At 44.4% G+C, this 71,199-nt stretch overlaps 3 protein-coding genes across 4 annotated transcripts in view; all 3 read left to right on the top strand.

The window, feature by feature from the left end:
• Window positions 1-13,944, top strand: part of LOC141497087 (uncharacterized) — an 18,671-nt gene extending 4,727 nt beyond the window's left edge. Inside the window, exons 3-6 of the mRNA XM_074199675.1 lie at window positions 130-256; window positions 873-968; window positions 3,290-3,470; window positions 3,790-13,944. Coding sequence (XP_074055776.1) covers window positions 130-256; window positions 873-968; window positions 3,290-3,470; window positions 3,790-5,971 — 2,586 coding nt within the window. The 3' untranslated portion in view covers window positions 5,972-13,944. The remainder of the gene's footprint in view (window positions 1-129; window positions 257-872; window positions 969-3,289; window positions 3,471-3,789) is intronic.
• A 15,839-nt stretch (window positions 13,945-29,783) lies between these two features.
• On the top strand, window positions 29,784-57,200 carry LOC141497219 (uncharacterized). The gene is given in 5 exon segments (XM_074199867.1): window positions 29,784-29,976; window positions 31,158-31,284; window positions 31,643-31,738; window positions 38,193-39,502; window positions 50,350-57,200. Coding segments are annotated over 5 exon segments (3,300 nt in total). The 5' UTR covers window positions 29,784-29,895; the 3' UTR covers window positions 52,036-57,200.
• Window positions 44,406-60,966, top strand: LOC141497195 (zinc finger protein 69 homolog). 2 transcript variants are annotated; one of them, XR_012471244.1, is made up of 4 exons: window positions 44,406-45,018; window positions 45,122-45,211; window positions 58,166-58,296; window positions 58,467-60,966. XR_012471244.1 is itself a non-coding variant. In XM_074199846.1 (3 exons), exons 1-3 carry the CDS (start codon window positions 44,733-44,735, stop codon window positions 58,195-58,197), a joined length of 408 nt encoding a protein of 135 aa, XP_074055947.1. In that variant the 5' UTR covers window positions 44,406-44,732; the 3' UTR covers window positions 58,198-60,966. The 2 variants fall into 2 exon arrangements, 1 of the variants encoding a protein (XP_074055947.1); XM_074199846.1 differs by having other exon boundaries at window positions 58,166-60,966.
• Window positions 60,967-71,199: the final 10,233 nt, after the last annotated feature.

The raw sequence follows: 71,199 nt of genomic DNA, 5'->3' as shown, positions 1-71,199 counted from the left end.
GCCAGCGTTCTATTCACCTTACCACCAAGCTGTCTTGGAATCATGTAAAATCTGCTCCCTCCAATTCCTACCACATACATCCCTTGTTCCAGGAGCCCTGGGCAAACACAGGTGTCTTTGGTGTTTCAGGATTCAGTGACATTCAAGGACGTGGCTGTGGACTTCACCCCAGAGGAATGGGGGTGCTTGGCCCCTTCTCAGAAGAAGCTCTACCGGGAGGTGATGCTGGAGAACTACAGGAACTTGGTTGGCCTGGGTAGGGAGACTCCGTTGGGATCCAGATTCTGCCCAGGGGAGGGTCTTTAGCGGTCAGTCAGCCAGTAAAACATCTTTAAATACTGATTCTGTGCCAAGCTCTGAATGCTGTGGGTTTCTCATTTGTTTAGCAATTTAATCAGAAATTGCTATTTTTGTTGCGGCCGGGAGACAGGATACTTATATTGCTTTATCTTGTATTTGTTGTATTGTATTGTATATTGTACTTATATTGGAATCTCATCAGCTCTCCTGGGTCCAGTTGCTTTGTATGGTTGTGGGCAGGCAGTGTGGTGATGCCCTTCTGATGACACCTCCTCCATTCCCTATTCCCTCTGGTCCAAGGCTCTCTCTTAGCATCCCAGTGCATTATTCTCTGTCCGTGGATGTTTCCCATCCTCTTAGCAGGGATTGTGGATTGTGATCGTCAGGGGCTTCTGTTTTCTAGTGACTCACTCCCCATATTTCCCGGGAACACAACACAGAACTGCATTTGGTGGACCTGGGTACCATCTGCTGGGTTTCCCTCTAATTCTGTCTGTCTTCCAAAAAAGAGAAGCACTACTATTGAATTCTAGCTCTGTGTTCCAAGCTTTTTTCCCATTTCCTCCGAGCAGGACTTGCAGTTTCCAAACCAGATGTGATCAACCAGCTAGAGCAAGGAAAGGTGCCATGGATGGCCAGAGGACACATCCCAAGGAGCAGCTGTGGAGGTGAGTGAATGAGAATCAGGCAGGCAAGTCACTGGGTACACCAGAGAAAAGGTTGGACCCTTGGGACCTGTCAACATCACCAAGAGAGAATTACATCAGATGAGTATTCCTTTATACCCTCATCAAATCAGTATCAATATCAAATCCATTATATCTCTGTAGACATTGACACACAAATATGTGGGGAAGGGGAAGAAGTCTACAAACAAATAAGGATTAAAAAGGAAATATTTAAATGGGACACTAAAATTAAGCAGAATCAAGAAAGGTTTCCTATAGATGGAAATCATGGAGGTCAGTAGGTGGAGATGAGGAAGGAGGGCATTCAAGACATGTGGGACAGCTAGACCTCAGAGCTGAGAGAAAATATCTTGTGTGCACCAGGAATAAGTGTCACTAGATTTGGAAGTAAGGTGTAAGAAGAATGGAAAAGTAGCAGCTAAGTGATGGGCACAGTGGATAGAGTACAGGCCCTGGAGTCAGGAGGACCTGAGTTCAAATGTGGTCTCAGATACTTAATAATTGCCTGGCTGTATGACCTTAGGCAAGTCATTTAATTCCATCGCCTTAAATAAATTTTTTTTAAAAGAATGGAAAGGTAGGAGGAGCCTAGGTCAGAAAGGGCTTTTGTATTTGATCCTCTTCTCCATAGGGAGCCATTGAAGTTTGTTGAATGTGGGAGAGAGAGGACATAGAGAGACCTGCATTTGAGTAAAATCCCTTTGGTAGCTGAAGGGAGGATAAAATGGAGTGGGGAGAGGCTTGAAGCAATGATTCCGGCACAAGGAGATAAGGTCTTGAACCAGATGGGTGACCAGGGCCATTATTGTCCTCATTTCACTGAGGAGGAGACTGAAGCAGACTGGGGGAGTGATGTGGTAAGAATCACAACATTATGAGGCTGGATTTGAGCTCAGATCTCTCTGATTCCAACCAATACTCCATCTGCTTCATTAAATGGACATTCAATTAAATTCAGAAAGGTATGACTTTTTATGACCCCCCAGGGACTATCTTTTCCAGCATCAGAGTCTTTTCTAACAAATTCCATTTTCTCATTTTGTGGTCAAAGTTTTCAAGTATTTGAACTTCCAGCGAATAGCTTGAATTTATTCTTTAAATATTGACTGATTTGATCTCCTTGCTCTGCAAGGAATTGCAAAAAGGCTTCTCAAAAATACAGATTCTATGGTGCTCAGCTCTCCTTACAATCCAACTGTCATTGCCAGATATTGTTACTGGAAAAACCATAGCACTGATGATACAGACCTTTGTCAGCAAGGTAATGTCTCTACTTTTTAGTATACTGTCCAGATTTGTCAAAAACTTTCTGTCTAAGGAGCAAGTGTCTTTTAATTAAATGACTGAAGTTGCCATTTGGAGTGATCTTAGTTTACCCTGCTTCCAGGGTAAGTGATGGGACAAGTTGCCAGGATCTTAGTTTGTTTTTTTTTTTATGTTAAGTTTCAAGCCAGCTTTTACATTCTTCTCTTTTACCCTTCTCATTAGGCTTCTTAATTCCTCTTTCTATGGGCCAGGTACTATGCTAAGTCCTGGGGATACAAAAATTCCCTACCCACAAAGAGCTTATACTTGACTAGTTAAGAAACATACAGTTCAGAAATTACAACCTGATTTGGGAGAGAAAGCTTTCACAACTGGGAGATTGAGGAAAAGTCTTGAACTGATTCTTGAAAAGACTTGAGGATTCTTAGACAAGAGAAGAGGAGTGGGAAGAGAGTTTTCCAGGCAGAGAGACTCCCACATATTTTGGAAGCCATCGATATAAAGAAAATGGTTAAACATGGAAATTGGTGAGCTCTTCAGAATAGAGGAGAGAAGGGAAGAAAAAGAGAGGGCCTTGACCAGATTGTTGGGAAGCATTCATGGTGAAAAGATTCATGTCTTTTCATTCTCTCCAGATACAGAATTCTTTATCTGACTTTTAAAGCCCTTCCTAACCCACCTCTCCCCCTTTCCAATCTTATTCTGCCTTACTTCTCTCCATACAGTCTATGATCCGGTTATACTAACCTCCTTGATCTTTCTTTCCCCCCCCCTACCCCCTAAGACAATGGGGTTAAGTGACTTACCCGTGATCACACAGCTAAATAAGTATTAAATGTCTGAGGATGGATTTGAACTCAGGTCACACAGCTTATTAAGTGTCTGAGGATGGATTCTGACTCAAGGACTGGTGCCCTATTCACTACACCACCTAGCCGCCCCTCCTTGATCTTTCTTGAACTCAGCAATTTAATTGTATTTTCCTTTCTCTTGAAGAGAGAAGAGAGTTAATGATTGTTTTGTTTTAATTTCAGGATTTCAGATACTGCCTGAACCCAAAGAATCAATTCTGAAGCTTGGCATTCCTATAGAAGGATCATCTAAGGAAAAACTCTCAAAGGATTGGCCCTGGGTTTCTCGGTTGGAAGAAGCTTCAGAAAGTAATACCAGGTTACAGAGGCAGCAGATAGAGAACAATAAAGAAAGACATTGCAGGCAAGTGAAAATCAAGCAATCGAAACTTCCAGTGAAGTGAGCCGTGGAAGTAATAAATAGGGCAGAAGCTTCAATCTTGGTCAGGTCCTTTTTTCACAGTAGAGAGTTTCTTTCAGAAACAGTCTATTGTTGGGATATCCTGATAAAGAATCTTAAAGTCTGTTCAGACTCAGAAAAAAGATAATCATCCACTTTAAGTAGGTATTTTTCTAAGTAAATTTAATGTGGGAAATTCTTAAATTATAATTTAGATCTTATTGAATATCAATAAGTGTGGAAAGATTTTTAACCATAGTTCAACCACTTCTTTCCATCACAGAAATCAAGCTGAAGGGACACTTCCAAAATGTAATAGATGTGGAAAGCTTGTCTTTGGGAGCAAACAACTTACCCAGGCTCAAACACTTCATATTGGAACAAATAGACATCAGGAATGTGGAAAGGTTTTCAATCAGAGAACAGGATTTTTTGAACATCACAAGATTCACCCTGGAGAGAAATGTAATAAATGTGACCTAGCCTTCCCCCAAAACACAAAATTTCTTCGACATCAGAATATTCATACCAGAGAGCAACTCTGTGAATGTAATGAACATGGGAGGGCCTTCCACAGGCAAACACAATTTTTTGGATATCAGAGAATTCATACCAGAGAGAAATCCCATAAATATAACGAATGTGGAAAGACTTTTAGCCAGAGCTCAGAACTCAATGTATATCACAAAATTCATAGTGGCAAGAAACCATATGAGTGTACTGAATGTGGCAAAGCTTTTCATTATAACTCCTATCTTACAGAATATCAGAGTAGTCATACTGGAGAGAAATCTCATAAATGTAAAGAATGTGGAAAGATCTTCCAGTGTAAACCTGACCTTACCATTCATCAGAAAATTCACAGTGGAAAGAAATCTTATGAATGTAGTGAATGTGGTAAGACATTCCATAAGCGAACACAATTTACTGTACATCAGAGAATTCATACTGGAGAGAGACCTTATAAATGCAATGAATGTGGCAAAGCTTTTAGCCAGAGCTCACAACTCAATCTACATCAAAGAACTCATAGTGGAGAGAAACCTTATGAATGTAATGATTGTGGGAAGGCCTTCTGCCAGAGCTCACAACTTTCTGTACATCAGAGAATTCACACTGGAGAGAAACCTTACAAATGTAGCGAATGTGGGAAGGCTTTTCGACAAAGTGAACAACTTACATTGCATCACAGAATTCATAGTGGTGAGAAACCTTATGAATGTAATCATTGTGGGAAGGCCTTCCGAAGTAGTTCACAGCTTACTGTACACCAGAAGGTTCATACAGGAGAAAAACCTTATGAATGTAAAGAATGTGGGAAGGCCTTCCGTTGTAGCTCATATCTTACAGTGCATCAGAGAATTCACACTGGAGAGAAACCTTATAAATGTAATGAATGTGGAAAAGCCTTTCGTCAGAGGGAACAACTTACCCTACATCATAGAATTCATAGTGGCGAGAAACCATATGAGTGTATTGAATGTGGCAAGGCCTTTCGTTATAGCTCCTACCTTACGGTCCATCAGAGAATTCATACTGGAGAGAAACCATATGAATGCAAGGAATGTGGGAAGGCCTTCCATTGTAGCACAGACCTTACTGTACATCAGAAGATTCATACTGGAGAGAAACCTTATGAATGTCATGAATGTGGGAAGGCCTTCCGCACACATACACAATTTACTGTCCATCAGAAAATTCATACTGGAGAGAAACCTTATAAATGTAAGGACTGTGGGAAGACCTTTAGACAGAGCATTGAACTTACTGTACATCAAAGGACTCATACTGGGGAGAAACCTTATGAATGTCAGGAATGTGGGAAGGCCTTCTGCCAGAGTATACAACTTACTCGGCATCAAAAAATTCATACTGGAGAGAAACCTTATGAATGTTCTGAATGTGGGAAGACTTTCTGCCAAAGAACAGGACTTACTGAACATCAGAAAATTCACACTGGAGAAAAGCCTTATGAATGTAATGAATGCAAGAAGGCCTTTCGGAATAGTATCCAACTTACTCAGCATCTGAGAATTCATACTGGAGAAAAACCTTATGAATGTAATGAATGTGGAAAGGCCTTCTGCCAAAGCTCACAACTTTCTGTACATCAGAGAATCCATAGTGGAGAGAAACCTTATAAATGTAATGAATGTGGGAAGGCCTTCCGTCATAGTGCACACCTTACTCTACATCAGAGAATTCATAGTGGAGAGAAACCTTACAGTTGTCCTGAATGTGGGAAGGCTTTTCGAAGTAGTTCACATCTAACTCTGCATCAGAAAATTCATACTGGAGAGAAACCTTATGAATGTAAGGAATGTGGGAAGGCCTTCCGCTGCAGTTCATATCTTACTGTACATCAGAGAATTCATACTGGAGAGAAACCCTATAAATGCAATGAGTGTGGGAAGGCATTCTGCCAGAGCACACAACTAACTCGACATCAGAGAATTCATATCTGAAATCTCTTGATTAGTAAATCCTTATGTAAGTAATGAATGTGGGAAGAATTTCTGCCAGTTTCAGCAGTTCAGTCTACTATTTTAAAAATTAAGCTAAAGCGGAACCCCCAGATCATATTTATAATAATACTTCACATTTGTGTAAAGTTTTAAATTTTGTAAAGCCCTTTACATATATAACAGCTTTTCTGGAGCCATTTCCCTAAATCTCATGAGCGTTGTCTAGCTGGGTCTTCCGTAAGGTGACTGACTCCTTTCAGAATTGTAGGGGTAACTTTGGAGGGCTGCAGGTTCTGGTAATATTAAGCTTTGTAGGATTACCAGACTTGATTATATTTAAGAAAGGGTATTACCAAGCAGGTATAGCAAAAGCAGTTATTACAGAAATAAACCCCCCAAAACTAAGGATGTTCTCTACCTTTGATCTCATAAGTTCCCTGGGCAGAATGAACTCCAATGCAGAGTAAAATGGAAGTGAGATAGAGGTGGCTAGGTGGTGTAGTGGATAAAGCACTGGCCTTGGAGTCGGGAGTACCTGGGTTGAAATCTGGTCTCAGACACTTAATAATTACCTAGCTGTGTGGCCTTGGGTAAGCCACTTAACCCCATTTGCCTTGCAAAAACCTAAGGAAAAAAATGGACGCAAGATCACTGTATAGGGATCACATATATTAAATGGAAACTCAGATCTCCTGATTATTAGAAGTCTTCTCTCTTGTTGAAGCCCTTATGAATTCCCCTTTATGTGCCTCTCTCTGCTGGACCCAGAAGTTAGTGCCTTTTCCACCTTTCCTCATGTGTGTCTAATTGTTCCTCAGTGTGTCAATCACTGTTGCTCCTGCCTCTGGTCTACATTGTGGTTTTCTGAACTTCATAGTTCACAACTTAGCCAGTTCTATAGCTGGATCCCTTTTCTTGGGAGACTTGTTAGTCCTCAGCATCTAACTCTTTATTCCAAGCTCCATTTGTTGTCTCCTACTAGTCAGTTCTCTCTAGTACCATTATTAATAGAAAGGGAGGGAGGAAAGTTCCCCTCCCCCCAAGAGTCATTCCCTTTCAGGGCCACTTAATTAATTGACTCTGAAAGAATCTTCTGATTTTCCATGTTGCTCAATGGAAAACACTTGATTTGTAACCCAGATGTTTCCTGTGAGGTGTCTTTTCCCAAGGTCCCTATATTTTTTTCAAATTAATTAAGGACTTATTCATTCTTAGTTTGCCTTTGATTGATTCAGTTGGGATGTCTGGGTTGTCTGTGATAAATTGGGGTGAGCCCCTAATCTTACATATATGCTTGCAACCTTACCAGAACCTGTAGATGCTCTTATCTTCATTTTTGAGATGAGGACATTGAGGTGTCCATGGTCACACAACTGTTTGATGCTAGAATCAGGTCTCAACTCCATGCTGAGAACTTTCCCAAGTAGATCACATTGCCCTTTCATGGCACTGATGAAACACATGCCTGTCCAGGTTTCTAAGTGGTACTCTTATACCTTTTCCTTTTCCCTTGACCTCCTCAAATCTATCCCTCCCTAAGTCCCTAAATTTATAGATGATCATTAATTGAGAAAGTGACTAGGAGCTTCCTCAACTTCACAGGGATGTTCAGACTCCGCCTGGAATAAAAGGGAATTGAGAGATGAAGGACCCTGCATTTGGGGATCAATACTATAATGGCCAAGCCTCGTTCTGTTTGGGCTGGTCACCCCAATTCAAAATTGGAAAGAGAAAATGTTTGAATGTGATTTGATAGTTAAGAAATGGAAATGTTGGAAATGGAAATGGAAACAGGAAAAGGTGCCTGTCCTCAATGGAATGGTGGTTCAAGCATATGTAGGCTCCCTCATCTCTAAGTAGAAGTATATCTTGTCTTCAGGGGTAGGGTATGCTGACTCTGGGGCATTCAGTCTATCAAATGTTTATAATTGCCATGTGCCAGGCACTGGGAATACAAAGTCCTGGGCCAAGTCCTGGAAATACAAAGAAAGGCAAATCATTAACTCTCTCCATACATGGTAATATTTTAATGGGAAGAGATTAAATACCATCTACTGAATACCTAGTCTTTCTCTTTTTTCTATATAAATACGAGCTACTTTTTTAAAGTTTATTTTCTCATTTTTTTTGCAAGGCTATGGGGTTAAGTGACTTGCCCAAGGTCACACAGCTAAGTGAGTATTAAGTGTCTGAGGCCAGATTTGAATTCAGGTCCTCCTGATCCAGGGCTGTTGCTGTATCCACTGCATCATCTAGCTGCCCCCTTTTAAAAAATTTTTTAATATTCATTTTTTCATAAGATTTTGGGTTCTGCATTTTTCTCCCTCTTCTTTCCCCTCCCCTCTCCTCTTGACAGTGAATAATCTGATTTAGTTTATATATGTATGACTATGTTAAATATATTTCCATATTAATCACGTAAAAGAATAATCAGAACAAGAGGGAAGAAAAAACCATGATAGGGCAAAAAAATAAGATTTTTAAACAGAAAACAGTATAGTTGGTCTGCATTCAGACTCCATAATTCTTTCACTGGATAGATGCGTATGGTATTTTCCATCTCAAGTCCTTTAGAATTTTCTTTGATTATTGTACTGCTGAGATGAGCAAATTCTTCATAATTGATCATCACGCAGTATTGCTCTTCCCCTGGTTCTGCTGACTTCCCTCAGTATCAGTTCATGCAGGTCTTTTCAAGCTTTTCTGAAGTCAGCCTGCTCATGATTTCTTAAAGAACGATGGTTCTCCACATTCAATTCAGCCAATCCCTAATTGAAGGGCATACCTTCCATTTCCAATTCTTTACCACTACAAAGTGAGCTGCTAGAAATATTTTTGTACTTGTGGATTTTCCCCCTTTTTTATGATTTCATGGGGATACAGACCTGTATCTATCTTATCTCCACATATATAAGTATATTATATATATATATATATATACATATATATATATATATATATATATGCATACACTTACATAGAAGATTGAAGGGAATCTCAGAGAAGGGACTGGAGGGCAACTTGGAGAGGAAGGGTTAGAAGAGAACTGAGAGCTAAAAAAAGGTGCAATATGACTTGTCTTATAAGAAGCCAGATAGGCCTATAGATGGATATGATGGGAAAGCATCCCTAGCATGGAAGAATAGCCAGGGCAAAAACAGAATTGATGGGATGCTGCGGCATATTCAAGGGATAGCAAAAATGTTAGTGTTGCTGAATTACAGCGTGGAGGGCAATGAACTATAAGGCGACCAGAGAGATAGGAAAGGGACAGATTGTGAAGGATTTTAGACCGTTTTCTATTTGTTCCTGCACATATAGGGAGCCATTAGTGTTTGTTTTACTAGTAGGAGTGATGGGATCAGACCTGTGCTTTAAGAAAATCACTTTGGCAGCTGTGTGGAGAATAAGTAGGTAAAATTAGGCAATGAGACTGCTACCAGACCATTGTGATAGTCCAAGTGGAGGTGATGAGGGTCTGCACCAATGTGGTAACTAATAATGTTTGTCCTTCATTGTGAAGAAGACCACAACATCAGGGAGGGGATGCCATGACAAGCACATGAATTGGATTTTAGTGAGGAGGCTGTACTAAGTCACCAGCCTCACTTTCTCCTCCAGAGCCAATAGCAAGACTCAGCAATAGACATAGGAAGTGAGTGTAGGAGAGAAGTCAAAGATAATACTGAATTTAGGAGCCTGAGTGACTAGGAGTTTGGGAGTCCCCTCAATAATAAAGGGGAATTTGGAAGGAAAAAACAGCTTTCGTTTGGATATGTTTAGATCTATTAAACATATTGTTCAAGATACCAAAAGGTTGGTGGTGTTGCAAAACTGGAATTCCACAGACAGGTTAGGCCCAGATATGTAGTTCTGAGAATCATCTTCATAATGATGATAGTTGAATCCACCAAGCAATTCTGAAGGACACATCCCACATTGGCTAGACTCTTTTTATACTATCAAGTGACTAGGAAGCCACATCAATGCTAACATGATTTGAACTTTACCCATTAAAGCTAATCAAGCTTCAGTGAAACATTCTTTTCCTTCTAGGGAAAGATCTAACCTAACCAAGGTTTCCAGAGACCCCAGTAGATATTGTTCTTACCATGCTACCAACTTTGACAAAGTCCTATATTGGTTAACCCTGATCTTAGAGGCAAAAGAAGCTTATTCTAAGCATTACTGGAGAAATAAAACAAAAATGAACTTCGAAAGAGTTAGGTATCCAGGGCATCCTCCCTCCCCATTCACTCTCTAGCTATAAATATATTTGTGTGTGTGTGTGTGTGTGTGTGTGTGTGTGTGTGTGTGTATTCTGCTACTGTTGGGTTCATCTTTTTTTTTGGAAGAGGATCAGCCACATCATGAGGGTAATGTCTTAACATGCACGTGAATTGGATTTAAGTGAGATAGAGCTGCACAAAGTCATCAGCCTCTTCCAGAGTCATTGAAATTCAGTGGTGGGACAAAAGCCTTGGAAATCATCCAGGATGCAGTGGAAGATCTTGTAATCTTCTGTCTGACCCATCTCCACAACACCTCCTTCATCCACTTTTAGGACTGCTGGGACAAATTGTTCTTATCTCTCCGTTCTCCTGAGGGAAATTTTCACATGCTTAGAGTAGACATCCCCTTGCTCACTGTCAAGTTTGAGGCCCATTGGTTTTCCTCAACCTGGTTTAGCTCACCTGCTGAGATGGTTTTACTGGGTTGTGATTCTGTGATTCTACAGCTTCTTGGAGTCACAGGTGAAAGTTGGGTGACAGGTGGACATCAGAAGTGGCTAAGTAGTCCTGAAAGGGGCTCAGCAAGTTCTCCCATCAGAGATGCTAGTCTTTCCTAAATATCCCTTATCCTAAGGCTATAAACATCTATGGCTCATGATATGCCACCTGAACTAATTCCTCAGTGATCACCATCTTCTTGCCCCATTATTCTCTTGCTAATTCAATGGTTCTGAATCCCCTGCTGCTATTATTTAAACTCCATTCTCAATATTCCACTGGTCACTACCTTGTTCCTATCCCTTTGCTCCCCAGCCTCAACAAATTTTAAATACTCATCTCTTAAAAATTTAATAGTATTTTATAGTTTCCATATACTTGTAAAAACCATGTTCAACATTTATTTTGTGAGAGGTTTTGTGTAACAAATTTTTATCCCTCCTTTCTCCTCCCCTTTCCCCAAGATAACAAGCAATCTGTTAGGTTATACATGTGCAACTGCATAACATTTCCATATTAGTCATGTTATAAAAGATGAAATAGAACAAAAGAAAAAAATGAGAAAAAAAGTGAAAACAATCTGCTTCAACCTGCATTTCGTTTCCATCAGCTCTTTTTCTAAGTGTGGCTAGCATTTTCCATCATGGGTCTTTTGGAATCATCTTGGATCATTGATATTGATGAGAAGAGCTAAGTCACAGTTGATCATGGCACAATGTTGCTCTTACTGTGTACAATGTTCTGGTTATGCTGACTTCATTCAGTATCAGTTTATGTAAGTCTTGGTTTTTCTGAAATCTGCCTACTCGTCATTTCTCATAGCACATTATTTTATTACATTCAAATACCACAACTTGTTCAGTCATTTCCCAATTCATGGGCATTCCCTTAATTTCCAATTCTTTGTCATCACAAAAAAGAGCTGCTAAAATATTTAAAAATTTTACTGGGGATGTCTGTATGAGACAATTGGGATTAAGCAATTAGCCCAAGGTCACACAGTTTAAATTCATGTGTTTGAGGTCAAATTTGAACTCAGGTCCTCCTAACTCTGGGGCAGGGGCTCTATCCCTTACACCACCTAGCTGTCTCTATATATAGACATATGTGTGTATGTGTGTGTGTGTGTTTTACATGTAGGTCCTTTCCCCTTTTTTAGAATCTTTCGACTTACAGACTTAGTATATTCATAGCTAACCTGCTCCATAACCAACAAATTAGCAATCATTTTCGGGTTTTTCCTTTTTTCCCATGTTCTTGGACTCACCAAGATTGGTTCCCCGCTGGTGACAGAGATTCCCTGACTACCTTTGCTAGTATTGGTTACACTTTCATAATTCCCCAACTCATTGGTCAAGGCAGGGGAGTTGAAATAACTCCTTGGTCCTTTCTGCCACTTCAACTCTTTATCTCTAACACCATCAACCAGTAAACTTTTTTACTTTGACTTTTAGTCGATTCATTTTAATCACCCAATTAAGGTTTGGTCACTGTTAGACTATCAACCTCCAGGAAACTTGACTTCCTTTCCCAATGAATTCAGTGCCTTTCTCATGCTCTTTCTCTTTTCCCCAACTCTTCCCTAATTCTTGGGGAATTCATCATATAAATTAATGCTCTTTTCAAACACCCTAACCTATTAGTTCCTCAACTTGTGATTTTGTATGATCTCTTACAACCAGCTGCAACTATACACAGAGATGGTCCTACCCTGATCCTACCCATAAATATACACTACTTTATGAACTCCAAGGATCCTTTAACTGATCACAGTTGGCTGTCATTCCACCTCTCTTTTTGACCACAACCACAAAACCTGTTCTTCATCCTCCTAAGTCCTTTACTGGCTACACTTTTCTTCCATTTTTTTTTAGGTTTTAGCAAGACAGTGGGGTTAAGTGGCTTACCCAAGGCCACACAGCTAGGTAATTATGAAGTGTCTGAGACTGGATTTGTACTCAAGTACTCCTGACTCCAGGGCCAGTGCTCTATCCACTGTGCCACCTCCTTCTCTTCCTCATTCTTAAGATTTTCCCATCACCTTTACTCCTACTCTCCTGCTGCTGAGTAAAAAATAGAAGAAACCATAATGACTGGATCCTCTACACATTTATGATACATAATCTCCACTGAGCTCTCATTGCAACAAGGCAGTCTTTTGATTAATTGATTCACTTTCCTTTCACTTCAGAGGCTTTTGTAATCCCATATCAAGCTTTCCCATCACCCAATTTAGCTAATAACGTTTGGTTCATATTTCACTGGAAAAGGCCATTTGAAGAGTTACCACTTTCCCCTTCTCCATCTCGAATCACTAGGATTCTTTCCACCATTTCTTCATTATCTTTGTCTCACATGAAGAGGTAATCCTCTTTACCAAGACAAACCCCTGTAAAGCACAAATGATCCCATTTCACCTCTTCTAGAAGGGTGTCCCATCCATCACTCTCTCACTTTCTTCAATCTCCCTGTCCACTGGCTACTAATGCTTACAAACATACCCTTATCGCCTTCATCCTCAAACCCCTTACTTGATCTGCTCATTCCTACTAGTAGTCAATTATTTCATCTTCTCTTGTGGCTAAACTCAGGCCATCTAGAAATGGTGCCTCCACTTCTTCCATTCTCTTTTTAGCTCTAAAGTCTAGTTTCCAACCCCCTATCATTCAGCTTCAACTGTTGGTCTTAATTACAAACAATCTTATTTGCCACATCTTGTGGCCTTTTTCTCAATCCTTATTTGCCTTATTTGCAGCCCTTGCCACTATTAATGACCCTCTTCCCCTTGATGCTTCTCTCAAAGTTTTCAGGACATTGTTCTTTCCTATCTGAATGCTCCTCAGGCTCCTTTCCTGAATCCTCATTCACATTATGCCCATTGACAGTGAGTGTCTCTCAAAGTTCCGTCCTATGATCTCTTGTATTCTACCCTATACTATTTTTCTTTTACTTATTTTATTTTATTTAAGGCAGTGGAGTTAAGTGACTTGCCTAAGGTCACACAGGTAGGCAATTATTATGTGTCTGAGGTCAAATTTGAACTCAGGTCCTCCTGACTCCAGGGCCAGTGCTCTGTCCACTGCACCACCTGCCTGCCCCATCCCCAATATTTTACTTGGTGATCTGGTCAGTTCCCATGAACATATTCAAATATCATTTTTTAAATTGGTATTGATTTATTTTAATTGATATTTTATTTGTGAAGGTTTTTCAACCTTCATCCATATGCATATGTACATTTTTAAGTTGCAAAATTTTCTTCCACCCTCCCTTCCCACCCCCCTCCCCTCATCAGAAAAGTTAGATTAATATTGTACTTACACATTTGTGTTAAACATATTTACAGATTATCCATTTTCATATGAGGAATTAGGATTAAGGGAAAGAAATACTTAAGAGATTTTTTTTTTTAAGTGAATGAAATGTTCATCGGATTCTGAAGGATTTTGTTTTGTTTTGTTTTTCTTCCTCTGGATGGGGATAGCATTGTCTATAGATGGTCTAATAGGGTTGAAAGCAACTGCATCCATCATAATTGATCCTTTTACAATGTGTTGTTGATGTGTGCATTGTTCTCTTGGTTCTGCTCCCTTCACTCAGCATCAGATCCTGTAATTCATTCCAGGCTTCTCTAGAGTCCAACCAATTATGATTTTTTATTGAACAATAATATTTCATAGTATTTATGTCCCATAACTTCTTTTTTTTTTAAGGTTTTTGCAAGGCAAACGGGGTTAAGTGGCTTGCCCAAGGCCACACAACTAGGTAATTATTAAGTGTCTGAGACCGGATTTGAACCCAGGTACTCCTGACTCCAGGGCCAGTGCTTTATCCACTATGCCACCTAGCCTCCCCTGTCCCATAACTTCTTTAGCCATTCCTCAATTGATGTGCATCCCCTCCATTTCCAGTTCTTTGCCACTACAAAAAGAGCTGCTGGAACACATGGAACTTTTCTCATTTTTTGTTTCTTCTGGATATAGGTCTATAATTGGAATTGCTGGGTCAAAGGGTATGAACAGTTTTATTACTCTTTGGGCAGAGTTCCATATTGCTCTCCAGAATGGCTGGATCCATTCACAACTGCACCAGCAGTGAATCCTCCCACAACCTCTCCAACTCTGATTATTGTCCCTTTTTGTCATCCTAGTCAATCTGATAGGTGTGAGGTGTTACCTCAGAATTGTTTTAATTTGCATTTCTCTAATCAATAATGATTTGGAACATTTTTCCATGATTATATATAGCTTTAATTTCTTTCAACTATCATTTCTATGCAGATAATTGCAATGTTTTTCCAGCCCTAACTTTACTCCTGACCTCCATATCTCTACCTATTAGATGAACTAGATGTTTGATAGACATCTTAAATTTAACATGGCCCAACTAAACATATCCTTCCCAAAAAACCTTTCTTTATCCTGACTTCCCAGTCAAATTCTACTTTTCCTATATTCATAATATGTCTTATATGGATGGGTCTCCTCACCTCTCTTACTGCCACCACCGTATTCTAGGTCCTTATCCCTCATTCCTGCACTGCTACAATAGCCTGCTGATGGGTCTGCCTACCTCCTCTCTTCCCATTTCAGTGGATCTCTCTCAGTTGTCAACCTGATCTTTCCAAAGCTTAACTCTGACCACGATACACTCCCCTTCCTTCTTTGTTTTGTTTTTTGTTTTTTTTTTTTTTAGTTTTTTGCAAGGCAATGGGGTTAAGTGGCTTGCCCAAGGCCACACAGCTAGGTCATTATTAAGTGTCTGAGGCCGGAATTGAACTCAGGTAATCCTGACTCCAGGGCCGGTGCTCTATTCACTGTGCCACCTAGTTGCCCCACTCCCTTCCTTCTTAATCAACTCCAAGGGCTACTTATTACAGTCAGTAAAGCACAGGCATTGTGCTTAGTTCTGGAAAGACCCCCCCCCCAAAAAAAGGCAAAGGAAAGTCCTGACTCTCAAGGAACACCTGGGCTAATGGGGAGACAATAAGCAAGTGACTATATTGGTTGGTTGGTTTTCTTGTCCATCCTTATCAAAGAAGACCAAAAAGACATCACTGTGTAAAAGAAACAAATGCCTTACCAAGAACTCCACAGACTCACTGGTGAAGCCAGAAAAAAGTTTTTATAAATTTATGTTCCTGCAAGAGCAGGCACTTACCAAGGGGTGAACCCTTGAAATGCAAAAGCCGGAACTCAAGTCCTTTCTCTGTTTCCCCATTGGCTGAGTACGACAGAGATTATAGCCTCCCTGGAGATCTTAATCTCCCACATGAGTCTTTGCCATTGATTACATTTCCCAACACTTATATATCTGTAAGACATAGATTCCTCTTTCTTATGGCTTCACATACCTGATGTTGAAATGAAAACGAATCCCTTCTTGTGCTGTGTGGTGAGCTGCATGGTGTCATTCTGTGGCTGATTAGACCAATTAGATCTCAGAATACTCTATCCTAGGTCGGATACAAATAGTCTATGTGTACACCTGGGGTGGGTCCTTTAAACTTGCACATCTCATGTTTCCTCTGGGTTTTTTGTTTGTTTGTTTTAGGTTTTTGCAAGGCAAATGGGGTTAAGTGACTTGCCCAAGGCCACACAGCTAGGTCATTATTAAGTGTCTGAGACTGGATTTGAACTCAGTCCCTCCTGACTCCAGGGCCGGTGCTCTATCCACTGTGCCACCTAGCCACCCTCATGTTTCCTTTGAATGCTTCAGTTCTGCCTTTCTCATGGATCACAACTCCCTCTCTAAGGAGGGCATGCTGTATTGGAGGCCCATTATCTCCCAGGCTGCACAATGTTTGAAAGCTTGGCTGTTTCACTCAAGAAAGACCCTCAGTGTCTGGTTTGTTATCTTCAGAATCTTCCTAGGAGAATTCAATTGGAAGCAATTCATTGTCCTGGCATGGTGCTGGGAGCCTTTCCAGGGATCCCAGGCATACAACAATGCGGTCAGGACCCCGGCTCTGTAGACCTTCAGTTTGGTAGTCAGTCTAATACTTCTCTCCCACACTTTCTATGTCACACAACCTTCTTGACTAGATTAGTTTTGATTGCAAAACCGACCCCAGCTTGGTGGCACTTCCCCTTTGCTGGAGTCACTTCAGGAAAGAAATGTGTTTCCAGTTTCACCTTCAGAAAGTTGACCTATGTTTCCTAGCCTTGTTCCATTCTGGGCTGCTATTTGAATGTGATGCCTGCTCGGTTCTCTTGCAACGGTCTTTCCCATCTAGCTCTTGTGTCATCTTTGAGCGGGGCACATGCCATGTACCATCGGTGAGTGGAATCTTTGAAGAAGGTTTGGGGCACTTTTTGGTTTCAACCACAGGATGGGATCCCCATCTGCCTAGGTAATCTAGCTGAGATTGGGTAAGCAGACAATTTTTAGGGCTTCTTTCCTAGCTCCTTCTTCATACAGGAGGTGAGCAGGGCATCCTCAAAAGGCTGCTCAGATCCCCCCCCCCCCCCCCCCTGCTGCTTCCAGTGAGGAGCCAGCATGGTCTGGGCACCTGCATCCGCACCTGCCTCTCCCTTCCCTGCTTCTCCGCAGGGTTTCTGAGATGGGAAGGGTCACACATGCGATGGCTTTTGATTCCTAATAAACTGGCTGCAGTGACCCTCAGACAGCAGACGCTGGTGCCGGCTCCACATGGGCCGATGAGCCTGGGGTCTGTGATGTCTCCAAAGCACCTGCTTCAGGGGAGAACTGATCCCAGGGCTCCCCCCCCCAGCCTCAGCCTGGTGTAGCCCATCGTGGAAACCTCCTGGGGTGGGACCGCCGTGCATGCCCCCGTTCTGGGGGCACTGCAGAGAGTTGGGGGACTCAGCGGGCATCAAGTGTGGATGATCACAAGAGGGAGGTCCATGCCAGGGGGCCTGGGGGCTTCTGCAGGCCGAGCCCACCTGCAGGGCCATGCAGCACTGACACTCTGCGGGCAGGCCTCGGCTGTGGGGGCGCCGGAGGCCTGTCTGCAGGTCCCAAGGTGGTGACCCTGACTCTGCCAGCCCCTGCCCCCCCAGGCCCCGTCCTTAGGTGTCCTGCTCCGGGGAGGGGCTCGGCTTTGCCCCCCTCATCCGGCCAGGGCCAGTGGGGGTGGCATTTCCCAGGCAGCGTGCCCTCTCCAAGGGGCAGCCCCCCTCGACAGTGGGGGGTGGGGGGATTCTCAGACCTCCTGGTCTCAGGCCCCTTAAGCCTCCAGGGTCTTTAGGGCAGCTGGGGTCCTGGCCCTGCATTTAAATCCGACCCCAGAGCCTCCTCGGGTCACAGGCTGGCCCCTCTGCCTCAGTTTCCTCATCTGCAGAATGAGCTGGAGAAGGAAACAGCTCAGCACTCCAGTATTTTAGCCGGGTGAACCCCAAGGGGGGTCATGAAGCACAGTGTTGGGGCAGCAACAAACTGTTCCCCCAGGAGCTTTGTGTGAATTGTTACCGTGTGTGTGTGTGTGTGTGTGTGTGTGTGTGTGTGCGCGCGCGCAATAATGGTTGCACTTGAACTCGGATCCTCCTGATGCTGGGGCTGGCACTTTATCCCTGGGCCGCATAGCTGCACCTGTGGGGGTGAGCGGAGGGAGCCCCAAAGTAAGTCTGCCCTTCCGAGAGACTGGCCCCTCTCTGAGGGACCCGGGGTCCTGTGGGAGACTGAGTCCAGGACCCCTAGGCAGGGCTGGCAGCCAGGCCTCCTGGAAGTGTGGGGGGTGACTCCTACCATCAGGTGAAGTCAAACCTCCCTGAGGCCAGGAACCTCTTGGAGAGGCCACAGCCACTGAGATTGGGGATCCACATTTAAGAGGCCTGCAGTGGGGGTGGCTGGGTGGTGCAGTGGATAGAGCACTGGTCCTGGAGTCAAGAGGACCAGAGGACCTGGGTTCAAATCCAGCCTCAAACACTTACCTAGCTGTGTGACCTTGGGCAAGTCACTTAACCCCTTAAATTAAAAACACAAAGGAGCCATGCTGTGGATGCCAAGGGAGAGGAAAGGAACAGTCTGAGAGGTGGGAGAAGACTCGAGGCTGACCTTCCAATGTGGGGAGCAGAGGGTGGTAGAGAAAGTCTGGAGGGCAGCAAGAGAGGACCCAGAGTTAAGAAACGGGATGGTAGCTTGAGGGCACAGCAGGCTTGGGGGGAGACGGGCAGGGAAAGAACCAGCAAACAGAGGGACCGCGGAGATTCCAGAGAAGAGGGGATGATAGCGGCAGAACTCTGGGGTACAAGCAGGGGGTCCTTGTCCAGGACTGGAGTTGGAGGACGGAAGGAGGGACGGTGTCGGTGGATTCTGGGATCCATAGAAGGGAAGGCAAAAACTCCTGGGGGCTGGGAGGTCCCTGGCCAAGAGCGATGGAGGAAAGAAGAGCTGCTGGGGAGAGCCCCAGTGAGATGCCACCAATTGTCTTCTGATGTCCAACAGAGGGAAGCCCAGCCAGACAACAGAGTTCCTGCAAAGGCAATCCCTGTGGTTCATATTATGCCTAAATCCCCTATAATGCATGTAGGGATAGACAAATTGGGATAAAATAGTCAGCTTTACTAGGAAGGGGGGGAGAAGGGAGGTGTGGTGGCCAGACAGGTGACGTCTGACAAAGATCCGAGGGCCCAGGGAGCAGCAGAGTGCTGGGCCTGGAGTCAGGCTGAGGACACTTAGGAGCTCTGTGATCTTGGACAAGTCACTTCCCTTCTCTCTGCCTCTGTTTTCCCAACTGTAAAATGGGGATAATCAAGCAATAAACATTTATTAAGCTTTTACTATGTGCTAAGAGTGGGGCATACAGAGAAAGGCAGAAACCAGGGTTCTGGAGCCAAAAGGGAATGGGGGAGCTCTGGATGGAAGTGCATGGGAACCATCACAGGGGAGCCCTAGCAAAGCCAGGGAGCCTGGGAAGTGAGGAGGAGGAGGAGGAGGAGGGATCCAGGTCCAGGGAGCCCACAGTGACCCTTCTGGAGTGGGGAGATGACAGGAAGTCCAGGGCCACTGGATCAAAGAGCACTTGGGGGGCAGGGGAGCGGAAGAGGGGTAACAGGAGAGAAGGAAGATGGAAGAAGCCTGGAAGGGAAGGGGCCAGCTTGGGAAGGGCTTTGGCCCTGGAAGTGATTGCGAGCTGCTGGAGTTGACTGATCAAGGCCAGGGGCTGGCTTGGAGCTGTCCTTTAGGAAGATGAAGGGGATGGCGAGAGAAAGAGGGACTGGATGCAGCTTGTGGCCGTGAGACCAACCAGGAGTCCAGGCCTCGCAGGATGGGGGTGGGTGGGGGACCAGAGTGTTACAACGTGAAGACCCCCAGGCCATGACAGTAGTTTGGTTGTGGGATCTGTGAGGGAGTGACAGTTGAAGAGGACATTGAGGTTTCCTGCCTAGGTAATGGAGAAAGTGGGGTGCCCTCCACGGTCAGGAGGTTCAGGAGGGAAGAGACCTTTGTTTTGGAGGTGCTGAGTTGAAGCTGCCTATGGGCCATCCGGTCTGAGATGATCATTGGAACCGAGGTGCTGGACGAGATCTCAAAGTGAAGTTGTCCGGAAGGGGGAGAGGGAAGAGGAGGAACGTCCCTGCTTAGCCTGTATGGCATGGGTGGTAGAGCCAGAGGATGGGAGCTCGAATCTGGCCTCGAGACCTTGGGTAAGTGTGGGTACACAGGCTATTCTCACAGCCATGACACAAATCATCTCCAAGTAAACCGCCACCTGGACAGTCTCAGGAGCTGGCTTCCCACCCTGAGAGATAAGGTGAGCTGGAATCCTTGGGAGCCAGAGGCCTTGGGAGCTGGACATTCTGCCCCACTGTCCAAGGGCACTAGACACAGCCATACCTTATCATCTCCTCCCTAACGTACCCTCCTACCCTGTAATGCAAGAAGCTGTACCTACATATCGCTTGCACCCTCCCCAACAATTACCTCATTATTCTTTGTTCTACCCCGGAAGACCTAACAGTATATATATAATAGCTAAGCAATAATAAAATTGAGCTGGAGGCATAAGGCAGTAGTGGCTTGAGTCCTTATTCTCAGCTCCCCTCCCGGAGGGAGGTCGCTGCTGTGGGCCCCAAGGAAGCAAGCCACAACAGGTAAGTCCCTTAACCCCTCACATCCAGGGCCATCTCCGATCATCCCAATTCCTATCTCAGATGACTCTGGAGGAAAAAGTGGGGTTGGTGACTTAGCACAGCCCCCTCTCACTCAGTTCAGGTGCTTGTCATGGGACACCCCCCCCCCCAAGTCATGGTCTTCTTGGAGAATAAAGGACAAATGTCATCATTATCCGTTGTGACTTAGATACTGATGGGGGTAGGGGAGAGGAGGGGGTGGTCCATGACTGGGGAGGCGAGCGCAGTATCCGAGTCAGATTTGTACCACATGGGCCTCACAGAGGAAGCTCACTCCGGCTTGTGAGGGGCAGCACAGTCTGAGGTGAGGCCCGGCCCTCTGCCAGTGCCTGGATCCGACTCAGGAGGAGGAAATTCAGGTCCGAGCAGATAGATCCAGAAGAAGGAGGCTTGAGCCGGCATTGGGAAGTTTGGACGCAGCAGTGGAACCATGAGCTGGAAGTGTGACTGCAGAGCTACAAAGGAGAGGAAAGCAAGCGGAAGCCCCCTTGGAGCTGAGCTTCAGGAGGTGGAGGCAGCAGAGAAGGGGCTGGCAAACAGGTAGAGACTGACCAGGAAGAAGGGATGTGTTGCGGTCCACTCTGGGCAGCCGGGCATCAGCCGAATTTACACAGCTCTTCGGGGCGTGCCGCTGGACATGTCCCGCATGTTCAATAATGAAAGTCAGCCAGTGAGAGATAAGCAAGGAGTATATGCTACAGCTCTGACTCACATAGTTGAAATAAGGGTATATATAAGCCTAGTCCCTTTGTATCAGCATTCCTCATCTCCAGGCACTGTGAAAGTGGCATGCCACAAAAGGTGTGTATCCTGGAATATGTGGAATCTTCAACAAGATAAGGATGAAAGGCAGAGAGATAAGGACCAAAATTCCTTCCTGAGACACTTGAACAAGATGAGGATGAAAGGCAGAGGGATAAGGACAAAAGGTCCTTCCTGAGAATATTCAACAAGATAGGGATGAAAGGCAGGAGAACAAAGAGAGAGAAGGGCCAGAGCTCCTTCCTGAGTTCAGAGCACTCTGGGATGGACATTCCTGTTGTCCCAGGTCTCAATGACTCTCAGGATGAACTCCTCATGGCCACGTACTCTGTCTATTAACCCCTTACAGGGATGGTCTGGGGGGAGAGGGGAAAAGGGGAAAGGAGAAGAGGGGTGAAGACGTGCACCCAAAGGACTCCCCAGGAGATCAGGCTTTCAGTGGAGGGGGGAATCATTTAGAAAGGATTGTCTTCTAAAGTGGCAAATGATGCAGAGAAGCTTGTGCACAGCACTTTCACCCTTCAGTGATTCCTTGCCCTTCCTCCCTGCAGGCTAAACGCCCCTCCTCTCTGGGGATGGGGTGCCCAGGTCCAGACTCGATGGGCCCTGGCATTGCTTCCAGCATTTCGATTACAGCAGCTTTCTCATCTGTCTGATGGGACGACGGCTTTCTTTACAGAGATGTTGTCATTCAAGGACTTTGTAAACCAAATGGGGTGCATCACTGGGGTTCATCATTTCCGTTTTGTCTCTTGGACCTAGGACCCAAAGTGTCAGGCAGGGGTGCCCAACTCAATACCTGCTGGTCTTGGTCCACCACTAATCCTGAGCAAGGTCAGGACTACTCCCTGTAATTTGCTGCCAGGTTCAGGTGAAGGATGTCTCCAGTGTGAGCACAGATGTGTTTGGTGTTTCAGGAAGCCTTGATGTTCTGGGATGCAGCTGTGGCCTTTCCCCTAGATGCGTGGCGGGAGCCAGACCTTCCTCCGAAGAATTTGTACAGGGATGTGATGCTGGAGAATACAGGAACCTTCTTTCCCCTCCAGGGATCCAGAATCTGCACATGACAGGGGCTGCATTTCCTCGCTTAAACCAAACTGCGCAGTATCCTAACTGCTTCGCAAGTCTTCTTTGGCCTCCTGAAACCCAAGATTCCAAATCTTGTTTTGGCCTGGAGAGCGCTTGGTTGGGCTGCCTGCCAGTTCTGCCAGTCTCCCCATCCAGGGAAGGGCCCGCCCTCCCCAGTGTGCCTCAGGCCCAAGCCTCGTAGTGTCCCAGCGACCTGGAGACAGAGTCAGGAAGAGTCCCTGAGCGCCTGGGCACCACTACCGCCGTTCTCTAGGAGTTCACGGCCTCACTGCACAGGGCCCTAGTTTTCTTTCTGAGCCCAGAGACCCAGCGGGCTCCAGGCCTCCATGGGCCTTTAGGACCATAATGAACTTTCTTCAGGGTCCCCCCCTTTTTTTTTTTTTTTAGTTTTTGCAAGGCAGTGGGGTTAAGTGGCTTGCCCAAGGCCACATGGCTAGGTCATTATTAAGTGTTTGAGACCAGATTTGAACCCAGGTACTCCTGACTCCAGGGCTGGTGCTCTATCCACTGTGCCACCTAACCACCCCCAGGGACCCTTCTGAAGGGGCTTTCTGTTTGTGTTCAATGAATAGGCCCGGCCATTTCCAAGCTATATGTGATCTGCCCCTTGGATCCCCCAGAGCCGTGGGCAGGTGAGTGAGGAGGCGTGGGTGCCACCAGCACAGCTTACTGACCAGTGGAGTGGTCATGGGGAGAGCTGGCCCAGCTCTCCCAGAGTGCAGTGAGAGAGCCTGTTCTGCCCCGGTCTGGCACTGATGTGCCCATTGAAGAACATTCTCTTCTTAGCGAAGAGGTGGCAGGACCTTGAGAGACCCTCCTTCCAAGCTTTGAAGAACATGAAGTGTTCCTTAGAAAAGTAGAAGAGGCCCAGCTCCTTCCCCAAGGGGTGCTGATCCCCCAGGCCGGGTCAGGGGGTGTTGGTAACTTCTTGCCCAGTCATTGAGGCAGCAGTGTGTTGCCTGCTCTCGTCTTCCTGAGGTATGGATCCGATATGTAGAAGAAAGCCCACCAAGATGAACCAGCCCAGCCCCTCACTGGCACGTCCATGGCAGACGTCTCATCTCCAGATTGCTGATGGAGGACTGGATGGACCAGTTGTTGAGCACTTAGCCCAGCTATGCGCTCAGCGCTGGGAAAAAAAGGCCAGGAGAAAAGTGAGGAAAACTGGCCCCAGGGCCACCTTGAGCAGAACTTCTGGGCAAGAACTCCCCCTTTTGGGACGAAGGCTAAAAGTCGTCTTGGAGGATCAGAAAAAGAGCAAGGGTGGTGGGCCTGGGCCCTCTACGTGGAGCTAGGGGGAGAAGGGGATTGGGATTTCTGGGTCATGGCTTAAAACCATAAGGTTGCTGTGTCGTCCTTAGGAGAGAGAAGTTTAGTTCCTGGAGTGGCTTTACCCTGAATCACCTTGTAAAGCCACCAGGCAGATGCTGTTGAGAGACTAGAGAGGGTGGCAAGATGAGGGCCTGTGGCCATGCGCCCGGCCCCACACCCTCTGCTTGCTGAGACAGGAGGTGTGGTAAGGTGGCCTGCCGCCTCCCGGGCCCTGACAGCCCACAAACGGAGATGAAGCCTGAGGTGTCAAGTCCGTCTCCCTGAATGTGAGGCTTCGAACCCAGAAGCAGATGTTGGATCTATCTTATCCAAAGGGTCAAATTTAATTTTATCTACACTTTGTGGAAGAGGGAATCCAGGGATGAGAAGAGGGGAGCCCAAGGACAGAGTTTGGGTGGTGATTATGAACCGTGTCTGTCTGAGCCAGGCTCCAACCTGGACGCAGCAGCGCAGGCCAAGCTGGGCTCGGGCCGGCTGATGGTCCTCTTCCTGACTCTCTTTGCAATGCCTGGACTCGTTCCTTCCTCAGAACTCTTGCTGAATTAAAGCAAGGAATGTGTACATGTCTCTCGGTGGGTTCACACAGTAATTGTTGGGGGCTTGACCGGGGTGCTCAGGATAAGCCCATCAGAGCAGGATGGAAAGCCATCCTTGAGGCCCATGGGGTTGGCTAAGTTGATGGTTTAGTCCTGAGGGTCCTCTGTTCTTTGGCTGAGGCTCAGAACAGAACAGTTTTCTGATTCACTTCATGGAGCACAGGAAAGAGCAGGCTTGTCTGGATGAACAGATTCCAGAGTTCATTGGGAAAAGATCTCTAGAAACTAAATTATTAGTAAATTCATTTAACATATCCTCTTGGTAACATGAAAATCATAATTCTCTTTTAATGATGAAAGTGACTTTGGCATAGAAGGAGTCCCTCAGTAAAGCAAGGGTTACATGAAAGAAGAAAAGCTGACGTGGGAAGGGAGCAGGAGGGCCCAGAGACAAGCAGGGGAGCACTTATTAAATGCTTGCTGGCTGCCAGTTTCTATCCATCTCCTGGACAGGAAAAAGGAATCAGAGAAGGAGCTGGGGAAGCAGGTCAGAACATCTGTTGACTTATGGGTTTGTCTTAGTGCTAGTCTTGTCCTTCTGATTCTTAATAACAAGTAGAAACTTGTTATTAATATTATAGATACATAAACACACAATCAAACGTTTTGCTAAGTGTGCCAAGTTTCTTATGCCATGCAAACATAATGAAGAGATAGACGCCAGAGAGGGTGGTGGGTTATTCCTAGGAGAGACCACCCATATACTGAGGGAGATTTCAGAATAAGCCAGCAGTGGACTGAGACTTAGCAGAGTGACCGTGGCAAGCCCTCTAAACCTTCGTGTGGAGAGTGCATCATTGTCTGAGGGTCTCACCAGGTTGGTAAGGGGATCAGGGTGAAAGCTTTCTAAAACCTCAAAGGAAAGGTCATTCTTTTTCCTCCTTATACGTGTTTTCTTTTTTGACTAGCACATCAAAGCATTCTTTTTAAAAAAAGGGGGGGAGGGAAAATCACATGAAAACTGTGAGAAAAGCTGGTGGATGGTCCTCGGCCACTTTTAACATGATCTTTCCTCCTTTTCTGTAATAATGTGCATCCTCTCATACAGCAGGTACTAAACAGGAGACTTGAACTTGTCAGGCTGGGAATGTGCAGACCAGAAAACATGAGAGAAAGGGCTGAGGAGCAGAGCAATTCTCAAGACACAATTATAGAATTGTCATCAGAATTAATGAAATTGTCAGAAAACAGTGCTGTTTCCTGCACAGTAGCTTTTATGAAATTCTGTATTTCTTCCAGATTGGGAAGTGATAGTTGAAGCCAAGGAACCCGCTCCAAAGCTTGGCATAACTTTGAAAGGATTCTGTGAGGAAAGATTGTTAAGGAATTCCATTATCAAGCTGGGAGAAGCTTTAGTATGTGATGCCACCTTGGAGAGACAGCAGAACAACAAGGACAAATCTTCTAGGCAAGTAGAAATCACCCCTAAAAAACCCTCCTAGTACAGTGAAACACAAAAGTCTCAAAAATGGGGTGGAAGCTCAAGTCTTTTTTTAAAAAAAGAATAGTATTTTATTATTTCTAATTAAATATAAATATATTTTTGGCACATTATTTTTTTTTTTTAGATTTTTGCAAGGCAAATGGGATTAAGTGGTTTGCCCAAGGCCACACAGCTAGGTAATTATTAAGTGTCTGAGACCAGATTTGAACTCAGGTACTCCTGACTCCAGGGCCGGTACTTTATCCGCTGCACCACCTAGCCGCCCCTTCAGCACTTATTTTTGTAAGATTTTAGTTGCAAATTTTTCTTCCCTCCCTCCATTCTGCAAGTCAGCAAATAATCTGATACAGATTGTACGTGTATAATTGTGTTTAGCTAATATTAGTCATATTGTGAGAGAAGAATCAGAACAAAAGAGAAACACCATGAGAAAGAAAAAAACAAAAAACAAATTTTAAAAAGTGAAAATAGCATTCTTTGATCTGCATTTAAAGGATGTCATAGTTCTTTCTCTGGATGTGGATAGCATTTTCCATCACAAGTTTTTTTGGAATTGTCTTGGATCACTGTATTGCTGACAAGAAATAATCATCATCACACAAAATTTTTGTTACTGTGTACAATGTTCCCCTGTTTCTGCTCATTTCACTAGGCATCAGTTCATATAAGGTTTTCCCAAATCTACCTTATCAACATTTCTCATAGCCCAGTAATATTCCATAACATTCATATATCAGAATTTGTTTGGCTATTCCCCTACTGATAAGTATCCCCTCAATTTCCAACTCTTTGCCACCACAAAAAGCTGCTATCAATATTTTAGTACATGGAGAACCTTTTCCTTTCTTTATGATCTCTGGGGTGCAGACCTACTAGTGGTATCGCTGGATCAGAGGGAATGCACAGTTTAGGAAGCTTGAGTCTTGGGCTGAAGCTTGGGCTTGAGTCTTCCACATAGAGATGATTTATCAGAAAGTCTCCCTAAAGGTGATACTCAAAAATATTTTCAAGTCTATTTAGACTGTGTAAAGATGATATCTTTAGCACAAATCAGATCTTTTTTTTTTTTTAGGTTTTTTGCAAGGCAAATGGGGGTTAAGTGGCTTGCCCAAGGCCACACAGCTAGGGAATTATTAAATGTGTGAGGTCCGATTTGAATTCAGGGACTCCTGACTCCAGGGCCAGTGCTCTATCCACTGTGCCGCCTTGCCGCCCCCAAATGAGATCTTTTCTAATTGCAATTGGCTTGGGAAATCATTGTTAAGAATTTATACTTGGGGTGGCTAGGTTTCGCAGTGGATAAAGCACCGGCCCTGGAGTCAGGAGTCCCTGGGTTCTAATCGGATCTCAGACACTTAATAATTCCCTAGCTGTGTGGCCTTGGGCAAGCCACTTAACCCCATTTGCCTTGCAAAAACCTAAAAAAAAAAAAAAAAAACTTAAAAAAAAGAATTTATACCTTATTCAGCATCATACTGGAGAAAACATAAATGTAGTAAATCAAGGGAAAAGCTTTCACTTTTGCTTGTCCCATCACAGATTTCATACTGGAATGAAGCCTCATAAATGCAATGAATGTGGGAGGGCCTGCTGGCACAAAAGATTTAATGTACATTGGAAAATTCATAGTGGAGAGAAGCTGTATATGTGTAGTGAATGTGGAAAGACCTTCCTCCTGAGCACGCACCTTATTCAACACCAGAGAAGTCATAGTGCAGAGAAACCTTATATATGTAAGGAATGTGGGAGAGCTGTCCGGCTTAATGCTCACCTTCCCCTACTTCAGAGAGTTCATACTGGACAGAAAACTTATGAATGCAATGAATGTGGAAAGGCTTTTAGCCAGAGCACAGGACTTACTGAACATCAGAGAATTTATGGTGGACAGAAAGCTTATGAATGCAATGAATGTGGGAAGACATTTAGTCAAAACTCACAGGTTAGTCAACATAAAAAAATTCATATGATGGGGAAACCTTATAAATGTAATGGCCGTGGCAAGGCTTTCTTAGGAAGGAAATACCTTGGGTGACCTCAGAGAGTTCATTGTGGAGAGAAACCTTTCATATATAATCAATGTGGGAAGGCCTTCAGCTCCAAGTCCTGTCTTACTCTACACCAGATAATTCATACTGGAGAGAAACCTGATTCATATTGGAGTCAAGCCTTTTCGATGTAGTGAATGTGAAAAGACCTTCCTAGACAGGAAACCACTTATTCGCCATCAGAGGATTCACACAGGAGGAATTAGCACTTTTGCAGGAAATGTGGGAAGCCTTTCCCAGAGTTACACAACATCAGACCTCTCATAAGTATAGAGGGACCTTATGAATGTTCTGACTATAGGAAGGCCTTTCAGAAGCACTCACAGTTTAGTGAATAAAAAAACAATTCATGTTGTGAGAAACCTATGGAAGTGGAAAGGCCTTCCTAGAGCAATCAATATCAAAAAACTTATGGTGGAGAGAAACCTTGTGAATAAAATGAAGGTGAGAAGACTATATGAGAGCAAACCGTGTCTATCAGTAGCAGATAATTAATACCAAAGAGAAACTATGGACATCATGATGTTAGGGTCTGAGAAAAGTCCCCAATTACAGACAGAGGCACTCAACACGATGGAGATGCAATAGCAAGGGTTTATTAAACGAGCTCGAGCTAGGCTTCCGTCCTAAGACAGGGCTAGGATCCTGGAACCCCGAGTGAAGTGTGGCGTGTTATCATTGAACGCAGGTCCTCGGGGAGGTTCCCCTGTTGCATGGTCCGATAGATGACCAGGCAGAGCTCAGGGTCTTACAATGAATGTAAAATGACTTTTGGACACCGTTTATCTCGCTTGACATTAGATACATTGCACTCAGGCACAAAGGTTTATGAAGGAAATTATGTGGGAATTTCAACTATTGCACACGCTGAAATTTAGGCAGTTCAGTTAAAGGAAATTTTAAGAATCTGGTTGGCACATGATGGTCAGGGATACTGGGTATTCTTGGATGAGCCAGGAAAGTAAATTTTGGTTTAAAATGTAAAAACTTTCATTGAGTCCAGAGTTAAAATTGGTTAACTGTTTCTAGAAAAGAAACAAACGTGGATCTAGTTTCGGCCCACAGACTTCCCTAAGGCTGCTGGGCGGCTTTTAGTGGCCTGAGCCATCGCATCGCCTCGGTTATGTCAGCGCATTGCAGCTTCCCAACAACCTGGGGGCTGGACGCGACCCTCCCTCTTGGGCCCGCGGGCGAGGTCTCGCCAGTGAGCGCTGCCGGCGCCGGAGCCGGACCAGGCCCCGGGGGGGCCCCGGACACGCGGCAGCGCCCCGCGGGGCAGCGCGGGCTGCAGAGCCCCAGGGAGCCGAGTTCGAATCCGCCTCCGGCGCGGAGACGCGGCGGGCGCCGGGCAGGGAGGCCGCGGGGGCAGCGGGCCCGGGGGGCGCCTGGGGGGCCGCCCCCCTCCGGCTCTGGGGGCGGGGAGGGCAGAGGCGCGGCGTCGGGGGCGCGGGGGGCGGGGCGGTCCTCCTGCCTGCAGGGGGCGCTGCCACCCGCGGAGGCGCAGGGGGCGGGGCCGGGGCGCGCGAGGCTGACGTCACGAGGGGGCGGGGGAAGCCCGGGAGCGGGCCGGAGGGAAGGGGACGCCGGGAAGTGGCCCGCGCTGGCCGATGGGGGCGGGCGGCTTGGAGGCCCTTCCCCGGCACTACCGTTCCCAGAAGGCTTTGCCGTGGCGTGGGTCCGGCGACTTCCGGTTGGCGGCCATTTTCTCGGAAGTGGCGTCTGTCCCGAGAACGGGGAGCCGACACCGGGCCCGGCGGCTGGCCCCGCCCCTCGCGGAGTGGCGGCGTGCGCAGGCGCAAAGCTTCTCAGTCCCTTCCCGGGGCCCCTCCGGGATGCCCCCCCCTTCCCCGGCCCCCGCCCGCACCGGGACCCCAGAAGAGACTCCGCGGGGTCCGAGCGGGGCAGCCCCTCAGGTGGGCGCGGGGCCCGGCGCTCGGCAGGGTGGCGGGGGGACGACAGCGGAGCCCCGAGACGGGGGAGCCCCTCCGCGCGTGACAGCCCGGGGAGGGGGTGACGGGCCTGGGGAGCCCCCACTGCACCCCCACTGTGTCCCCCCAGCCCCCCTTCAGGACGCCTAAAGTCTTCCAACAGTCCGGAACCCCCCCAAGGGGCCCGGGGCCCCCCAGCCCCCCTCCGGCCCCCCACTGCGTGGCGGCGCCCCCATGGGCAGAGCCCCCCCCCGCAAACAACCCAAGGGTCAGGGTTCAGAGTTCAGGGTTCAGAGTCTGCAGCTTCGGCCAGGAGCCGCGGAGGGAAGGGTCGAGGGGGGAGGAGGGAGTGACCTCGGGGTGATGCTGCCCGGGTGAAGGGGGCAGAGATGCTGCCCGGGCGAAGGGGGGCAGAGATGCTGCCCGGGCGAAGGGGGGCAGAGATGCAGCAGAGGTTTAATTAATAGATCTTAATGTTGTATTGGATATGGAATGAGAGAATGAGGAATCTAGAACAACTTTGAGACCAGGAGCCTGAGGGATAGGAGGAGGCTGATGCCCTCTACAGTACTAAGAAAGATTGGGGGAACAACTGTTGATCAATATTTAAGTACCTGCTAATTCTGAGGTTATAAAGGCGAGACAGTCCCTACCACCAGGAGAGCTCACAGTCTGTCAAAGGGAAAAATACTTTTCAGTTTTGGATATGTTGAATTCAAGATGTCTAAGAGACGTTCACTTTGAGATGTCCAATACTCAGTTGGAGGTGTGGGTATAGTGGTTAGAGAGAGGTAAGGGCTAGATAAGTAGATCTGAGAGTCCTCTGTGATTGATAAATTAATCACTAAGTTCAATAATTTACAGAGAGAACAGGAATAGGCCCAGGACAGGCTTTTGGCAGTGCGCTCAGTTAATGGGCATGACCTACATGAAGATTTAGACAGATAGGAGAAGAATGGAGAGAAAAGCAGTGTCAGGAAAGCTAGAGATAAAAGAGAATCCAGGTGATGAGGGTGATGGGCTACAGAGAATCCAAGGACACAAAGACTATTCTCAGATACTTGAGCACTGAGAGCACTATCCCTTTAAATGCCCAATCAGCCTCCTATTCTCAGGCAATAGAGATTATGGCCCCTGGCTGAACACAAGTATTTTGGGTTTTCCAGGAATCTGTGACATTCCAGGATGTGGCTGTGGACTTCACTTGGGAGGAATGGGGGTGCCTGGCACCCCCTCAGAAGGACCTATACCGGGAGGTGATGCTGGAAAACTACCAGAATCTGGTGTGCCTGGGTAAGAAGGGCTGTCCTTGGGACCCAGGATATGCCCTGGGGAGGGTCTTGTGTTGAGCAAGGCTCGGGTGGCCTCCATTGATGAGAGCTCCTTGGGACCTAGAAAAAGATGCTTCCTGTGAACATGCTATTGTCAACCTACAAGTTGTGTCTCCCACCCTCTATGCTCCCTGAGGTCCAAGAACCTCTCCTCTCAGCAGGAAGTAACCCCTTTCTGACCCTTTAGCCATTTTGGGAAGGTTATCATTCAGTGGTCTTTCCCCCCACCCTTGGGGTTTTCCTGGTGTGCCCACCTATTCCCCCAAAGACAGGAACAGGAGGCTTTCTGTCCTGAACCTTTCTCTGTGTCCAATGGGTAGGACTGGCTGCTTCCACACCAGAGGTGATTGTCCAGCTGGAGCAAGGGGAGGTACCATGGAGGCCAGAAGGAGATGGTTCTAGAATCCACCCTCCAGGTGAGTAATACAAACCAGGCAGGAGCAACTCTTTGGGGACCTTTGGGGACTGGGATGTCTCTCTAGGGTGCTTCAGGGAATGTAGATATTCTCCTGAACCCTGTCTCTGAGGCTGAGTCCCTGAAGCTGGGCTTCCCCCCTCCCCTTCTTTATCTGCAGGATAGTCAATCACACACTCATCCTGGATGTTTGCTTTCATGCATTCTGTTTTTCCTCTTAAGTATTTTTTGTGTGATGTAGCTGTTACAAATTCCCGAGGCTTTTTGTGACCATCTTTGTTCTGGGCTCTTTCCATAAACCCTCCCATCTTCCTTTTTGTTATCAAAAAAAAAAAAAAAAAAAGAGTTCAGAAGTATGACCAGAGGCCCTACAGTCCCATGGCCCTTCTCCTCTCAGCAGGGGAAGATTTGGGATCCAGTTAGGTGCCCCCTCCTCATAGCTGTGAATGCCTTTTTCTCCCCAGTAGATTTTGATTAAAGGCCTGTGAATTACCATGTTGTCCATCTTTCTGTCCTTTCCTTCATTCTCCTTTCTTAGCCTCCTTCATCTTTCTTTCCCAGTCATGTCCCACACCATCTGCAGGACTAGTCTCTCTTTACAATGGAAATTCATTTCAGAAATTTTCTTCTTTCTCTGCTGAGAATGGAAACTTCCCAGGTAGATGGGTGAGTGTTTCTCACCTGGTCTCTGAAGTGCTTACAAAGGCATCATCTGATCCACTTCTTTTGGGTGACTTGGCTGCTGATTCACCTGGATAAGTCTGTCTGAGTCCTCTGCCCAGAAACACCTGGAGGGGGAGATAGTCACTCAAACAGGCCTCTTGGGGCAGCTAGGTGGCACAGGGAGGACCTGAGTTCAAATGCAACCTCAGACACTTAATAATTACCTAGCTGTTTGGCCTTGGGCAAGTCACTTAACCCCATTTGCCTTGCAAAAAAAACCCCTAAGAAACTCTCCCCCCCCAAAACAGGCCTCTTTCTGGCTTCCAAACCTCAAATCAAAAAAATCTCTTGTATTTTCTTTTCCTTCACTCTAAGATGAGTGAAAAGTGTATGAAAATTTTATCAAGTGAAATCCTAGGGGGCTCTAACCCCCTAAGCCCACCTGGATCTTTTTTCCAATTAGCAAAACATTCAGAGCTCATGCTTTCTTCTTCTCACTTGCTCTCTTTGCCTTCTCTCCCAGACCCGGATTGAGAATACAAAGGTAGTTGGTATGCATAGAATATAGGAAGAGACAACAGAGTACCCCTACCCTCCAGGAGCTCTTGCCTAGTCTTAAGACTCTGACATTGCTAAAGATAGTGTTTAGCTAATAATTAGCCATTAGATGGACAGGGTTCAATCAGCCCACCTGATCCTCATCTCCAGCTTGCTAACAGAAGCCCAAGAAGCTCAGTCATTAGATCCTATTGATTAGAACCACTGACCATCCCATGGCCAAATGATGCCATTATTTGAGAAGGAAATAGAGGCTCTCCTTAAGGAAGCAAGACTCCTCAGATCATACTATTAGTGTTAGAAAGCCTGCTACCTACCGCAGAGAGGTCAGGGAGGAGGTGTGGGCCAGACAGTCCGGTGACCTCAGGCAGGCAGCTCTCTGGCTTCTTTGTCTGCAGTCAATAAGTGAAGGGCCACTGGTTTCAGAGAAATCTAGAGCAGAGACTTCCCTCCCTCATCATTCATGGGAGACCATTGTTCATGGGTGGTCCACATCTCATGCCAGCAGCCTTCACCTTGTGCCCACCGTAGCCATCTTGTCATCCTCATCCTCATTGGGAGGTGACCCCTCCCAAACTTATTCTTCTCGAATATGGCAGCCTGAGCCCATTAGGCAATTCCCAGTTTTCATTCTTGGCAGATATTGAGCTCCTCTCTTTACTGTTCTATGGTCCAATGGCTCCCTGTGACAGCTGGGATTGAGTTTGAAGTCCATTGTGTCGCATCTAAAGGCCCTTCCTATGTAGGTTGCTGGCCTGTGCTGCCCTCCCCTCACTCTGGCTTCAGCTCTGACCCACCTTCTGGGGTCCAGGCTTTTTGTTCAGGCTTTGCCTCCTGCCTGGAATGCACCCTCATACCCTCTCACACTTAGAGTTCTGCCTCAGACCCTTGCTCCCTGTGACTCTGGGCATGAAAAATGGTGGTCATGAGGACTCTTCGCTGCTAGAGTCTGGCACCCAGCAGACCCTGCCTCCCCCTTGTGCCCACCACTCTGTCTCAGTCATCAATCTCTACAAGATGCCAGGCATCAGCTGCAAGCTGGACATAGGAAGGAAGGCATCAACATGTCTCTCAATGGGCTCATGTTGTAATGGAAGAGTTAGCATGGAATGAATGATGCACCCTCCCCCCAAGATCTGGACTGAGGGGTTGGGAGGTAGCATCAGAGAGCGGGCACAAGGGACCACAGGATGGTGTCTCATCAAACGAGGAAGCCATACAGTGGGGATGAGAGAGAGGCATCCAGGCCTGCGGAATGGTTAAAAAGAGACCAGGAACAGCTGTTTTTGTTTGTGTTCTCAAAGAAGACCCTGACATCAGGAAGGTGATGGGCATAGAAGGGAGGAGGCAGGCTAGCAAGGGCTTTGAAGCCAAACAGCATTTTGTATTTGCTCCTCGAGGCAGTAGGGAGTCCCTCGAATCTATAGAGTAGGGGGATAGCATGGCTGATCCAGCATTTGAGGACAATACTTTTGCTGACTGAAAGGAGGGAAGACTAGAGTAGGGAAAGTCTGGAGACTGTGGAGAGTAATTGCCATGGTCCAGGAGTCAAGTGATGAGGGCTTGCACCAGGATGAAGGCTGTCAGAGGAGAGGAGGGTGGCCTCATGGAGAGATGTCAGGAGGTTGAGATGACCTGAACCAGTCACAGGTTGGACATGAAGTGAGGAAGAGGAGGAATTAAGGATGACAACAGAGTTGTGAAGCTCTGGCACTGGGAAAGTGGGAAGAGGGGAGGGTTCACCCTTGTCAAAGACTGCTTGTTTCTTACTCCTTTAAAACTCATACTTTATTTTTTTAATTAACAAGCATTTTTTCCTCTCTCCCCCACCAGGAAAATAAAAAGGAAAAACCAAACCCTAGTAACAAGTAAGTCTTGTCAAACTAAATCTATTCCCTGATGGGCCATGTCCGAAGATGGACTTGTTGCTTATATCTGCCCTTGATTCATGAATCTGTGGTCTTCATCAAGACTTTATATGAAGGGTACAGTTTAGAGTTTTCAGTAACTGTCCCACTGTCATTAAGGTCCCCAGGTTCTTGCATACCTCTACCATTAGAGAAACATCTAATGGATGAAGAATGATGATTGCTCTGATACCAAATGTCCTTCAGTTGGATGGCTGTTTCCCATGCATATGAGATACCCAGCGCAAGGGAAATGATGCTGGCTGCATCATTGAAAGGAATGTCTACCATGGGAAGATCTGTTGGAGGAGATTGCATTCCTCAGCCAACTCTTTTCCTATTAGACTGGGGCCTTGTTCTTCATTCATACCCATCCTGGCCTTGCAGCATGACTTATCAGGTCCTTTTAAAAAATATAATCTGTGGATCATATGCTGAGTTTCTTATTGCATGTATGGATGAAACTGGGTCCCTCAGTCCAGAAATGAATTCCGTCACACAAATAGAATATAAAAATGCATGCCACAAATATCATAGTAAAAGGTAGATTAACTGAATATAAGAAAAATTATTATGTTGTAGATGAAATTAAAGCAAGATTAGTTAGCACTATTTTCTTTCATTTTTTAAAAACTCCTATTCATCAGTGATAAGTAAGAATTAAGAATTATAGAATCTTGAAATTGCCAGGATGGTTGAGTTAACAATAAAATTCAATTTATTACCTTATCTGGGCTTTCATAATCTGGCTTCTACCAAACTTTCAGCTTTATTTCTTTTCATTTTTAAACTTTGTTTCTTTTTATTTTTATATCACCTTTACTTTACCAGATACAAGATAACCTTTCCCTCCTTACCTACCGGAAGCCTTGGGAATAACTTGGGAAGATTGTGAACAAAAAATAAGATATGAAAAAGGTTATATTAAAGATGAAATTGTGCATAAGCAAAATGCAGGGAGGACAGAAAGGGAAGATATCCTTATATCTGATATCTCTGATAAGGGTATGGTAGGAATTAAATATAAAGATTTAAGTCCAAAAGACATACTCTAAACTAGGACAAGGGATAAGGGATCAAAGGATGTGAACAAAAGAATTTTAAATTATTAGCCATATCAGAGATCCAAATGATTATTAGAGAAATGCAAATCAAAATGAGTTTCTAGGCTTTGTATTGTTCCCCTTCACATTCTTTGTGTTTCTGTTATACAAGACTGTTCACTGTCTCCCAAGACTGTGCCTTTCTTTCTTTCTTTCCTTCTTTCTTTCCTAAATGTGTGGACATACAAAACATTTCCATTATAGTCATGTTGTGAAAGAAAACATAGACTCTCCTTACCCCCCCCAAAAAAAACTCAAGAAAAATAAAGTTAAAAAAATGTGTTTCAGTCTGTATTCAAACACCATCAGCTCTTGCTCTATGGATGGATAGCCTTCTTTATCACAAGTCCTTCAGAGTTTTCTTGGATCACAGTTGAGAAAAGTTAACTCATTCACAAGCTGATCATCCTACAATATTGTCCCTGTTTACATAGTACACTTCACTCTGCATCAGCTTATGTATGTCTTTGCAGGTTTTTCTGAGAACATCCCAGGACTGCCTTTGCACACATGTCTCCCCCGTCTGAAATTGCACTGTTTTTCCTCATCTCTTTCTCAAACAATTTCTAGCTTCAGACCTTTCCCAGTCCCTGTAGTTCTTTTACATAAATATGTAAATACTTATGCATGTTATATTCTCTATCAAATAAAATTGCTAATAAGAAATGATATTGTTTTGGCCTTTTGCACATGGTAGATGCTTTATTAGTTTATTAATGTTTGAATTTAACCTCTGTTGAACTATTTCTGTTTAGTTAGTTTATTCCTCTGTAGGTAGAACAGCCTGGTCCAGTAGAAAAGTCATAGAGACTGATGTTAGGAGACACTTATTAAAGCCAGATTTTACATGTTCATGAATAGCTATTAATAGATCCTGGGAAAATTATTTAATCCCTGGGACTTGATTTCTTCAGCTATAAAAGGAAAATGTTGACCATCTTTTCCATTAACATCATTTGAAGTAATTTCATTGGTTGTAGTAGGCAGATCTAATTGTGAACATATTTAGTCTTTGTCCAGCCCCTTGACCTGTTGAACCTTCCCTTGTGACCAAGAAAAAAAATTCTTATTGACACCTTTTTTGATGGTGTCTAAAACATACTGGCCTCATTATCTCTCTCAGAGTGAAGTGTTACCTGCCCGTCATCAGGCTGTCTGAGCTATCCAGGCCTTTCCCTCTAAGGCTGCTTGTCCTTTGATCTGCTAGGTCTTGTATGTACCCAGCCCCTTGTTGTCTTCTTCATTAGGATGTGAACTTCTTAAAGGTCAGGATAGTTTGTGAGCTGTCTTCAGTTTTGCTTACTACATTGTCTGTCACAGAGTAGACACTTAATATAATTTTTGTTGACTGATTATTGGGTAAAGATATTTTTTTATATTCCTTAAAATGTTTCCAAAACCATTTCCTCATGATAACTCTACAAACAATATGTATTTTTAGTATTTTTCTCAGTCAGTTTTAATAATCATTTTTCCTTTTAAATAATATTCTGTCTTTTCAATTACATGTAAATATTTTAACATTCATTTTTTTAAATAAAATTTTGAGTTTCAAATTTTATCCCTCTTCTTAAGACAGTAAGCAATTTGACATAGGTTTCATTTATATGCAGCCATGTGATACATGTTTCCATATTATTCTTGTCAAAGAAGAAACAGAACAAAAAACCCCCCACAAAAACAAAGAGTAAGTAAAAATAGTATGCTTCAATTTGTATTCAGTTTTTTCCTTTAGATGGGAATAGCATTTTCTGTCATGAATCTTTGGAATTGTCTTAGATCGTTTTATTGTTGAGAAGAGCTAAGTCAGTCATTGATCATTGCAGAGTGTTTCTGTTACTGTGTTTAATATTCTCCTGGTTCTGCTCATTTCACTTTGCTTCAGTTCATGTCTTTCCAGGTTTTTGAGAAATCATTTTGCTTTTCATTTCTTATAGCACAATAATATTCCATTACAATCATATACCACAACTTTTTCATCCATTTCCTAATTAGTAACATCCCCTCAATTTCCAATTCTTTGCCACTACAAAAAAGAGCCTTCAGCAAGCTACTATGCTAAGTGCTGGGGATACAAAGAAAGGCAAAAAAACACGATCTCTGTCCTCAGATAACTCACATTTTCTGTGTAAGTCTTTTTTCTTGATTGATGAGACAGAAGATGGGATTGTGGGTGCAGCTACAGGAAAAGAGAATATTTTATCTTTTTTCTTATTTCTTTCAGATTGGGAGATTGGGCCTGAAAACAAGGAATCTATTATCAAGGTGGGCCTTTCTATGAAAGAATCATTCTCAGAAAGATTCACAAATAATGTTGTCTGTATCTCCAAATTGGGAGAAACGTGGGTATGTGCTACCAGGTTAGACAGGCAACAAACCAAGGAAGATACCCTGAGAGTAGCAGAAGACACTCAAAGGAGACCTTTTGATGAAGTGGGAGGCCATGATTATAGTCAGTATGCCAAAAGTACTCATCTGGGACCAGTTCATTTTGCACAACAAAGAATATCATTAGGAAATACTCTCTCTAAATGTGATACATCTGGAAAGAACTTCAGACTATACTCAGCCCTTGGAAACTGTAATAAAATCTGCTCCAAAATGTTCCCTAAGTATAATGAGAGTAGGAAGCCCTTCAGTTATAATTTGAATCTCCTTGAAAACCATAAACTGCATACTGAAGAGAAGCCTTTTGAATGTCATGATTGTGGGAAGGCCTTCCGATGGAGCTCACACCTTGCTCAACATCAGATAACACATACTGGAGAGAAACCCTATGAATGTAAGGAATGTGGAAAGGCCTTTGGCTTAAGTACAGGGCTGACTCGTCATCAGAGGATTCACACTGGAGAGAAACCTTATGAATGTAATGAATGTGGGAAAGCTTTCCTTTTAAATACAAATTTTATTGTACACCAGAGAATTCATAGTGGAGAAAAACCTTATGAATGTAATGAATGTGGAAAGGCTTTCAATAGGAGCACCCAGCTTACTGTACATCAGAGAATTCATACTGGAGAGAAGCCATATGAGTGTAATGAATGTGGGAAGGCCTTTCGACAGAACACTGTCCTTACTGAACATCAGAGAATTCATAGTGGAGAGAAACCCTATGAATGCAATGAATGTGGAAAGGCCTTCCGCCAGAGTTCCCAGCTTACTCAACACCAGAGAATTCACACTGGAGAAAAACCTTATGAATGTCATGATTGTGGGAAGGCCTTCCTTCTCAGCACAACCTTTGCTGTACACCAGAGAATTCACACTGGAGAGAAACCTTATGAATGTAATGAATGTGGGAAAGCCTTCAGCTGGAGCACGGAACTTGCTGAACACCAGAGAATTCACACTGGTGAGAAACCTTATGAATGTAATGAGTGTGGGAAAGCCTTTTGCCAGAGTTCACAATTAGCTCGGCATCAAGTAATTCACACTGGAGAGAAACCTTATGAATGTCTTGAGTGTGGGAAAGCCTTCCTTCTTAGTACAACCTTTGCTATCCATCAAAAAATTCATAGTGGAGAGTAACCTTATGCATATGATAAAGATAATTGAGCAGTGACTTTATTCAGCATCATATTGGGAGAGAATGTAATTAACTGGGTGAAAGTATTTAACTTTAGAAAGGTATCAACCAGAGAAAAAAGCCATATATAAGATATTCTACTTTAGAAAGTTTATTATAAATACGGAATTATAAATTCTACAGACAATGCCTTTTCAAAGAACATCTTCAGTTAGTGAACAGTTGTCCAACATTTTAGAATCACAAGTTGCACAGCAGATAGGAAGGAAAGATTTATGAATGTAGTGAATATGAGAAAGATTTCAGCAAGACCTAATCTTTGATTGAAAGTTAGTGAATGCAAACTATAAGAAAATCCTATAGCTTAAGGAAATCTCTTAAACTTTTACCATTCTCCTAGTTGCAATTCCCTAGCTATCTCCCTATTAATTGCCATATTTGCAGCAACTGGTGGCAACTGATTTTCACCAATGTAGTCTCAGTAAATTAGGAGTTTTTGTTAGATTAACTCCATTTCTCTCACATTCTAAAAAATTATTAATCATTTTCCCCTCCTTTCTTCCATTCCCAGAAGAAAAGATACACTTGCTATTTGTTAAATCATATTCTTTTTCTCAATCCCATCCTCATCTGCCTATTCCAAGACCTTAATTTTGCAAGCATTCCTTTCTTGTGCTTTTCCCCAGTTGACTCAGGTCTCTCCCAAGAATAAAAAAGACCTTTCCTGTTCCTTTACTCCATCCAGACTGTTCCATTTCCCTTTCATTGAAAAAAACATCAAAAATTCTTATCTCTCCACTTCATTTTTTTTTGTATCTGTTAACAACTGAATTTCTATCCCAACCCATGTTACAAAATTAATTTTCAAGAAATGTAAGACTGAGCAATTGGCTGATAAAGAGATTGTCTAAACTCATCTCTCTTCCATCAGATGCCAGAATAAAGAATAACAAGTTACAACTCTGCCTTGGAAAAATCTTAGAAGAAATAATGATAATAAAAATGATTCAACAATCCCAAAGACAGTACAATGCAAGAAGTAACTACTATGCAGTAAAACATAATCTTTTGAAGCCTGAAAATGAGAGGAAATGCACTACTACATGAATGACTATGAGGTCACTCAAAATCAGGGAACTAAGAAAAGACTTCTGGAATGATTTTAGAAAGGCAATTTTTAAAAAGTAATTAGAGTAGAAATTAAAAGATATAAAAGACTGACAAGAAATAGGTAGCAATAAATATGGAGATCTTCAGAACTCCTGATTCTCTGAAGAAGAGTAACATCTGCAACTCAAAAATGCAACAATGGAAGGATTTCCGAACAAAATAATTCTTGTAAGAGTACCTCGCTTCTTTAGAAGCCATAGTAATTAACCTTAATAAATGGATACCTAACCCTAAATTGTAGGTTTTCATTAAATCGCAATGAAATAAACTTCTTGAAAACCTTCCTTTTGTAAAACAAAGATGAAAACTGCTTCCCCAAATACTGAAAATGAAGGGTGGAGGGTAAAGCATGGATCAATAGAAGCCGTAGATTTTTTTTTTCAGTTTTTGCAAGGTGTAAATGGGGTTAAGTGGCTTGCCCAAGGCAACACAGTTAGGTAATTATTAAGTGTTTTGAGACTGGATTTGAACTCAGGTACTTCTGACTCCAGGGCTGTGCTCTATCCACTGTGCCACCTAGCTGTCCCAATCCATAGATTTCTGAAAGCAAGTAGAATTTTAGTTGTCCCCAAAATGTGTTGATCTTTCAGAAATGTGTAGAATTTCAACATTAAACAAAAAATTGTTGCATGCACCCAATAGGAACCTTTTACATTTCCAAGAAAAAACATTAAACTGCACCAGATCAAATAATCTCTGAAAAGCAAAGTAGATTAATTTGCATATCAAGGTAACATGCAAAGTTGAATTGGACCATCAAATAAAAAAAGTTGGCTTTAATCAACAAGGAGAATTGGAAGAGGGCATTGATTTGTACACCAGTTAAAGAAATTTAAAGAAGATAAATCTATGAGAGATGGCATGACCTAATGCACAGGTTTACCTTGAATTTAGAAAAGCCAGATTAGTCTCTGACATGTTTTGTGTATGATTTCAGGAAAAGTCATTTGATTTCTGAGTCCCCCAGGCAACTCTAATACTAAGTTTTTCTTTAATTACTATTCTGCATCTTTGGAGGGAGCTCCATACATTGATAAATTTACAAGTTCAAGTCAAAAGATTCCATATAAGAAGAAAGCACTAATGTAAAAATTTTTGTTAATAGAGCTAGAGAAGACTAATTTTTTTTTAATTATACTGTTGGTGGCCTTTTTCTTGGCCTAGTGCCTTGTGGGACTACTGCAGCCCACCTCACTATTTTTTGGTGCCACTGATGTATGAATTTTTGCCTGCAGAAGTAAATCTTAAGTTATGGACAGGCCCTTTTATAGGAATGATTGTTTAGTACTGTATCCTGGACGTGATCCCGATCATGCTTCAGTTTGAGAATTTCACTTCCTACATAGGAAAAAAGTCGAATTGTGTGCAATGTATTATTAATCTTTGCATGTTAAGAATTTTCTTTGAAGAAGTCCTTCACAATTTGTAAGCTCATTGCTGGCCTATTTTAGTTGCCCCAAAAATGTTATAGCAGTATTCTCCTGTTGTAGTTTGCTTATCACTCTGTTGGTTTTTGAGCAGTTCCTTTTCTTTCTTTCCCTATTGGTTCTTGTTCTTTGTTATTGAAGACCAAAATGACATCACTATATTTGAGACAGATGACAGTGTGTCTGACTGGGTGATAGACCAATGTGAGGTTGGAATGCTCTATCTACCACAGGTTGGGCACAAATATGAAAATGACAGTAGCTTTTTCTTTTTTCTTTGCAAGGCAATGGGGTTAAATGACTTGCCCAAAATCACATGGCTAGGTAATAAGTGAATGAGCTCCCATTTGAACTCAGATCCTCCTGATTCTAAGGCTGGTCCTTTATCTACTGCACCACCTAGTTGCCCCACAGTTGCTTTAATCAACCTCAGGATGATTATTAATATCTGCTTTCTGTGGGTATGCTGCCTAATCTGAGGTAGCAGCTACCTCTGTGTGTCTCATCTTTAATGTAATTATGAAAAACTGCCCAAGATAGGATTTCTGTCCAGATAATGGCCATCTGTAGATTGCTGAGGATAATGATTGCATGCAAGGGATGAGTTGCTCTAAAGACCTGTCATTTCAGAAAGAATGGCCATAGACTCAGGCACATGTATCCTCGTCAATGGGTGCTCTCCAAAGCTCATTTTGAACATGAAATAAAGGATTAGGAATGATCATTGGCAACCAGGGATTATTGGAAGTAGTTGCATGCCATCAATTATTTTGGGACCCAGCTGCCTATATTGTATCCTTAATAAATCCCACTTGAATCCTTAAGTTATGTGTGGTAAGGGACGTTGCTTTTGTAGGTCTAATAATGGAATAGTAAATGGATACATAGCTTGTCTATTGAGAGAGCTTTTGCTGAAAAATGTTGGGGAATGAGCAGAAGAGAGCATCTAGAAGCAAAGTTGGAAAAACAGGTCAGACAAAAGACAAGGTGTAAAAATTAGAATTCATACTCTCCTTTGCAGATTTAAATTTTTTTTTTATTGATTTATACAATAAGCCTTACAATTCTTTAAAATACTTGCAATATGCAATATGTCCTCTTTTTTGCTGTATTCATCTTACACTTGGAATCCATTAGATTTTGATGTGTTCACTAATTTTTAAGGAAATCCCATTTATATTACATTGGATATTGTGCTCTTTTGGAAAAGTTCATTTTCCCAAGCTTATTCTTGATTTTAGCCTACAGGATTTCTAAGATATTTATTTTACTTTGAATTTAAACAACAAAGTGGGTATTTTCATATGCAGATTATAGAAAAGGAGGATTGTTCTCAAACTGTAGATCACTATTATGTGTTGCCTTTTGCGAATAAATTCAACCTTTAGCTTTCAAAGCCATGCGGCTTGTTTGTGCTTCTTGCTTTCTATTCTCATTTTTCAAAAGTGCTTCGGCACCTTTTACATTTTTGCTGCCCCATCTCTCACTTTCCCCCTCCCAGCTCCCACTCGCCTTTGCAGCTGTATCACAGCCCCTTTACAGGAGGACGATCGGCCGGGCCCCTTAGCATGCGGGCCGGGCCGGGCGAGTATTTCAAAAGCTATGGTGTCCTGTGCCGAACCAGATGGTTCCATGTTTTCCCAATCATCAGGACCTCCGACCTCCAACAAAAGAAGCCACGCTCGTGGGGTAATCGCGCCGGCTGCCAAGCCCCCAGTGGTCTCTTTGGCATCTCGTCCTTCTACCACCCGCATGTTGTAGCATCCCATTCTCGCTGCATCGTGTAATCCAGGGAAGGAGGCCGGGCTGGGGGGGCGGACACAAGGGGGGGGACCCCAAGCGCCTGCGGGGAGGCCCGGCGCCTCGGGACCGCCCCGGGGTCGGGGGATGTGGGCCTTCCAGGCAGAAGTGACCTTCAAACCGGGGGAGACACCGCCGGGGGCGCGGAGGCGCACCCCCGGATTCTCAGCGGCTGAGGCCGGGGCTCCGACCCCGGAGAGGCCGTCGGGCCGGGCCCTGGAGCCGGGCCCTGGAGCCGGGCCCTGGAGCCGGGCCCTGGAGCCGGGCCCTGGAGCCGGGCCCTGGAGCCGGGCCCTGGAGCCGGGCCCTGGAGCCGGGCCCTGGAGCCGGGCCCTGGAGCCGGGCCCTGGAGCCGGGCCCTGGAGCCGGGCCCTGGAGCCCGCGAGGTCTCCGAGGGAAGGGCGCGCGTGGCCCAGGGAGGGTGGAGGCCCAACCGGAAGCGCGCCGCCGCGGGCTGGCCTCCTTGTCCTTCCGGGTCAAAAGTGACCGGGGTGAAGGGGGCCGCTCCCGCGGGGGTCCAAGGCGGGCCCTGCAGGACGCGGCAAGAATAATGGGGGGGGTCGGCCTGGGACAGGAGGGGACGCGAGGCCCGCGGCGAGAAGCCGCCCCGCTGCCCGCCGCCCCCTTCAGGTCGGGGAGCCGCGGGCCGGGGCCTCGGGGGCCGGCCCGAGTGGGGGCGGGGCGCGGGGGCGCAAGCCCGGCACAGACTACGTTTCCCAGAAGGCCGCGCCGGCCCACTGTGCCCACGTGACTCCCGCCCGCTCCGGCAGGCCCCTCCCGGCCGGCGCGCACGCGCACACGCAGGCCGGCCGCTCTCCCCTCCCCCACCGCCGCCTCCAGGATGCCCCCGCCCTCCCGGGCCGGAGCCCCCGCCGGGGACCCCCGGGTGAGCCCTGGCCCGGGGGAGGGGGGGACGCGCCCAGGGCGCCCCGCTGGGGGGGAGGGGGGAGGGTCTTCTCCCGCGTCCCCCCCCCCCACGGAGCACCCTCTTGTCTTCCAGGGCCCCGTGACCTTCCAGGACGTGGCCGTGACCTTCACCCCGGAGGAGTGGGGGCGCCTGGGCCCCCCCCAGAGGGAGCTGTACCGGGAGGTGATGCTGGAGAACTACCGCAACCTGCTGTGCCTGGGTGAGGGTCCCCCCGGGGGGGCGCCCGGGTGACGGCCCCGGGGGGGCGCCCGGGCGAGGGTCCCCCCCACGACCCCCGCCCTGAGCGCCCCCTCCCCCGGCAGGGCTGACCGCGTCCACCCCGGAGCTGATCGTCCGGCTGCAGCGAGGGGAGCCCCCGCGCAGGCCCGAGGGGGGCGCCGGCAGCCCCGCAGGTGAGCCCCAGGGGCCCGCGGTGGGGGGACCCCGGGGGCCTGAGGGGGGCCCAGGCCCGGGCGTCAGAGGGGTCCGGGCCGGAGGCAGCGGGAGGCCCCCGAGAGCCTGGTAGACCCGTGAGGAGGAGGCTTGTCCTTCCTCCAAGAAAACCACGACCTTGACGGCAGGGAGGGGCCGCAGGGCTGGACATGACCATGAATTGGATGGGGGGGGCCTCACCTCCTCCTCCTCCTCCAGAACCATCGGGGTCCAGATAAGGAGCAGGACTGAGATGGGCCTGGAGGGGGTTAGGCCCATGGTCCCACAGCTAGTGAAAGGCAAGTGTCTGAGGGCAGATTTAACCCAGGTCCTCCTGCCTCCAGGGCTGGTGCCCTTTGCCATCTGGCGCAAGCAAAGGAAAGGGAGTGGGGTGTGGGGGAGCAGGAGAGACAAAGACAGAAAGAGGAGAGGAGAGGAGCCAGCCAAGGTTGGGATGCTGGGCACGGGGCAAGGTGGGGGGCTTAAACTTGCCATCCAGTTGAGGAAGGAGGGGGCACAGTGGAGGCAACAAGGGCAAAGTCTCGTTTCAGGACGGGGCCAGCTCAAAGACAAGAGCCTGAGCAGCTCACTGGTCAGCCAAGCAGCATTTACTCTATTTTTTCCAATTGATATTTTATTTTTCCAATCATATATTGTGAGTTTTTCAACCTTCATCCGCATGCATATGCATATTTTTAAGTGACAAAATTTCCTTCCCCCCCACCCCATCAGATGAATACTGTAGAGACACATTTGTGTTTCACATGTTTATATATTTGTCATTTTTTGTTAGGAGGAATTAGGATAAAGGGAAAAGAAAGAAAACTGTGAGATAGGAAGAAAAAATATGACAAATTGTTCAAAAGTGAATGTAGTGTTTTCCTCTGAATGTGGATAATTTTGCCCATAGTCAGTCTAATAGGGTTGTCCTAGCTCTGAACTGCAGAGAGCAGCCGCCTCCATTCAGGTTGAACACTGTTGTTAATGTCTTCATTGTCCTCTTGGCTCTGCCCCCTTCACTCAGCATCAGATCTCATAAGGCATTCCAGGCTTCTCTACCAGTCAGGCTTTCTCATAGAACAATAGTACTCCATAATATTCATGTACTGTGACTTGTTTAACCATCCCCAATGGATGGGCATCCCCTCCATTTACAATTCTTTGCCATTACAAAAAGAGCTACTATGAACCTTTTGGAATATGTGGGACTTGGTCGATTTTTTATGATTTCTTCTGGATGTAGGCCTAGAATTGGAATTTGTTGGGTTAAAGGGAATGATTTTTTTGATTGCTCTTTGGGCAGAGTTCCATATTACGAGCAACATTTATGGCCCTTTCCTTTGCCAGGCAGTGTAGTTTTGGGGATGCAGAGAAAGGCCAAGCCTCCATCTCTGCCATCCAGGAGCCCCAAGTTTGACAGGAAAGAGCACTTTAACATCTTCAAGGGACAGACAGAGGAGGTGGATGGAAGGTCTGCCCTTTCCCTTTTTGAGTCTTCTTGAGCCCTTGGCAATCAGTCCAGGAAGCCTGTTTCTGTGAAAGAATCATGTTTTTAAAAGCATAAAATAGAATTGCAAAGGAAACCAGTCATATTGAAATTCAGTTCCAAGTGTTAGTGCAAAGACCTTGGAAAAGGACATGAAGAATTGTATCTGCAGGGAACAACAAGGCAGCCAGTGTGGCTAGATGGTAGAGACCACCTCGGGGAGAAAGGGGAGGAGGGGACTGAATACCAGAGCATTTTCCATTTGATCCTAGAGGCAATAGGGAGCCTTTGGAGTTTATTGAGGCAGTGTTGATGTAGTTAAACCTGTGCTTTAGGAAAATCACTTTGGAGGCTGAAGGAAGATGGACAGTGGGAGGAGACTGAAGCAGCAGCCACTGCAACAGTTTAGACACACCAGGTGGGGGCAGGGACAAAAGAGAGCAGGGACTTATAGGAAGAATTGTTGCAGAGGTGAAAATGAGAGGTACCACATTGGAAGAAGGGGCTGAGAGATGGTGAAGAATTGAGAAGATACCAAGGCTCCAAACCTCCATGAGAATATAATGTCCTCAACAGCAATATCAGAGTTGTGCCAAGAGCCCCTACAAATTGGTGTCAGACCCCCAGTGCATTTGGCAATACTTTGACTCTTCTCTAATGACTCCAGAATTATTCCTCCACAAGTTATTTCAAAACACTTCTAGAGCTTTTCATATTATCATCCATCTCAGTGAAGGGAATTACTTTATCCTTCACTTAAAAATAACAGTTATTCTCTCTGAACTCTACTCAGTATCTCAAAACCCCTTGACATCTGCCACATTCTCTTTTACTCTGATCAAGAGGTGGCCCTTTTCATCCACGGCAGTGCCCTCCCCACTCAAACTCTCAGTGTAGCCCCCTCTAGCATTTTATCCCCCAAATTCCTCCCCTCTCTAATCTTTCATTTCTCCCCATTTATTGATACTTTTCTGATGCCTGTAAGCTTGCTTAGATTTCCCTCAAAACAAAAAAACACTCTTGATTGTGCTATTCCCCCTCCCACTCTCCTATAGCATTCACAGCTAAACTTCCAGAAAAAATGATCTCAATGTTCCCATCTTCTCTTCCTCACTCTCTAACCCCTTTGCAGGCCACCCTCACCATTCAAAGGAAACTCCGCTTTCCAGATTTTTTTTTTTTTTTTTTAGGATTTTGCAAGGCAAATGGGGTTAAGCGGCTTGCCCAAGGCCGCACAGCTAGGTAATTATTAAGTGTCTGATTCCGGATTTGAACCCAGGTACTCCTGACTCCAGGGCCGGTGCTTTATCCACTGCGGCACCTAGCTGCCCCTACGCTTTCCAGACTTCTACAAGTGATCTTTCATTTGCCAAAGCTGATGTCTTTTTCTCAGGCCTCAGTCTTCTTGACTTGCCTGCATACTTGGTTCACCAACTTTGTGTCTGAACATTCTAACCTCAGGGCCCCTTGCTGGATTGACATTCTTCTCTCTTTCCACTGTCTCACCTGATGATCTCATTAGCACCTGTCATTTTAGTTGTCATCTGCAAGTGATTCCCAGATGTACAAATTCAGCTCTAGTCTCTCTTTGGAGTTCCAGCATATCCTGCAGCATCTCAAACTCACCTAAGACAACTTATTATCTTTGCCTTAAAATACACCATTGCTTCTTCCCTGTTTTCATAAGGACACTGCCATCCTTGTAGATGTCCAGCCTGGAAGTTATTACCCTGCATCTTCCTCCTCAGTCACCCCACAAGTTCAATTAGCTGCCAAGTATTATTGGTTTACCTCCACATCACCTCTGACATATATCCCCTTCAGTCCTCTCACATAGCCAACACCTTAGTTCAGACCCCAAGCACCTCTTGCCTGGACTATTACCTATAATTTCCTAACTGATCTCTGTGCCTCAAGCCTCTCCCCACTCCACTTCATCCTCCATTCTTCAGTCAGAGTCATACTCATAAAGCATGGGTCTGATCTCATCTCTTGCTCCCAAACCTCCATTGGCTCTCTATTGCTTCCAGGTTCAGCTCTCGTCTCCTTTTTGTTCAACACAGGCTGACCTATCCCTAGAACAAGCTCTCTCCTTGCCTCCTGCTGTTAAACAAGACCTTTTCTAACCCCACCCCATACACGCAAACACTCATGTTTCTCCCCTCAACTTACTTTAAATTTATTGATTTCTGGGCACACATTGTTTCTCCAGTCAGTCAATAAACATTTATTTAGCACTAACTGTGTGCCTAGCATTGTGATAAGAGCCAGGAAGATATAGAGGAATCAACCTGAAAACACCTCTGTTGTTGTTCAGTTGTTTTTTGTGACCCCATCTGGGGTTTTCTTGGCAAAGATACTGGAGTGGTTTGCCATTTTTCTTCTCCAGTTCATTTTATACATTGAAGAAGCTAAGGCAAACAGGGTAAAGTGACTTGCCCAGGGTCACACAGTTAGTATCTGAGGTTGCATTTGAACTCAAGGCTTCCTGACTCCTAGCCTGGTACCCTATCTACTGTACCATGTAGTTAATCAAGTTCCTCTGTAAAAGCAGACATTTATCAGCAGTTTGGTGGCACAATGGATAGAGCACTGGTCCTGGGGTCAGGAGGAACAGAGTTCAAATGCAGCCTCAAAACACTTACTTAGCTGTATGACCGTGGGCAAGTCACTTAACCCCATTGCCTTGCAAAAAAAAGCAGATATTTGTTTTACCTTTTATCACCATACAAGAGTGATATGATGCTTCCATCTCCTAGGAGCCAGGATGATGCAACGAAAAGAGCTACACTTTTAGTCAAAAACCCATGGATTAAAGGCCAGCTTTGACCTCCCAATTAATTGCTGTGTAATCCAGTACAAGTCACTGACTTAGCAAGAGTCACATTTGTAGAATATAGCAACTGGCTGAATTAAGGTTGTGGTGAGAATAAGAAAAATTATATAAATTGTAGATGGCAGCACTAGTAATGATATAATGCCTTAATATTTATAGAGCACTTTCCCCATAACCTAATAATCACTTTAAAAATTTTTTAAATGTAAATGGCATTTTATTTGTTCCAATTACACATAAAGATAGTTTCCAACTTTTTTTAACTAAGATTTTGAGTTTCAAATTTTTCTCTCTCCCACTTCCCCAAGATGACAAGCTTTCTGATATAGGTTATACATGAATCACTTTTTATAATAAAGGAGTTGAAAGACAATATTATGAGTATAGTGGGGGGGGGGATTTGTACTTTTTTTATATTTCTTTCAGATGGAGGAACCAAAGATTCTGTGCAAAAACTTTGCCTGTCTATAGAAGAATCATCCAAAGAAAGACTCACAGATACTCACAGACTCTGTCTCTCTAAGATGGGAGCAATCTGGAAATATGATGCCAAGTTAGAAAGAAAAGAGAGCATTGAAGAGAAATATTCTGTACCAGTAAGGCTCACTCAGAGGAGGCCTCTAAATGAAGTGAAAAACCATGAATCTGGTCAGTTTGTCCAGAACTTTAATTTAGGGCCAGTCCTTTTACCACAACAGAAGTTACTAGGAGGAAGGAGTCCCCTTAAACATGATAAACATTTAAATGACTTCAGGTTATACTCAACCCTAAGAACATCTATTGAAATGTGCTCAAAGGAGACAGTTTATAAAGATAACAAACGTGGAAAATCCTTCAATTATAATTTGGACCTCATTGAACATCAAAGACTATATAAAGGAGAGAAACGTTATATATGCAATGAATGTGGAAAGGTTTTCCAACAGAGCAGAAACCTTACCAAACATCAGAGAACTCATAGTGGAGAAAAACCTTATGAATGTGATCAATGTGGGAAAGCATTCAGCCAGAGTGGATACCTTACTAAACATCAAAGAACTCATAGTGGAGAAAAACCTTATGAATGTAATCAATGTGGGAAAGCCTTCTGTTGGAGCTCACAACTTATTCAACATCAGATAATTCATACTGGAGTGAAACCTCATGAATGTAATGAATGTGGGAAGGCTTTTGGCCGAAGTACAGAACTTACTCGACATCTGAAGATTCACAGTGGAGAGAAACCTTATGCATGTAATCAATGTGGGAAGGCCTTTCTTCTGAGAACAAACTTTATAGTGCATCAGCGAATTCACAGTGGAGAGAAGCCTTATGAATGTAATGAATGTGGGAAAGCTTTTGGCCGAAGTACGGAACTTACTCGACATCAGAGGATTCATAGTGGAGAGCAGCCTTATGAATGTAGTAAATGTGGGAAGACCTTCAGGTGGAGAAAACAACTTACTCAGCATCAGAGAATTCACACTGGAGAAAAACATTATGAATGTAACAAATGTGGAACAACCTTCAGTCAGGGTAGAAAACTTGCTCAGCATCAGAAAACTCATAGTGGAGAGAAACTTTTTGACTGTAATAAATGTGGGAAGGCCTTTGACCAGAATACAGAATTGACTCAACATCAGAAGATTCATAGTGGAGAAAAGCCATTTGAATGTAATGAGTGTGGGAGAGCCTTCAGCCAGAGTAGAAACTTTATTCAACATCAGAGATCTCATACTGGAGAAAAACCTTATGAATGTAATGAATGTGGGAAGGCCTTTGGTCGTAGTACAGAACTTACTCGACATCAGAGGATTCATAGTGGAGAGAAACCATATGAATGTAAAGACTGTGGGAAGACCTTTCTTCTAAGGCCAAATTTTACTGTACATCAGAGAATTCATAGTGAAGATAAACCTTTTGAATGTAATGAATGTGGGAAAGCCTTCAACCAAAGCACACAACTTACTCGACATCAAAGAATTCACAGTGGAGAAAAATCTTATGAATGTAGTAAATGTAAGAAGACCTTCAAATGGAGAAAACAACTTGCTCAGCATCAGAGACTACACACGGAAGAGAAACCTCATAAATATAATGAATGTGGGAAGGTCTGTTGTCAGAATTCTCAGCCTTCACGTCGTCAGAGAAACCACACTGGAGAGAAACCTTATGAATGCCATGAATGTGGGAAGGCCTTTCTTCTAAGCACAACCTTTGCTATTCATCAGAGAATTCATACTGGTGAAAAACCTTATGAATGTAATGAATGTGGAAAGGCTTTCAGCTGGAGCACAGAACTTACTGAACATCAGAGGATTCATACTGGTGAGAAACCTTATGAATGCCATGAATGTGGGAAAGCCTTTTGCCAGAGCTCACAACTTACTCGTCATCAGATAATTCACACTGGAAAGAAACCTTATGAATGTAACGAATGTGGAAAGGCCTTCCTTTTGAGTACAACCTTTGCTTTACATCAGAGAATTCATAGTGGAGAGTAAGTAACCTAAATGAAAAATGTGGGAAAATCTTTGAAACCACTAAATCTGTTGAAGTCTTAGTACAGAGAGAGAGAGTTTTAAAACAGAATGATAGAGGATATGATTTTGTCCAGGAGCAACACCTTATTCAAACTCAGTTCATACTGGAGAATAAAAATCTTTCAACTATTTCGTAAGCAATTTCTGAACATTAAATAAAACTTTCTGGAGGGTAATTTTATGAATTTATTGAACTTAAAAAGGATTTCACCCATATTATAATATTTAGTGAAAACAAACTAAATGGAAACCCTAGAAGTCCCCTGTAAAATTTTCTACTGCAGAAACCACTAGAATGTCTCAGAAGAATTAAAGGAAGAGAGAATGATGGAAATTTGAGCAGATAACAGGAACATTTGAAATTCAGCAAAACAAAGGTAGAAGAGTCATTTTCAGAACAAAATCAAAAGATGGTAAATTTAAAAGAATGCTGATTTTATATAATAAAATATCTTAATAATTGAATGTATAATGATCATCTGAGTTATAGATCTGAAAAAATGAAAGCTTGATATTTTGGGAAATTATAGTGAATATTATCCAAATAGCCTGAGATACAAATAATATTGCCAAGTAGATTAAATTGAATATAACTTCCTTAGAAATGTTTCAATTAGGGTCAGCTAGGTGGTGCAGGCAGTGGATAGAGCACCAGCCCTAGAGTCAGGAGTACCTGAGTTCAAATCCAGCCTCAGACACTTAATAATTACCTGTGTGGCCTTGGGCAAGCCACTCAATCCCATTTGCCTTTGTCCCAATTAAGCTTCATAATTTCACCATTAAACATGTTTAAATCGAAACCTGGGGGAAAATAGTTTAACACACATGATTATATTTTGGTCAAAGGAAATGAAAAGGAAAAATTGATTATTTTGAAAAGCAAAGAAAATTGGTTTGCACTTCAATATAACATGCCTCAAAGTTAAATTTAACCATGAATGGAAAAAGTAGATTTTGATGAAGAGAGGAGATGTTGAGTTGCTTCTTAAGAAACCAGAGGTGAGCATTAAACATGCAAATTCATCAAATAGGAGAAGGCTAGGATAATTAGTCCATGAGAGTCAGCGCACTGTACATAATGTTATTAAAAGTTTGAGGAATTAGGAAAAGCTGAGCTCAGGTTGTGCTCTGACATGTACTGATACCTTCACTGTAACAGTAAATGACTTTCCAGTGCTCCAAACAGTTGTCTAAAACTTGACATTGCAAAAAAAGTTGCAGGTCTGCATCTTTGGTGGGAGTTCACCAAATACTTCTATCACAAACCCAGATTAAAAATAAACATTCATCTGGAAAGGAAAGAATAAGCAGTCAAGCCACATTTTAGAGGAAATGGAGACTTGTACTAGCCTTCTGCTGTTAATAAAGGGTGGTTCAGACAGCATAGATCTGATAGGGCATTAGTAGACACAAAATGATTTCAAAGATTAAAGGGGCTTTATAAACCTTGTTAGGGGTGAGAGGAGGCCACAAGGTATAGTAAGAAGATCTTAGAACAATGAATTTTTAATTTTAGGATCCCTCCTCCCTCATTAAGAAGACAAGAAATTTGACGTGTTTTGCACCTGCAGTTTCAAGCAAAACAATTTTAAATGAGAAGGTTAAAGGAGACCAGAAACCACTTCAGGCAGCAGAGCAGAGTAGTTGAGAGCAGCTCCACCCTTGAAAATCTACAGCAGAGATTGTGGGAAATTTCTAGAAGTAACCACAATATTTATAAACCTTGAAGGGGCTTGACAGAGATACAGCAAAGCCCAATAGTTTCCAAAACCCTGGAGATGAGCACCCAGGAGGGGGCTCACAAAGCATACTATGGTAGTGTAGGTGATAGTCAAACTCCTGGGTAAGTCTTGACCACTGCCTGTCTTGGTTTCCTTAACTGTAAAATGGGAATAATAACCCCTGTTTTCTAGGGTTATGATGAAGATCCAACACGATACTATTTGTAAAACACTTGATAAAATACCTAGCATATAGTAGATGTTTAATAAATATTTCTAATGAAATGAGCATCATAGAAGATACTATTCAAACGAATGATGATGTTTGACATCACACTAAGAGTCTCATGATCAGTAAGCTAGCTGCTGGGAGAATGCATTTTTTGGTCACAGTAATCCATGAAACAGAAATACAAAACACCATTCTTTGACTGCCTCATATTAATTTTGGAGGAATTGCAATAGATTAATGGAAATGAAGCCAACAATGCTAAAATATCCATTTATAGGTCACCTAGAAATACTAAATTTGCTATTGTAAATTTGAATAGGACATCCTTGGCCAATGACCCCCTTGGGAAGGCAGATACAATGGGATTTCTCATCTTCCAAATAGGAAGAAATCTCCCTCACTTCATGGGAGACCCTTGGCCATTTCTTATTTCAGTTCTCACCACAAACATTTGTTGAAATACTTAAAAGAAATCATTATAGTTTATATTCAAATATCTAATGCAAAAGATAAGGATGAGAGAAATTCTATGAAGAACTTATGATCCTCTAAATGAAATCAAAGCATACTTTAAAAAAGAGTGAATCATAATCTCAGTCACAGAGTTGGAAAGGATGTCAGAGCATCTAGTCCATCCTGCACCATAACTTTAATGCAAATGTGAGCATCAGACTGGATTTCTTAAAAACAAAACTTCGGAAAAAGGGTAAAATCATAACTTGTAGAAAATATTCAGAGCAGCCCTGTTTGTGATGGCAAAGAGTTGGAAGTTGAATGAATGTCCATCAATTGGGAAATTGCTGAACAAATCATGATATATGTGCATTATGGGACACCATAGTTCTATTAGAAACCAGGAGGGATGGGAATTCAGAGAAGCCTGGAGGGATTTGCATAAACTGATGCTGAGTGAGATGAGCAGAACCAGAAGAACATTATCCACCCTAAGAGCAACATGGGGGCGATGACCAACCTCGATGGACTTGCTCATTCCATCAGTGCAACAATCAGGGACAATTTTAGGGTATCTGAGATGGAGAATACCAGCTGTATCCAGAGAAAGAATTGTGGAGTTTGAACAAGGACCAAAAACTCTTACCTTTAATTTAAAAAAAAAAAGTTTTCTTATTTCGTAATTTTGCTATCCCTTATACTTTACTTTTTTTCCTTAAGGATACATCCAACTTAGATCAATGCATATCATGGAAACAATGTAAAGACTAACAGATTGCCTTCTGTGAGGGAGGGTGGAGGGAGGGGAAGCAAGATTAGGGGAAAATTTGAAAAATTTAAAATGAAACACATTTAAAAAAAATTTGGCAAATGTATTCACAGAATAAAAAATTAAAGAGGCAGGAGTCTTGGAAATTGATATGGATGTTCAGGCAACTCACCAGGCAGATAAGTGATATTTTAAGAAGAAATGCACAGAACATGTATACAAGAAAAAGAAGTGATGAAAATTATGGAGCAGCCATGTCCTATACAAAGGTGTCTAGAACATTAAACATTAAAGGTCAAAGTTGAAGCAGATTGGAGAAGCTGACAAGATTTGCTAGCACAAATGAGTAGAACCTGTTTTTAAATCTATTAGGAAAGAGGAGAATAAAAGAATGGATAGGACCATTGCTTGGGAAGGGATAATTGACAATGAAGAGGGGGATGCCTTGTACAGCTTCTGTTTTCTTGGCTAAGGAGAAGGGTCTTTGTTTTGGAAATGACAAGTGTAACTATAGTGACACCTAAGAAAAATGAGGAGCTAGTAAGAGTCCCTACCAGGAAATCGCTGATGAATTCAAATCCCCTGGCCCAGCTGAATGCTATCTTAGGCACTGAAAAAACTGGCAGCCAGGGGCGGCTAGGTGGTGCAGTGGATAAAACACCGGCCCTGGAGTCAGGAGTACTTGGGTTCAAATCCCATCTCAGACACTTAATAATTCCCTAGCTGTGTGGCCTCGGGCAAGCCACTTAACCCCATTGCCTGGCAAAAAGCTAAAAAAAAGAAACTGGCTGCAGTTGTGCTGAATTATTCTCAGTGCTCTTCTATGAGCATGGAAGGTTGGAGAAGTATGGACTGCAAAGGTTTGTGAACAGGGGCAGGTGGGTGTAGTGGATAAAGCACTGGCCTTGGAGTCAGTAGTACCTGGGTTCAAACCCGGTCTCAGACACTTAATAATTACCTAGCTGTGTGGCCTTGGGCAAGCCACTTAACCCCATTTGCCTTGCAAAAACCTAAAAAAAAAAGTGAATAGAGTTTACAAACTATAGGATAGTTTTTTAATTCCTGGGAAAATTCAAAAATAGATAATTAAAATGTTGGTTAGTGATCACTTAGAAAATGAAGCAGTGCCAAATCATTACTTATTAGAGAAATGCAAATATAAAGCATTTCTAAGGTACCACCTCACACCTCTCAGACTGGCCAATATAACCAGAAAGGATAATGATCATTGTTGGAAGGGATGGGGGAAATCTGGGACACTAATACATTGTTGGTGGAGCTGTGAACTCATCCAACCTTTCTGGAGAGAAATTTGGAATTATGCCCAAAGGGCAACAAAAATGAGCATACCCTTTGATCCAGCAATACCACTACCAGGTCTATACCCTGAAGAGATCATGAAGAGACCCTTACTGGGTCTATTCTCTGAAGAGATTAGGAAAAAGGGTAAAAACATCACTTGTACAAAAATATTCATAGCAACTCTGTGGTGGCAAATAATTGGAAATTTAAGTGAATGCCCTTCAATTGCAGAATGGCATAACAAACTGTGGTATATGTATGTCATGGAACACTATTTTTCTATTGGAAACCAGGAGGGATGGGAATTCAGGGAAGCCTGGAGGGATCTGCATGATGCTGAGCGAGATGACCGTAACCAGAAGAGCATTGTACACCCTAACAGCAACATGGGGGCGATGATCAACCTTGATGGACTTGCTCATTCCATCAGTGCAACAATCAGGCACAATTTGGGGTTATTTGCAAAGGAGAATACAATCTATATCCAGAGAAAGAATTGTGGAATTAGAACAAAGACCAGACTATTACCTTCAATTTAGGGGGAAAAACCCATTATCTTATATAATTTTGCTGTCTCTTGTACTTTATTTTTCTTCCTTAAGGATGTGATTTCTCTCTCCTCACATTCACCTGAGATCAATGTATGCCATGGAAACAATGGAAAGACTAACAGACTGCGTTCTGTGGGGGGTAAGGGGGGGGAACAAGAATGGGGGAAAAATAAATAGAATCAAAGTAAAGTCTAAAAAAAAGAATAAATGAGGGAAAGTTTAGAAGAACTAAAAAAAAGCATCAAAAAAGTCTAACATTATCTGAAATATTCCATATTTATGGTTCCCCCATCTCTGGGAAGAAGCAGAGGGAAAGATCAAGTCAAAAAGCAGTATGACATAGATGAATTACACGGTGTCTACAGTGTGAGGCACAAATAGTCCATGTGAACACCTGGGGTGGGTATTCTAAACTTATGTATCTTGTGTTTCCATTGAGATGCTTCCATTCTGCCTTGCTCATAGAAGAGAGCACCTCTCTGATGAAGGTACACACTACTGGATGATCCTGTGCCCATGTCTCCTATGATGCACAAATCAATTCAAAGTTCTTTTTTTGTTTTGTTTTATTGTTTTTTGCAAGGCAATGGGGTTAAGTGACTTGCTCAGAGTTAGGTAATTATTAAGTGTCTGAGGTCATATTTGAACTCATGTCCTCCTGCCTCCAGTGCTCTATCCACTGTGCCACCTAGCTGCCCCAAATCAAAGGGGTTTTTCTTTAGATTTTTGCAAGACAAATGGGGTTAAGTGGCTTGCCCAAGGCCACACAGGTAATTAAGTGTCTGAAGTCAGATTTGAACCCAGGTACTCCTGACTCCAGGGCCAGTGCTCTATCCACTGCACCACCTAGCCGCCCCAAATTCAAAGTTTTTAAGAGCGATCTTCAGGATACCCTTGTATCTGACCCCCTTGTGTAAGTTCTCCATAAAAGTCTTTTTGACAAGTGTCCATTGGGCACTTGAACATGAGTGGCCCATTGCATTTGCACTCTCTGTAGTAACATTTGAATGCTTGGCAGTTTAGCTCCAGAAAGGACTCAGGGTCTGTTATCTTCTCGTTCCAGATGATCTTCAGAATCTTCCTAAGACAATTTGAATGGAAGTGATACAGTTTCCTGGCATAGCACTGGTAGACTGTCCAGATTTCACAAGCAATGTGGTCAGCCCAACAGCTCTGTAGACCTTCAATTTGGTGGTCAGTCTAATACTTCTCTCCCACATTTTCTTTCAGTCTCCCAAACACTGAGCTTGCTCTGGCAATGTGAGTGTTGACCTCATTGTCATTGTGGATCTCCCTAAAAATTACACTGCCAAGGAAAGTGAACTTGTTCACAGTCCTCAAAACTTCTCCATTTGCTATAATAGATGGTTCCCCATATGGATGATGTGGTGCTGGCTAATGGAGCTGATGGAGCGCACCATCATCTGCAAACAGAAGATCCTGCACCAACACTGCCTCCACTTTGGTCTTGGCTTGTAGTGAGATAATTGACCTTGCCTAGGGGGGAAAAAAGAAAGAGTGAATGGTCTTTCACCTGAGATATTCAAATAGAAGCTGACTGCCAGAATCTATTAATTTCCCAACATCTATTAGTTTAAACTAAACATCTCTGCTGTTAATTCATCTTATCTCATGACTGCTTTTTTGGAGAGGTTCTGATGATCAGAAGCATTTGATCCTCCATTTTGTCATCACATTAAATCTTGAGGACAGTTGCAATAATTTTTTCTTTTAAAATATTATTTTTAATGTTGTTTTAAACATTTTTTTTGAATTCTAAATTCTTTCCCTCCCTTCCCCTACTGAAAAGGCAAGCAAATACCACTCAAAGCTCCTGTGTGGAGGTGGAGAGCATCTTTTCATGAGTCATTTGGAATAGCTTAGATTATGGTATTGATCAAAGAAGTCAATTCTTTCACAACTTAATCATTATTACAAAATTGCTGTTACTGGGGGTGGCTAGGTGGTGCAATGGATATAGCACCGGCCCTGGAGTCAGGAGGACTTGAGTTCAAATCTAGCCTCAGACACTTAATTGCCTAGTTTTGTGACCTTGGGCAAGTCATTTAACCCCATTGCCGTATAAGATGCACCTTAATTTGGGGGCCCAAAATTTGAAAAAAATGTATTACATAAAGTTATTGAACTCAAGTTTTATTCATCATGAAATTCAAGGACCCTTTGTCCCTAGCTTTCAGGCATCTTTTGGGGAAGTCTGGTGTGTAGATGCATACTTAGTCCATTCTGTTTCATGAACCTGAAGCACCACCCATTGTGTCCTCTTTGGAAATCAGTCACTTCTTTTTCATCAGCAATTCTTATGGCCTCCTGCTGAACCATCTTTGTGAACACAGGAATTCCAATGGCCCTTCGCTCTTCAATTCATAGCTTCAATTCCCTCTCTAACTCAGGCCATTTGGTGCCTTGATTCTCAAGGCCTTCTTCTCCCAGGGAGTTTTCAGTCAGGTTTCTTCTTCCCATAGCCAGTCTTGGATTGTTTTCTCAGTTGGAGGAGGACCAAAGTGACATTCAGCAGGACGATTTCCATTCACTTTTGCAAACTGAATCATTTTTCACTTGAATTCAGCATTGTATGAAAATCTTTTCTGAGCCATTTCTGGGTAGAACGTGGCAAACTATAACCTAATATATCAATAACAAATGCAAAACAGTGAGAGAGACAGAGTGAGACAGACAGATAGAGACAGAGACAGAGAGAGAGACAGAGAGTTGGGAGCTGAGAGGACAAGATGAGGTTTGAACAGTGACAGTGGAGAAGAGGAGAAGCTCTCAGAGCAGTGACCTGAATGTGGAGGAGCCTGACAGTCAGGCCCTGGAACTGAGACTGACCTGGTGTACTTGGGGGTCTATTTTCCTAGTATTCTGAAGCCATTCTGAACTTAATGCACTGGAATTTCTAGGTGTTTCAGCAATCCCAGACTTCATTGACCCCCTGGAGAACTGGAGGTTATGAAGAGAGGACACAGTAATTTGGAGGTATATGAGTGGCCCAAAGCTTCTAATCGTTAAAAGACAAAACCAACTGGAAGCAGGGCAAGAATGCCATTCTGCCTCCTCCTCCACCTCCACCTGGTCCACCTCTACCTTCCACTTTTAACCAGGCAAACACAGAACCCCCCCAAGCTAAATAGGGATGAACAGTGGGCTGAGGTGCCATATTACAGGAATCTGCAAAGGGACTTGGCTGAAGAAAATGACTCACATCAATGATCAGAGTGCTCTAGTCCTTGAGAAACCCAAAGGAGGAAGTGGGGACCTTGGGGGCAGTAGCTTGAGAACCAGAGACCTGTAAAACTGTCTTGCCAGCTAGGTTCTGTGAAATGTCTTTTGTTCCAACAGGTCTCAGTTTTGGCACTCCTCCTTGGAAGAGACCTCCCTTGGGTTGCAAGGCATTTGCTCCAGAACCATAACTCCCACTTGTTATCACATAAGCTAAATCCTTATGTTTCTTGTGGGGTTGGCACCTTTCTTCCCATTACTTGCTCCTTTGGATTTTGGACTGTGTTACATTGATAGCCATTGTTCTTTCACTGTCTAGCCTCCAATTGGTTGACTGAGCTCAAGTCAAATGAATTTTTCTTCTTCAAATACAAACAAAAAACATGCAAAACAATGAGTGCCAAGACAAGTTCGAAAAAGCAAGAAATGTAAGTAAAAAACCTACAACCACTGTATAAGTTTTTAGACCTCAAATCTTTTGAAAAAGGATATGTCTTATACATGAAGAAATAGGGTAGATTTTTCTATCCAACTCTGTGTAAACACAAGCACACACACACTTCTTCCCTTTTAAACCTGTCCTAATAAGAGTGAGGTTAAGGGGCAGCTAGGTGGCACAGTGGATAAAGCACCGGCCCTGGAGTCAGGAGTACCTGGGTTCAAATCTGGTCTCAGACACTTAATAATTATCTAGCTGTGTGGCCTTGGGCAAGCCACTCAACCCCATTTGCCTTGCAAAAACCTAAAAAAGTTAAAAAAAAAGTGAGGTTAAGCATTGCAATTCTTTCCATTTCCCCTTCTACTATAAAAGCTATTTCTTGCATACCTCCTTTAGTTGAGAAAAATTTCCCCCCCTCTACCTCTCCCTTCTCCCTTTCCCAAAAACATCCCACTTTCTCATCCCTTTATTTTTTATTTGTTTATTTTGGGGAGAGCATACCAATAAAATTGACTCACACTCATGCCTTCTTGTCTGTCATAATAAAATTCTTAGTAGTTACATATCATCTTCCCATTTAGGAATGTAAACAATTTGCTAAGTTCCTTTTGATTTCTCTTTCATGTTTACAGTTTTATGCTTTTCTTGAGTCTTATGTTTGAAGAGCAGATTTTCTATCCATCCCTAGTCTTTTCATCATGAAGCCTTGAAAGTCCTCTAGTTAAATGTCTATTTCTTCCCCCTGGTGAATTATACTAGATCTTTCCCCTTCCAGAATATTTTATTCCAAGCCCCCTAACACTTTCATGTAGAAGCTGTGGGATCTTTACTATGGGTCCCCAGAATTTGAATTACTTCTTTCTATATGCTTGTAATATTTTCTCCTTGACCTGGGGCACCTGGAATTTGGTAATAATATTCCTTGGAGTTTTCATTTTGGGATCTCTTTCAGGAGGTGATGAGTGGATTCTTTCAATTTCTATTTTACCCTCTAGTTCTAAAATATATTTATGGTTTATTTCTTGAAATACGTTGAGGAAATTAAAAATTATTTATCATTTTAATAATTGATTCTATTATGTAACTGATCCTATTCTGAACAGCCCCATTTTGTATAATTGCTCAGTCTACTTATTTCCAGGCCTGAATCAACTTCTCTTCTGATTTATCATCCTCTCATCACCAAAAGAGATACTGTCCATCTTTGAAAAATTCTTATCTCCCTAACAAATGTTTTTAGGTGCCAGAAATTCTGTTAATCTGTTAAGATGACCTCAAGAGGCTGTTTTATGGATTCCATAAAACAATTAACATTCTTTAATTGTCAGAGAGGTGATCACTAACCCCATTTGTTAGTCCACGGTTCTCTAAAATAACCAATCATGTTGTCCCCATCTCCAGCATGCTTTCTAACCTATACCCAAATGTATATTCTTCCCCATTTACCCAACTCTGTACTTCCCAAAACTTTAAAACTAGTGAACCCTATCTTGGGGTTCTCTAGTCATTGAAAGAAACCATTGGCTCAATTTATTGGTAACTGCTACCCAACCCAATAAAACATTCTTGGATCATTGGCTCTCAGTTTACATAAATTATCAAAAGTAACAAAATTTATGCTCTTTTTTTTAGATCTTGGCTTTCAGGTAGTCCAACAATTCTTAAATTACCTTTCTCTGACCTATTTTGCATATCAGTTGTTTTTCTGGTGAGAAATTTCACATTTTTTTCTATTTTTCCCCCAATTTTAAAAACTTTGGTTTATTAAATCTTTTTTTAGGGTGTTTTTTTTTGCAAGGCAAATGGGGTTAAGTAGCTTGCCCAAGGCTATGCAGCTAGGTAATTATTAAGTGTCTGAGACTGGATTTGAACCCAGGTACTCCTGACTCTGGGGTGGTGCTTTATCTACTGCGTCACCTAGCCACCCCTGGTTTGTTAAATCTTGATGTCTGAGTCAGCAGGTTCCATTTGCCCAATTCTAATTTTTTAAGGATTTTCTTCAATGGACTTTGGCACTTCTTTTTCTATTGGTCTATTCTGATTTTTAGTTTTTTCCTTCAGTGAATTTTATACCTCTTTTACCAGAAGCTAATTCTAAGTGCTATTTACCTCAGTTTGTTTTGTGCTTGTGTGCCTCTTTTACCAAATTTTTTTTTCATAATTTTTTGGCATCATCCTCATTCCTTCCCCCAATTTTACCTCTACCACTTCTATCTATTTAATCTCTTCATTATTGTTGGGGTTGGGTTCAATTAGCATTTTGCTTTGAGGCTTTGTAGTTATTTTCATTTTTTTTTTAGGTTTTTGTCTTTGCAAGGCAATGGGGTTAACTAAGTGTTTAAGGCTGGATCTGAACTCAGGGCCACCTAGCTGTCCCCAACCTGTCTTCTGAGTTGTGTCTTGGTCTTCCTTGCCACCATTAGTATTTTATCATGGTCAAGTTCTTGTTTTTGCTGTTTGCTCATTTTTTGGGCTCAGCTCACCTTGGAGAGGGGTGGCACTGTCCCAAGCTTCATTCTTTTTCATGGTTGCTGTTTCCAGAGCTAGTTCTGGGAGTCTGAAAGCTCCCAAGATCCTGGTCTCTACTGTCCTGTTCTGTGCTCTGGTCTTTACCTAGGAAAGACTCCTACTCTCCTGAAACTATTCTGGGGCTCCTCTTGGCTCTAGATCTGTGCCCAAGCCCCCTGTTCTCCTGCAGCCACGAGCACTTGTGCTCACCTCCACCTTGGAACTGTGATCACGGCTCCTGTTCTCTTGTGACTCACCAGAAGCGTTCCACTCTGATCTGGACGTACCAGCACCAGTGACACTCAATGACAACAGAGGGTCCGCTGTAATCTCTTCCTGATCAGATGCACTATCCTATGACTATCTTTGAGCTGAGAGCTGAGAGCTCTTGTTGCTGTTCCAGCCTGGAAGGCCTCCTGCTGGTGCTGCCTCCCTGGAGTCTCAGAGCCGGGCCCGGCCTGGTGTTACAGACCTCCCCTGCTGAGCTCCTAAATTGTCCTAGGCTGGAAAAGTATGTCACTGACTTTTTGTTAACTGTCACTACAAAATTTGATTTGAGGAGTTAAATTTGTTTGGAAGGGAATGTTCAGTTCAATTGCTGTCTGTACTCTGTCATCTTTGCTTCAACAAACTGCAATGAGGGAAAGACTTGCCCAGTTCCTGTGTGAAGATTTTGGTGGCTATTTCTCCTGGACAGGGACAGTGGTGTAATAAAGCTGGAAAGTTAGGAGGAGTAGGCTTTTGAAGGGCTTCTTAAAGGGCTTAATTTTTTTTTTTAGGGTTTGTTTGTTTTTGTTTTTTTTTTGCAAGGCAGTGGGGTTAAGTGTCTTGCCCAAGGCCACACAGCTAGGTTATTATTAAGTGTCTGAGGCTAGATGTGAACTCAGGTCCTCCTGACTCCAGGGCCGGTGCTCTATCCACTGTGCCACCTAGCCACCCCTTCTTTAATTCTTTTTTTTTTTAGTTTTTTTTCAAGGCAAATGGGGTTCAGTGACTTGCCCAAGGCCACACAGCTAGGTAATTATTAAGTGTCTGAGACTGGATTTGAACCCAGGTACTCCTGACTCCAAGGCTGGTGGCTTCTTTAATTCTTTTTTTTTAATTTATTTTTTTTATTCTCATTTTGTACAAATGTTTTTTTTACATTAATAAAATATTCTTCTTTACAAGTAAACAAAATACCTCTCCTCCTCCCCCATGAATATAGATAGACTTATTTGGGCAAAAAAAGTAAAGGGGAGAGGAAAAAAATTAAAATAAAAAATAATAATAGTAATAATTGTAGGTATGGCCAGGTGGCGCAATGGACGAAGCACCAGCCCTGGAGCCACGAGCACCCAAGTCCACAACCATCCTCATAAACCCAACAATCACCCAGCCGTGTGACATGCAAGCCACCCAATCCCCACTGCCCTGCAAAAACCAAAAAAAAAAAAAAGAAAGAAAAAAAAGACCCAAAATAAAATGAAATAGTAATAATAGTAGGGGTGGCTGGGTAGCAGACAGAGCATTTGCCCTTGAGCCAGGAGCACCTGGGTCCAAATCCAGCCCCAGACACCCAAAGATCACCCCGCTATGTGGCCCCAGGCAGGCCATCCAGCCCTACTTGCCCTGCACCCTCCCCCAAATAATCATAACAAAAAATGTGCTTGAGTCTTTGTTCCAACACCAACAACTCTGTCATGGGTGGATCTCATTCTTTATGATAAGTCCATCACAAAAGTTACTTCCATATTTTTCCAATGTTGCCATTACTGATTGCAACTCCCTCCTTTCTTATTTCTCCACTACCGTGTACTATATTTTCTCTCTCCTTTCACTCTGACTGTGCTGTAGGGTCGCTGAGTGGCGCAGCAGACAGATCCCTGGTCCTGGGGCCAAGAAGCCCTGAGCCCCTATACCACCCCTTAGGCCCAGAATTCACCTGGCCCTGTGGTCCTGGGCAGGCCTTCCATTCCCAGCCCCTTGCAAGAAGTAAGAAAATGTGTTATATCTGACCACTCTCCCCCCATGGTCCATCCTCTCCTCCTTTATTCACATCCCCACCCCTTCCCTCTGCTCCCCCTCCTTCTTACTCCAGATGTCTATACCCCATTGAGTATATATGCTGTTTCCTCTCCTAGCCATCTCTGATGAGAGCAAAGGTTCCCTCATTCCCCCTTGCCTCCCCACTTCCATATCATTTCAATAGCTCATTGTAATAAAAAAAATCTTATTATGTGAAATATCTTGGACTATTCCCCCTCTCCTTTTTCTTTCTCTCATTCCATTTCCCTTTTTTCCTATTGACTCTTACACCATATTTTATCTTCGAATTCAGCTTTCTCCTGTGCTTCAACTATAAAAGCTCCTTCTACCTGCTCTATTAGCTGAGAAGGTTCATATGAGTATTATCAGTGTCATTTTTCTATGCAGGAATACATGCAGTTCATCATCATTAAGTCCCTCATATTTCCCCCCTCTCCTCCAATCTCCATGCTTCACTTGAGTCCTGTATCTGAAGATCAAACCTTCTGTTCAGCTCTGGCCATTCCAAAAGGAACCTTTGAAATTCCCCTGGTTCCTTGAAAGTCCATCTTTTTCCCTGGAAGAGGACATTCAGCCTTGCTGGGTAGTTCATTCTTGGCTGCATTCTAAGCTCTCTTGCCTTCCGGTATATTGTATTCCAAGCCCTACGAGCTTCCAATGTAGTTGCTGCTAAGTCCTGTGAGATCCTGATTGCAGCTCCATGATATTTGAACTATGTCCTTCTGGCTGCTTATAATATTTTCTCTTTGACTTGGGAGTTCTGGAACTTGGCTATAATATTCCTAGGGGTTGGTTTTTTGGCATCTCTTTCTCGGGGGGGATCGGTGGATTCTCTCCATTTCTATTTTGCCCTCTGCTTCTAGAATATCAGGGCAATTTTCCTGCAGTAATTCTTTGAAAATGATGTCAAGGCTCTTTTCCTGATCATGACTTTCAGGTATTCCAATAATTTTTAAATTATCTTTCCTAAGTCTGTTTTCCATATCAGTTGTTTTTTTCAATGAGATATTTCACATTTTCTTCTAATTTTTCATTTTTTTGGTTTTGAAGTATTGATTCCTGATTTCTGTTAAATTCATCAATCTCCCTGAATTCTATTCTTTGTCTGAAGGATTTGTTCTCCTCAGAGAGTTTTCTTATTTCTTTTTCCATCTGGCCAATTTTGCTTTTTAAAGCATTCTTCTCCTCAATAACTTTTTGAACTGTTTTATCCATTTGACCTAAGCTGGGTTTTAGCATGCTATTTTCTTCAGCATGTTTTTGGATTTCCTTGACTAAGCTGCTGATTTCATTTTCATGTTTTTCCTGCATCTCTCTCCTTTCCTTTCCCAGTTTTTCTTCCAACTCCCTCATTTGATTTTCAAAGTCTTTTTTGAGCTCTATCATAGCCTGAGCCCAATTTCTGTTTTTCTTGGAGTCTTTAGGTTGAGGAGCTTGTGCTTCCTCATCTTCAGACTGAGTATTTTGGTCCTTCTTGGGCTCATTTGCAAAATATTTCTCAATAGTCTTCTTTTTGTTTCTTTGCTTGCTCATTTTCCCAGCCTGGGCCTGGTTTGGGGTGTTTCTTGAGCTTTTGGGACACTCCCACAAGGGTCTCTGTGTGTGAGGTTCTGTCCTCCCTCCTGGTCTGTGAATGACCATAAGCGCCCCCCTCTGCCATGGGGCTGAGGTGGGGGGGTCCTGTTATTCTATGGGGGGGCCCAGACTGCGATCAAGATCTGAATGTGGTCAGAGCCCCAGAGTCCTGTTCCAGAGGCAGAGGACAGAGCTCTGCAGTGTCTCTTCACTCCCCTCCCTCAGCTCAATGGGCTCATGCCCTGGGGGCTCCTGCTTACTGGCTCCACCTGCTTCTGTTTCTGGGTCTAGGCTGGGGAAAGACCAAGCTGCTCCCTGTGTGCCCTGAGGGCTGGGCTCCACGTGCTCACTCTGGCAGAGGTCCCCCACTGTTCCCCCACTTTGTGCCCGGTGCTCCCTGGGGTGCAGCTCAGGAGATTCCCCCGCTGCTGTGAGCTGAGACCCCCAGCTCCCTGGGGCTGCCTCCGGGAGGCTGATGTTCTTTGGCTCTGGCAGGCCACCCCTCTGGCAGGCGGCCTCTCCGACCCGGGAGCAGAGCCTTTTTGCTCTTTTCCAGGTTACCTTGAGTGGAAGAACTGCCTCACTGGGTCCCTTTGTGGGTTCTGTCTCTCGAAAGTTTAGTTAGAGTGTTTAGCTGATGAATTTTATCAGAGAGCTCCTAAGACTCGATCCCTTCTTGTTGCCATCTTGGCTCTGCCCCCTTCTTTAATTCTTAAAGGAGGGAATGGGAGAGGATGAGGGTGGAAAGGAAAAAAAGGGATATAGGACTACAAAATTTTAAGAGGATCATGAAAGCATCTTTTTTTTTTAAATGCAGAGAATCTTAGGCAAGAGACAGGACAACTTGGAAAGTTAATGGCCGGATTCATTATGTTCCCCAAAGCAAGTAGTAGCTAACAGTGACTTGCAGTCTGAAGGACAATGCTTTCTGCTGTTCTGTTAGGCATTTGGTTCTCCAGTTCAGAAGGAAAATAAAGCTTTTCCAAACCCTGTGGGCTGGGAGCAGCTAGGTGGCTGAAGACCTAGAGCACCGGCCCTGGGGTCAGGAGGCCCTGAATTCACATGTGGCTGCAGACACTTAATACTTACCTAGCTGCGGCCTTGGGCCACGGCCTGGCAAAACCAACCAAGCAGACAAACCCCGGTCGCCTACCATCAAGACTAATCTTGGGAACACCGACTTTTCCAGAGCTGCGCTTAATGTTCAACATGATACTGGTGGTTTCCTGATGGATCAACAAATCTGTCAGTCCTTGGTTCTCAGTGCCAAAGTGTGGGACAGCCACACTGCAGGCGCTTTAAAGAGCTGCAGAGATGAAGGGTGTTAAGTCAAAACCTGTTTTTAAAAATTATGGAAGTGGATGAATTCTAGTGTGAGGAATATTTAGTTTCTGAAGGATGGAAAGCATTCCAGGCACAGGGGACAGTCAAAAGTCAGTCAAGTGATGGAAGGTCTGGGGCGGCAGTCCTGGGGTCAGGAGGTCCTGAGTTCAAATCCGCCTCAGACACTTCATAATGACCTCGCTGTGTGGCCTTGGGCAGGTCCCCTCACCCCACTGCCTTGTGCAAACCTAAAAAAAGAGAGCTGGAAGGCTGGCGGGCAGCCGGGGGGCAGGGGCCCTGGGGGTCACACCGCCTGGGGTGCCCGCTCCGCCCGGCCCCAGCCGCCCCTCGGCTGCCTCGCTGCCCGAACTACGTTTCCCATAAGGTCTTGCGCAGCCTCCTCTCGAGGGCGGGCGGGCGAGCTCCGGCACGTGTCACTTCCGTTTCCGGCGGCGAGCCTTGGGGATCGCGGCCTCCGAGCCCTGTATCCCGAGCCCGCGGGAGTGAGGGGGGAGGGCTGGGGGCGGGGCCGGCGGGAGGGGACACAGCGGCGCGTGCGCATTCTGCCCCGGGCCAGCCCCCTTCGCCAGAGAGTGCGCCATTGGCCAGGCCCGGGGGCGTCGCCTCCAGGGGCGGGGCCGTTCCTGCTCGGCCCCGCCTCCTCCTCGGGCGCCCCCTCTTCTGGGGGGGGCAGGAGGAGACCCCCCAGGTGGGCGCCCCCCCGACCCAGGGTCATCGGAGCCCAGAAGGCGGGGTGGGGGGTTCCAGTGTCCCGGGGTGACTATGCCGGGGAAGGGGGGAGCAGCCGCCCCCACACACCTGGGCTGCGCAGCGGGGGGCCAGCGGGAAGGGGGGGTCCCTGACCTTCCCCGACGTGGCCGTGGACTTCACCTGGGAGGGATGGGGGCGCCTGGGGCCCCCCAGAAGGAGCTGTACCGGGAGGTGATGCTGGGGGAGGCCGCCGGGGGCGGGGGCGCCCCTTGGTCTCCCATCCCCCCAACAGCCCTACCGCGGATGCTGGGAGCACAGTCCTGAGACCCCCAAGTCCTGGGCGCCCACCCCGGCCGGGGCTTCTCTGCCCCTCCACCGCGCAGGGGCCGGGAGCGGCCAGGAGAGCCCGGCCAGGTGGGTCAGCCCCCACGCGGCCCCGCAGGAAGCCCCCTCCCTCCCTTCCCACCCTTTTGGTCATTGCTTCACGGCTCCTCCCGGTGGTCGCCCCCTCCATGTCCCTCCTGGTTCCCGGGCGCAGCCCTTCTCCTGCCCTTCCTCTGTGACCGGCCAGCCCTGGTCATCCTTTCTTAATGCCCGCGTGGACAAGACTGCCCTTTGTGCCTCGATCTTTTCGGTGCTTTGCCCTCTGGGGCCACCTCTCTTCCAGAGACCTCTCCCCAAACAGTCCATCCTCCAGTCTCCAAAGTGATTTTCCGAAGCCGAAAGTCTGATCAGTTCACTCCCCTCCTCAGGAAGTCCCAGGGGCACGAGACACGGGTTGGCATCCAGAGCCCTTTGTAGCCCAGTCCCCTCCCACGGGGCCCCCCAAGCCCAGGTCCTCTTCCATCCAGAGACCCCGGGCCTGACCCCTGGACCAGCCCCACCATCTCTCAGACTCTTCCCCCTTCCATTGCCACTACTGGCCCTCCTCCAAGTCCCAAGCCCTCCCACCTCCTTGAGGAGCCCCTCCAGCTGCTGGGTCCTTCTTGATGGTTAGCTCCTGGGCCTCCTGTCCCGAGTTTGTCCATTTGGAGGGCTTGGCCTGGCCTTTTTGGTGCCTTTGGCCTTTGTCTCTCCAGTAAGGATCATCTGACCCCTGAGGGATGGGAGGGAGGCTTCTTGGTCCTGATTGGTCATCGTTGCCTTTTGGGCAGCTCGGTGGCACAGCGGGCAGATCACGGGCCCTGGAATCAGGAGGAGGGAGTTGAATCCGGCCTCAGACGCTAGATCCTAGCTGTTTGACCTTGAACAAGTCACTTAACACTGCCTCACATCCAGGGCCATCTTCCAGTTATCTTGCTTCCTATCTGGCCCTGGACCCTGATGGCTCCAGAGGAGAAATCTAGGCTGGGGACTCAGCACAGTAACTCCTCACCCAAATCCAGTTCATGTGCCTGTCGTGGCCGCACTTCCCTAATGTCATGGTCTTGGAGAAGGAAGGACAAGGGGTGGCTAGGTGGTGCAGTGGACAGAGCACCAGCCCTGGAGTAAGGAGGACCTGAGTTCCAATCTGGCCTTAGACACTTAATAATGACCTAGCTGGGTGGCCTTGGGTGAATGGAGCTTAGTCTTAAAAATTTGTGTCATTTGCTTTTGTGCTTATCAGACATATGCAAAGAAAATACTTTTCCCATTTGGCTTTATTTCCAGGAACTTTGACTTTATGCTAAAGCCTTTTGTTTTCTTTTTTGTGCTCTTCCTCCTTTTCTGATAACAACTGAGGTCAGTTGGGAAAGCCATTTCCTCTGGTCCATCCTTAACTATTTTTCTAATGTCACTTTCCAAATTAAGATTGACCAGTCCACCATGGCTTGTTATATCTCCCATTTATATAGAACTTTCAGGTTTTCAAAGTATTTCCCAAAGATCTCATTTGATCCTCACAACAAATCTGTTGGGGAGGTGCTGTTAGCATCTTCATTTTGTGGATGGTTCGGAGACAGTAGTTAAGTGACTTATCCAGAGTCACACAGCTAGGAAGCATCTGAGACCAATTTGAATCCAGGTCTTCCTGATTCTAGACCTGCCATATCCTCTAGTTTATACAGTATTGCAAGCTGGTTGAAACTTATTTTCTTTTTTAAAAAATTCTTATTTAAATATTTATTTGCTTTCCAATTACATACAACGGTAGTTTCTACCAATCTTTTTTTTTGCAAAGTTTTGAATTTTATAATTTTTCTCCCTTCCCCCTTCCTCCCCCTCCCCCCAACAGAAGATAATCTGATCTAGGCCTTTCGTTTGCATCCATGCTAAGCATAGATTGAGATTGA

The sequence above is a fragment of the Macrotis lagotis genome, chromosome X (genome assembly GCF_037893015.1).
Source record: "Macrotis lagotis isolate mMagLag1 chromosome X, bilby.v1.9.chrom.fasta, whole genome shotgun sequence".
Lineage (NCBI taxonomy): Eukaryota > Metazoa > Chordata > Mammalia > Peramelemorphia > Peramelidae > Macrotis > Macrotis lagotis.
The sequence above is the reverse complement of the archived record's forward strand: the minus strand, read 5'-3'. Positions and strand labels throughout refer to the sequence as shown.

What these genes read in the sequence shown, in the direction of transcription:
- LOC141497195 (XM_074199846.1), top strand. Translation starts at nt 44,733, where the DNA reads ATGCCCCCGCCCTCCCGGGCCGGAGCCCCCGCCGGGGACCCCCGGGTG. An exon ending in CCGCAACCTGCTGTGCCTGG is followed by an intron (nt 45,019 to 45,121) that starts GTGAGGGTCCCC and finishes CTCCCCCGGCAG; the next exon opens with GGCTGACCGCGTCCACCCCG. An exon ending in GGGCGCCGGCAGCCCCGCAG is followed by an intron (nt 45,212 to 58,165) that starts GTGAGCCCCAGG and finishes TTCTCGTTCCAG; the next exon opens with ATGATCTTCAGAATCTTCCT.